Here is a 60948-nt window from a genome sequence, read left to right on the forward strand (position 1 = left end):
CCACTGTCCTGCTCAGTGTCAGACTTCCCAGGCTGAGATGGGTTGAACTGGCTCAGGAGATGGTCTTCTGAATTCCACTAAAAATGGGATGCTTTGGGGGAAGACCCCTTTGTTGCAGGAGTTGTGTCACTGGTGCTTCACATGAATTCGTATTTGTAGCCTGAGAATGTGCCATAAATCGGCTTATAAAGTTAACTCTGTTATCCAACTTAAGTCTCATGCAGACGAGGGCAACGCTGTTTTCTGGAAAATATCTGACCCCCTAGAAACACCAACTTCTGCTGCCTGCTACCCATATTAATCTGTCTTTGAGTTAGGGGGACATCCACACTTAGTGCTCAGAATGAGAGCAGCCAGTCTGCTCAGTTAGTATTTGGTTAAGAATAGGATAATTACATGTGTTTTGTTCTCAATAGGATAAAATCAAGAACTGGTATGGTTGCTGATCTTGTCTTAACCCTAACAGTATGCACAGGCTTAATACCAAGGACCCATTCTAAGCTTACCTGCAAAAGGCAATGGAGCTCTGGAAGCGTGTGCCATGAACACAGACCCCTTTAGGGTGGGGCAATACATCCTTCTCTTCTACCTCCAACTCTCCTGAACCCCAGTGGTAGGCACAGACATTACCCTACGACAAGGGCCCTTTCTAGGCCTAATTCAAAGATGAGAACTTGGCCTCACCCTCAGCTTTCCCACTGAACTTTGTAGGACGTAGCAGTAGAGTAAATCCTCTTCTAAACTCCAATTCTGGGGGTTGGACAGAAAAGAAGCATGGAGGAAGCGCGTGCCTGCTCCCAGGTTGAGTGAGAGCTGCATGGATGCCTTGGCTTAAGAAGAACAAGGACTGACGATTGTGGGTTATGTCCACATCCTGCATACCACAGAAGGATATGTTTAGGGCTCCCTTTTCCACGTGTGTCCTTTCTATCTTTAGATTTTGGGTTGGAAATGGCTTTTTCTTGAACTGCCCAGGGACGGTAGTGCAGGTGCTCTGATTAGGGATTTTTATTTCAAGGGCTGGTGATGCTAGGCTAGGACAACCTGGGCACAGTGTCTCTCTGGCACTGGAAGCATTTTCTTTAGTCCCTAATCAAGTCATGCGCAGACACTATGAGCTGCCCTGCAGATCGTATTTAAAGCAATAGATTTATATCATAAACTGTTTGGTGGAAGCACCGTATTATTCCTAGTCCTCTGCCAAGGCTTGCTTGACTGCCCCTGCACTGTGAATTGGAGTAGAGGCTTCTTTTCTGCAAGCTGGACCAGTTTTCTTTCTCTGGTTCGCAGGACTCCCAGGGCAGTTTTATTGAAACAAGTGGGGAAGGGGGTATAGGCATGTTTTGGCAGGGCACAAGGGTGGGAACGAGCAGCAAGGGCTGCAGGCATCTGAATCTTGCACTGCTGCTGAATGCGTTGTATCCTGTGCCCAGGAGCCCAGACGCAGGGGCGAGAGCAGAGCTGGAGAGGGAAGCAGAGGCTGGATGATGCCACATACCAGCGCTGCTGTTTGTGTCCAGTCCCTGCATACCAGCCACATTGTTGTCCTGAAAGGGGCAAACTGGAGCAAAGTTAACCCAGGCCTGGTATGCAGGAAAAAGCACGTGTGCAGACACACCAATGCACACACACCGTAATTGCCAGGCACGGAGCTGCAGATTTGTACAAGGCATGTTGTCCATACAGTACTCGGTCACACAAAGCAAGTATGGCTCAGGGAAAATGGGAAACCTGTCCCAGGCGAGATGTTTTAACTCTCTCCAACTTTTCCTTATCCTGGGAGGAGACAAGTGGAGCTAAGGGCCCCACCTCATAATTAAAGGCATCAGAGATGAGCATGTAAGACAATCACTCCTAATTAGTAGCTGTGTGAGTTAAATGCAATCTTAGTTTTCCTTCTCCCTGGCAAGGTGAGGAAACAGCAGAAAGCCCTTGGCTGGGAGAGAGGGAACAGGTTAGTCAGCAGCTTTCTCCTTCCCCATTAGGAGAGCCCTTTGATGTCTCTGAGCTGTGATTCTCAGCCCATTAATTCCAGGCAGTTTTCAGTCTGAAATGCGTGGCAGGCACAAAACAAATAACCAGATGTCAAACTTTCTGCCTTTCCCTGGAGTCATGAACAGAGGCTTGAGCACATCTTTCGGGGCCTTTAAATACATATAAATATTCTTTGTGCTGTTTTGTTTCTCCCCTTCCCCCTCCTGTTCTGTGACTTCATCTGACGGTCTTTGGAGAACAAGGGGACTATTCTTGGAGACCATCCCCATCCTAGAAATCATAAACCTGGCAGCTACCCTAGCCTTCTCTTCTTGGACACGACCCTATCTGAAATGCTCATGGCACATCAAAGGAGCCAACACGTGCTCCCAAAGGGTCTGCTCTCTGTTGAGGACACAAGTGTCCTGTCCTCACGCATCGAGCTACTCACAGCTTCTGCTCTCGCTGCTCAGTCACTTTTTACTGCATCCCCATGTCCTGGGAGCTGCCAAAAGTCTTGCATCTTTAAAAGGGAGTATTTGAAAAATAAAGTCAGGCTTGAATAAATCAGAGGGAGCAACATTAGCATGTGAATAATATGGATAGGAGAAATTAGGTTGTAGAATTAATAGTTCTATGGGTGGGATCTCAAAGACTGCTGCAGCCCAGAGTTCCATCTATATAAAATGACAGCTGTGCGCTCTCTCTTTCTTTTTTTTTTTGTTTATAATTTTAAGAAGAGACTTTTTGGTTCACCCCATTAGCATTTCCTTAATAGGGATCCTTTCTCCATGCCAGCCCTTTTAAAGATTGAGACAATGGCTGCTAGAGGAGTGACTCACCTCACGGTCTAGTCCCATCTCTGCACTCGGATGCAAATGGGCAGAGGCAAGAGAGTCCAGGACACCGACCAAAGCCTTGGGTGAGGGCTCAAACACAGGCAGGCTGGTCCCCAAAGGTTCCTGTTGGGCCTTGAAGGAAATTAAGTTAAATGGAGGGGGGTATATTACTCATTTTAGCTGTGCAGGGTGTGTTGAAGCCCTGGCAGGGAGGCAGGCTGGTCCTCAGCGCCCCAGGCACTGTCAGGAGCGTGGCCGTGTGAGCTCCCACCAGGAACCCACATTTGAGCCTCGGCCCCTCACGCCCTTTGCTAGCGATGGCTGCTGCAGGGCGGATGGCTGCTGTCCTGCAAAAGCAGGTTTTGAAGCACTGCGGGCAGGGTGGGCTGGGGTAGCCACAGGCTGTGTCCTGCCCCGACTTATGGCACTGGAAATCCGGAGAAAGTGTGTAGCCGTGGCCTTGAACCTGGCCACATGCTTCCCATGCAGGGGCCAGAGGCAAAGGAAAATGTGGTGCAGTCACTTCAGGGGCATCAATTTGGACCTACCTGAGCACATTCACTGGGAATTTGTCCTGTTTGGAGAAAAAAAAAAATTGGTTAATTTTAAAAATTACCATTTATTTTCACACCATCCAAAGCTGTGCAGGGTGTGATCCACACAGAGAAGAAGCAGTGTGATGGAAGCGGTTACTTTTCACTCTTGCGCTGCTTGCACTAGATGCCTTTGCTGGCACAGAAAACACCTAAGGGCAGGGTTTTACCTACACTTTGAGGGGCAAAAGCCACCACTTCCATGGGAAGATGCAATCTCACTGATCATCCTGCCCTCATGCTGGCTCCTCCCATGTGTGTAAGTGCATGAACTGATTAGATAAGTCACCTGGGTTACAGCTAACCTGGAGGGAAAGAAAGGTAAGATTAAAAGAACAATGAATTCATTTCACCAGTGTTGTTGGGTTAGACAGACTATGAACGTTCACGAGAGCTGCAGCCTGCGAGACCTTGGGTCAGCGGCGATGTTCGCAGCAGGGCTCACGGGAGTGTTAGCTGAGCGATGCACGTACCTGGAGGCTCCGTAATCAAAGTGGTTCATGTTGTTCTCTCTGTGTTTTTTTTGACGTCGTCCTAATTAATTAAACAGCTGATGGAATGGCAGGGCAAGCACGTAGTGCAAAAACTCAAAGCTGCACAGATTTTCAGCGTGGACCTGATGAAAAGGCTTCTTCGTGTACCCTGGTGTCTCATTAGCATAATTAACTGCTCTGAGTCATCTGAAACATCAGCAAGTTGACCATTTTCAAAGTGGAAGCGATTTTACAACAGCGAAGTTGATATTGGAGCATGTGCAATGCTGAAGAAAAGCCTTTCCTTTCTGCGATGGTTCTGAGTTTTTGAACAAAAGCTTTGTTATTGTTGTGGGATGGTTTTTTCTTGTAGTTGAACATTTTGACAGGCAATTAATCTCATTTTCATTAATTTTTTGGCAGGGGAAGAGTCAGCATTTTCTCAGTGAGAACTCGCTGAAGCAGAGAAACAGGGCTAGGTAAAAGAGCGTGGCTAACTCCAGCATAATTATTGAGAAAAACCAAAGTGTGCAGTGAGCAAGTGCCTCTTTGGTTTAGTGCTTTAACAAATTATCTATATAAGCCTGAGTTATTCCTGAGATTTTATTTCACTTCAGTTAGTTTAATCCACACTGACCCTGGGCACAAACTCTGCTGAGGACCTTGCTTGAATAAGGAGATGAGTGTAGAACAGATTTGGCAGCCCGCTGTTGCAGGCTTTGCTCAGTGAGTAGCATTGATTCATGTAAGTAATGTCATTCTAGTGAGACTTTGTTAAGGGTTCAGGGTTGTGGATCCAGAGCCTCTGAGCAGCAGATATTGGGTGTATGGTAGATTTTTGGGATGATGGAGTTTGAAGGATGGGCAGTTCGAATTTGGTACTGGGAAAATCTGCAAAGCAAAGGGATGGGAGCTTTGTTCCTTTGCACGACATTTTCTTCCTGCAGCTGGGTTTTAGGGGGTCAGGATCTGAGAGGCTGTTATCAGAGCAGACTCCAGAGATATGGGTGCTGTGTTTGGGTCAATCACCCAAAGAAAGTCCAAGTTCCTTTCCTGGTCTTTCCTACCCTCCCGCAGACAACCTGCAACCTGCTGCAGCGTCTGTAACACTGGGAGCAGCTTTTGTCTGGAGCTGTCGGACCTCCTGGAAACCTGGCATTAATGAAGGGGTCACTGTCCCCCATCTATGGGGAAGTCGGTGGGGTGGATCACTCTGATAATGGCCAATCTCCACAGCACAGAAATGACCCTCTAGCAGTTTGACCCTAGCAGTCGACTGTCAACATAGGTGGCAAATGGGTCAGGGAAGCTCAGTTGTCTTTGGAAACCATCCCTCAAAGCAAGATGCTGGGTACATGTAAGCTGTCCTTGAATCCTTTCCTCCTGGAGACGTGGTGGGAGAAGGAGGTGCTCCTACGTTACCGATGGAGCATGACCCCAACCAGCGCTTCGTCCTCAATCTCCCAATCCACCCTGTGGCTGCAATGAGCGTGGCACAGCTGTAAAACCATAATCTTTTCCTCTCTAAAGAAAAAATGTTCTAAAAACATCTCCACATACGCTGGAAGGGCCTGTGCCAGAGCAGCAGGGAAGGTTTTCTCCCATGGTGTTTGGCAGGCATGGTGGCTGCAGCGGCCACAATACAGTAAGCTGATAGTGTGCTCATGAGTCACTTCTCAAACACAGAACTGGCAAAACAGGCTGCATGAGGCCTCATCAGTGCTCAGGATATCATAATTATGATGGCCTAGCTCGCTGAAGGAGGGCAAATGCATGATTATTTATAAGGCAACGTTAGTGCAGTCGTATTCTCCTAGGGAAATTCACGGCCGCTGTCATGGACATGTCACGGACATGGCCATAGCCTCACTAGGGAGGCAAAGACGAGCCTTTGATGTCCTTGCCTCGTTCGCCCTGCTACCAATTCAGTTCAGCAGGAGCATTTGTGGTTGAGGTGTTCTCTTGATGATTTCCTCTTACCTTTTAATGACCTGCTTCCACTTCAGCAAACCAGTTCTCCCCTCTGCTAAATAAACCCTTGAATGAAGATTTCTGGTAACTGGGAAAAAACCCAGAAGTTCCACTTTACTGCAATCACCTTGATTTTACCTTTTTAAGAGTGAGAAATTGTCCCCTGTCTGAGGCACATGGGTTTTTGCACTGGCCCGGAGCAGTCGTTCATATGTGCTGCCGAGAGTCTCTGCCTGTGCAGTGCCCAAGCCGTCCGTGCTGCTCAGCAAAGGTCTAAGCAGAGTCTTCTGCACAGCCCGTTATTCAGGTTGGTGCACATTCCTGGGAGCAGCAACTTACCCTTTTATAGCTCTTCCTTCAGCTGCAGTCTACTACAGCATTTTCCCCAGTGAGTCTCAAGAACAAATCTTTCCTATCGTTAACTGTCCAGTTAGATTAAAAGATGGTAAAACAATGGGGTCTGAGTTGGGACAAGAGGAAGGTAGAGCTGCACACACAGTATGAGCCTGTTGAGAGCTCGCCCCAGCCATGGTGACCCACTGCACAGCCCGGGAATGGTGACTGTTGAGGACAGCAGACGAGCAGCAGCTGTGGGTAAAGGCAGTTGCTGCACCTGAAGCAGGTCTGGGTGAATGCACGCAGACACCAGCATCACGGGCCATTGTACACAGTCTATGTTAGCTCCCGTGGATGTCTGCCGTGTCCTCCAGGGCTAAGCTTGTTTCTGGCAGGTGCTTAGACGCAGCCGGTCGGCTTGAGCTGATTCACTATGCAGGGGTGGAGGACCATGGGGCAGGAAGGGGCTGTGCTGCAGCCCCTGTGTGCTTAGCCAGGGCTGAATGTGCCAGGAGGCATGGTCATCTACGGCAGCCGGTCCACGGCGCTGTCACACACCTGCGCTCTCCATAGATATGACTCTGTGGTGGTGTCTCATTCCCCAGAAAAGAAGGTTTTGAGATACCTGTTTTCTTCCTAGGTGAAGAAAGATGTTTGGGTAAAACAGGAAGGATTTCTTTGTTCCCTGTGGGATTTTGAAAAGTATCCTCCATGAAAAAGAGGCCCTTATTATACAGCTGTATCTAACATCTGCAGCTCTCAGGGAATCTCTTGGTTCCTTACCCTTGCATGTTGTCTTTTCTGACAGTTGTGCAGGTGTGTGGTTTATTTACTCCTCCTGATTTAGGTGATACTGTCTTTTAAACCAGCACGTCCTCAGGTTGGACTGAATTCCCATTGACTCCCACTGGATAAGCAGCATGTCCTGCTCAGCATCACATGTGATTTTTTGAAAGGAGAGGAGGGTCAGCGTGGTGTCTGGGCCAATCCCTCATTGCCAGAATATCCGCATTTAGCTGTTTTTGTCTCTGGAGACCTCTCTAAGTCTGTTTTACATCTGAGGACACAAATGCACATGAGCTGGGCAAAACTGCAGAGGGAATTGGTACCAGAGAGGAGCAGGGTTAGGTTGTATCCAGTTCCCAGAGCTATGCATGGACCACCCCATCCTCTCTGATCTTGTGCCTGGCTGCAGTATGTGCCTGAGGAAGGCTGTGCCCTCCTTCGAGCGCCTGGTACGTGATGCCTGGGCTGCATTTACCCTTCCTGGACTCTGCTGGCAGCTCACCAGCCTCGCAGTGGGCTGCTGCGGTGTGCAGTCATTCTCTGCAACAGCTCTGTGATAAGAGTAGCCACTTCCCAGTCCCCTAACATCTCTACTCTCATAGAAAGGCAGGGAGAGGGAGCCCAGAAGCATCTTTTTGCCCTGTGTGACAGTACAGCACCTGCACAACAGGGCTGCGGTGCTTGACCTGAGTCCTCAGTGCTGCCACACTGCAAAGAGTAACCAGTTGCTCCCAAGTGACAAGCCCCGTCTTTCCATTTTAAGCCTATTTGTGAAAGGAGGGCTGTTTTAATTTTTTTCCTTTCTTCTTCTGATGCCAATCCCTATTGTTTGAGGAAACTTTTGCTAGGAAACCGGGACTGGGGAAAAGGAAACTCAAAGACAGAGCAGCCAAACCCTTTGCAGGAATCTGCTCTCTTCTGAAGGTTAAAGCTTGTCATTTTTTGATTTACTGGAAATGATTGGTGTTTCCTTTGTTCTCCTTTGCGGTGGCTGCTCCGATAAGCCCTGAGGGATGCTTTCCTTGGACAGATTTGGAACAATTACAGCAAAAGAAATAAGGAAAGTAAACCCATGTCCTGTTTTTCCTTATTCTATTTCTTGTTAATCAGCGATTTGCCTTGTTTCAGAGAGAGACTCAGGACTTTGCTTCTCTAATTGGTGGGGACTTTAAATGGCTGCAGACCCAGAAATACCATCCGCTACAGACTGCTGTGATGAGAGTGTTGCTGAACGCACTATGTGGTCTGACCTTCTCGTTTTTGGAGAGCTGGCTTCTGGTACTGACACAGCTCAGAGATGAGAGTCGTTTTGGAGCCCGATGTGAAGCTTGCCGGCAGCCCAGAGCCCTTTCTGCACGCAGTGCAACCCTGAGTCCTTTCCAGGACTGGGGTAGGAGAGTGCTGCAGCTTTAGGCTAAGCAGGGCTGTGTGTGGCCCAGAAATATGCGGGAGATGCTGTAGGTCGAAGTCTGCTGATAAAGCCCCACCGATTCTAGGAATAAACATCTTCTACCAGGCTGGGTGCAGATCGTGAATGAAAAGGGACTTGGCCAGCCCTCTCCTGCCGTGATGCAGAACGCATGTTGTGTGAAGTGGTGCTGCTGTGGGGAGCCAGCTCCAGTCCTGTTCCTTCCTAATGTGGAATCCTCTCACACCCTGGGACACCTGCTCAACAGGTTGCCATTCCCCTGGTTGTGCAACAGCAAACTTTGCTTATCTGTGCCAGGGGCTGCCCTGCCTGGAGAAGGCTGGAGGCCCCAACCCACGTTCCCGCTGAAGCAGCAGACTTTCCCAGTGACTTCAGTGGGCTGTGACCAGCTCCGTGACATCTCTGTGCCTTGGTTTCTCAGTGTAGAAATGCAATACAACAGCCACTACCTCCTTGGAGTGCTCTGAGGCTTGTTTGTATTTTATGAAGCGCTGAGATGCATGGGAAAAATGTGTCATGAAAACCCCTCCCGAGAAGGCAGAGCCTGAGCACTTGTGACTGCTGTTTCTTTGAGCTGCAGGGACAAGCCTTGCGTATGATGTTACTTGCTGTGGGCAGCTTTGCTTGGAAGCAGGAAGAAGGGGAGACCACTGTCTCTTAGTAGAGCTTAGACCAATATGAACTTGGGGGGACAGTAGCCGAGTGACCCACTTGTCCAGTCCTCCACCACCCCTCCCTATGGCTTCGTGGCCCAGGCCTGGCCATGATGAGTTGCTCCGTGCTGTGCTGGCTGCTGCAGCACAAACACAACCCACCAAGTCTGAGGGAATATGAGGAGCCAGCAGCTGGTCTAGTTACCACCCTCGTGCCATCTTCCTCTACCAGCCTTTAAGGCCAAGCTGCAGGGTGATGGCAGTGCCCACCGAGCTGCTCCAGAAACCCTCCCTGGGTTTTTTTTCAGCTGACACACAGCTGACAGCTAGATAGTGGAAGCAGCTGGAAGGAGATACCCAGCAGCACTGTTCATAAAAGTCCAGATGAAGGATTGAAACACCTGCTAGCACCAGGAAAAATGTTTGCTATGGGACGTTAGGAATTACACCCTGTGGTACACATGGCTGCTCGCATGCATAATTTCCTCATCATTGCCAGTTAAAAAGGCAGGTGATGGATGGGCTAGTGTAAGCCAAGAGCATAGTGAAGGCAGCAGGCTCAGTCCTTGCCAGGCAGTGGAGATGATGTCTTGCAAACTGTTGTCTTTAATACCTGGAGGTATCACAAGTATTGTGAGACATCACCTCCTTTTCACTGCACAGAGATATATAATAGATGCTGCTTCCTCTTCTCTTTAAATAAAACCCTTCAGTAACAAAGTGCACTGCAAGAAATCCGTTCAGAATAGATGTGGTTTTAAAATACATGGAGTGAATTCATGGCCATGGGAAAATCAACGGCAGATTTTCTGTTGATTTAATCTCAAAAGTCAGTGCAGTTCTTACCCTGATCAAACCCAGTCCAGGCCAAAGGATCCTACCAGTGAGATGAGCTAGAATAGGTGCATGATGAAGAAAGCTATCCGTCACAACCAAGGGACTTGGAGCCACGTATGTGCTTGCCAGTGTGAAGCTGGTCCAAAGGGAAAAGAGCTGGGCTAGCTGGAAGATACAGGGACTGAATGCCTCTCCCATGCTATGCTCATCAACACAGCTTCCCTCCAAGCAGCTGCTGAAGGCGATAGCTGCAGAGCTTCTACCACAACCTCTGCGATCTCTGAACTGGCCAAGACGGTCCAGACAGCCCCGCACAGCCCTGTGCCAGCGCGTGGTTCAGTTCACTTGCATGCACATCCAGGGGCAGTAGCAGCTCTCCTGGATCCATCCCAGCTCATGTGCACACAGCTGAGGTGTCCCAGCATCACCTCACAGGTCAGCCCAGGAAGCCGTGCCTTGAGCCTGTGTCCCTTCCTGGCCAATGTCACCAGCCTCCTCGGGGAGCTGTAGCTCACCTCACTGCTCTGGATGTGCTGCCTGGACACTGAAACGGGAAAACCTATAAAAAAAACTTACAGCAATGTTCTGTAGATATTGCTGCTTGGGGAGGCCTTGTTTTTCTCATAAGTCTATGTGAGATGCTTTAGAAAGAGCTGTTTTCCAGACATTGCCGAGCCCTTCTCCTGGGAAAGCCAGCTGCCAGGAGCGCACGTCAGCTTGGGCACGTGTTGGTGCTGGCTACTTCAGAAAAGCCAGGCCACTACCTTGCCCCTCACCCCCCGTGCTGGCTTTGGTGTGTGCCTCACAAGGCGCAGATGCGCTAAGTGACTTGCCAGTGTGGTCCTCGTTTGCAACCGTGCAAAGCCGGGGATGGGGCTCAGGCTTTTCAAAGGGAAGGGTTGAATATCAAGCCAAAAGGCTGGTTCTCTGGCACCACAAAAGAAAGGCTTCAATGTCCTATTAAGTTTTGTAACATCCCCATCATCTGAAATTTCTTTGAGCCCAAACCTAATCTGGGGGTGTAATGAATTCAGTGTTCTCTCTCTATTAGACAGCTCTGATTTCTGCAGTTTTGTAAACATCCCCAAATCCACATGGCGCGGTAGTAGTTGTCTTTAAGCTGCCTATCTCAAAGTGCCTCTCAAAGGAAGAGAGAAATCCTGTATCCCGCTCCAAGTCATAGAGGAAAAGGCATCAGGATTCAGATCTCAGCCCTGTATATGGGAGAAAAACTGACCAGACACAGGTGTAGGGTCTTAACTGGTGCAAACTCACTGTCTCGAGTGCCCGCCGGGACGTAGCCCTCTGAGTGAAGTGCGGCCTGAGCAGACGGTCCTCCTGACGGTACCCATGGGGAACCTGAACTGGCAGGCAGGTCCCTTTCTGCACGCACCCACACAGACGTGGATGCATGCACTGCCATCAGAAACTGGCTCTAGGGAACTTCCCTGCTCTCACAGTTAGTCCCAGGCTTGGTATTCGTTACTAGAAATCATTAAAAATTAAAATGTAGGTAAATAGCCATCAATCAGGTCACTGAGATTAGGGTAAAAAACAATTGCCAGGCTTATCGTACAGCTACCCCAGCATTATTGCTGATCTTCAGGAGGGCTGGCACTGCTCTTGACTGATTTCTGTGCTATGAGCTGAGCTGGGACGATGCACTCGCTGCCCGTGTTGTCAGGTGCCCTGTGCCAGCAGCTGCAATGACCCATGTGGAAGCAGAGCAGAAAGTTGGGCGATGCAGAGGTGTGCGTTGGTTAAAAGGATGGATTTCTGCAGCCGGCTGGTGGAAAAGGGCTTCCCCGTGAAGTGAAAAGGAAGAGTTTGCCTAGCATATGCGACACAGAGGCAAGATTTAGTAACTGGAGCTATTTATTGGAGTCTCTTTAAAACCATGTTTCATGGCTGCAGGGCTGTTATCTTCAGTCCGAGTTGTTGAGTCTCATGGGGGTGTTTTTGGTTTTTTTTAAAATAAAATATCCTGTCTCTTTATTTAATAGCTGAGACAGCAGGTTTAGGCCAGTATTTCCTGGGAAGTCTCTGAAATTGGCAGCTAAAAAAAATCAGTAAATTTTAAGAATTACTGATGCTTTCTAGAACATGCATGCGCATTTAATTTGGAGACAATTCTGCAGATGTAGCACATCTTGGCAATTGTTTTCTCCGCTTTTAATTTTGCTAATAAGAATGCATGGAAACAGGAACATAATTCATTAGGAATCTTTCTGTTTTATTACTTCTGCCTGTTCCTTACTTACATGGTCTCCTACCCCTCTCCCAATGGTACAGGGAGATCTCCACCTGTCTGTGTTCCTGCAAACCGAGTGTGCAAGTGCCCGGTGTGGTGAGTCAGCCAGGTCTTCACACTGGTCATTCTGCAGTGGTTTAACATCACCGGTTACAGTGGAATCACCCTTGGATTTTATGGTCTTTCCACCCAAGCTCCAACACCTTTTTTCCCATAATGGGGATGCAGAGGAAAGGCTTGGCTGGACAGTTGCTGGGGCCATCACTGCCATGGGTGGCATCAGAGGACAGGGAAGGATTGAAACTTGCCCTGTTGCCCACTTGTCCTTTCTGCCAGCTCCGCTAGGATAGTAATGCTGAATGACGCCCTTAGACTCAAATGTGTGCAGGAACTTTGATCCTGCTGTCACCCATGTTATGTCCAAGGGAGCTACATCTCATTTTAAAGTCCTTATGAGAGATGAATCAGATGTTTCTCAGAAGGGTTATTATTGTTATTATAGTTATAGGCGAGCGCGCAATAGCCCCCGCCATGTACTGGGAATCCCTGTTGTGTTTGGTGCTGGACTGCAGAGAATATGACAGGCCATGCCCCAGAGAGCTACCTCCCTTTAGGTTGCTGTCAAGGTATAATATGCTTTTCGTTACACAGAAGCACTGGATAAATTTCTACAAATTTCCGCACTGAGCCTTTTTGACAAAAGGTCCAACCTGAAGCCTCTTGCAAAATTTTTTTGAATTAAAACAGCTACTGTGATTTTTTTCATGGCAGGGGAAGTGGCAACTCTCTAGGCTACCTGCTACAGAAGAAAAACCAGGCACCATATGCAATGTAACTATTGCGCTCTCTCTCTCTCAAAAATGCCGAACTATGGGAGAGAATTCGTCCCACCAAACGCCCACTAAGCACATTTTTTAAATCTGGTTTCTCAGCCTTTCAGGAAAGGAGAAGCAAAATCTAGCTATGTTCTTCTTGCCTGCTGGAACTGGGCCCCGTTTCATGAAATTAAATGGCTAAGGAGGAAAAAAAATATATCCAAGGCAAAGATGCTATTCTCAACAAAGGGAACAGTATATGCAACAGCTTCTGCAGCATTCCTGCAACATGATGTCTTTCCCTGCAGACTCTCAGTTAGGGATTGATTGTCTAAGCAGAGAATTGCCCGATTCAGAAAGGCTTAAGGCACGCTTCATGAACTGTTTGCTAAGAGGATGAATAGATGGGCATGTGTATATATAAATCTATAAATCACGTCTTGTTCTGCCCTGAAGAGGACAGCTGAGATTGGATTCTTTGTCATTTGATTTCATGTTCTCGGGGCTAGGGATAAAGGCAGCAGTGTTTCACACATGGGGTCAGGATTCGATGCCGCAGCTCCGGAAGGACAATCTGTGGAAAATAGGAGATAACATTTATTGCAAGTGCTAGAGCTAGAGCTCACAAAGGGAATAACAACATTCGTGCTGCTCTGATGTGTTCACAGTTAAGGGAAAGTCCGTTGAGTTTCTCTCGTTTGGGTTCTCCTCTATACCAATGGGCTTTTTAATATGAGCAATGCATGGGTTCTGGTTTGAAACCACGGGGTGTTTGGTGGCAACGCTGCCATAAGCTATTGCTGTCCATCCTGGTCCTTGCCCCACCGTGCCCATTGCTGCCTCTTCCTGCCCTTCTGCTCAGAGATGCTCTGCTGGGTTTGTGCTGATTTGGCTGGACTTTTTGACAGACTTTGCTCCACTTTGGCACTGGTGGGTCTTGGGGCAGGGGTGTTGATGGTGGGAGACCTTCCAAGGAATTGGCACCAACCTTGGGGCCAAAACAGAAGGGCCCTGCAAGCGCAAGGAGCACCTGTGTCATGACGAGGGGTGCTCTGGGAGATGCTCTGAGCAGGAAGGAGGCTGAAGCCTGAGAAGGGAGGATTCGGTAGCCGGCTGCCCTGGGGAGCTACCACGTTTGTCTGCCAGAAAGCTCTCCCGCTGCCCAAGCCAGTGGCCTTTGTGCAGCACTGGGTACCAGCAGAAATGATGCTCTGCATGGCCCCCTCCTCAGGGCGAGCTAGGAGGAGGAGCCCACAGGAGGGCTCAGCCAAAGACATGTTTTCTGCTAGGTGAGGCTGCTGCCTGGGGGTCTTCTCCTCTAGGAAAGCCCCCAGAGAAGAGCTGTTAGACCACAAGGCAATCCTTACGGTGCCTGTGCGAGCAAATGTGAACCCCAGGCCAAGAGCAGCGCTGTGGCTGTGGGACATCCTGAGCCTGCTCTCACGTTGGTGTGGGTTCTCTCCAGAAATCCCCATGGGTGGCTCTGCAATCCCAGACAAACATCGTGGTGACTCCATCCCCCTGGCAGCTCCGGGTGAAGTAGGCACGGGTGGTGGGATGCGGGCTCCTTTGCTGAGCATGGCGCGCAGGCAGTGGGGGTGAGCACGCAGGCGGCACGGCACAGAGCCGCGGCGGTGAGGCAGGCGCTGATCTCACCGTAACCAGGGGCACAGCGGCTGAGCCCTTGGAGAGGTGCATCCAGCATGAGAGCTTTGACTCACCTCTCGCTTCGCTTGTGCTAGATGTGCTGAATGAAACGCAGGAGGTGTGCAGAACAAAAGGCTTTTTTTGTTTCTATGTGGATACTCTACCCGCCTCGCTGGCCCCTGCATGTGTTTTGCCTCTGAGATGACGGGCTGGTGGACGGCCATGCGCAGTCCCCTGTGCAGCCCTGGCACGGCAGGTCCAGCCGAGTAGAGCTGCAGGGTTTTGGTGGGCTGTGCTCTGCCTCTGGCCCATGCAGAGCTCTCCCGCAGCCCATCAGGCAACAGCTTTCTGCCTGGATAGCTGGTGCGGCAGCATGAGCATCCCCTGGGCATAGAACTTCCTACTTATAAATTAACTACGAGCCATCAAGGGTCAACTCCCTTTTGCTACAATATGCGTGAAAAGATTGGGAAGGTCAAGCAAGAAGTGAAAGATGTTTTTTTCCTTGACAGTTTTCTGTGCTATCCAGTATCCCTCCATCCCTTTTCGCCCTCTTCTTGCTTCCTTGCAAGAGAATCATTCCCAAATAGAGACTTAAGAAGTTGGTCCCATGTTTAGAAGGTGTTAGAGGTAGTATACGTGGGTTTTGTTTTGTTTTGGTTTGGTTTGTTTTTTTCCCATGAACTCCTAAGATGTAAAATATTATCAGCTACTGCATTTAAAAGTGTCTGTTCAGTCATTGCCCTGTCTGGGGAAGTGAGTAACAGGTGAGAGAGCTCAAAGCACGGGTAGATGTCCTATGTTTGTGTTTCTTGCTTGCCATCCCTTCCCCAAAGAGCTCCCAGAGGCCACCCATTGCTGTCTGCCTGCTTCATCTGTCACAGCGACCACTCTTCCTTTATTAGGAAAAGCTTGGTCTTTAGTCAGCCCCAGGAAAGGCCAGTTATTTACCCCAGATGCGTCCCAATTCTGACAGATTTGCCTTGGCAGCAGCATGCTGCTTTTCAAAGAGCTCAGAAGAAACCCTCCTGCCAGCAAATGTAGATCGTGGTTTTTTCATGTCTTCTGGATGGGTTTCTTTTTCTCTCTGGGGAGGATTTCTCAGTCTCCCATAATTCTTCACATGGTATTTGTGTCTCATAAAATGCATCCTCCTTGCCTGTAGAAATACTGCTCCCTCCTAATACCACACCAGGGACTGCGCTGAACAGTGCAGACAAAGCCAGACTTCATGGACTGAGAAGGCAGCTAGCTGAAGGGAACGGGATAGCTTTGCAAATGGGTACCCCGTCCCCTCCCTGCCTAGTGACCCTTTGCTAAATATGGACCAGTTTATATTTACCAAAAGCAGAGGGAATGGAAAGCTTAGGGGGGGTCAGGAGTAACAGTTGCAGATGTTAGGCGCTGGGTTTGTTTGTTTGGATCTCCTGAGCACACTCTGATCCCAAACTTTTCCACTCTGACGAGTGGGACTGGGTAAACGGACTCCGGCACTTTTAGTCCAGCCTGAAGTGGATGAGTGTCCACAGCTCCTGATTCACACGCACTTCCATTTCTTCTAGGGTGGCTGCTCATCATCTAATCACTCATCACCCTACCTGCCAAACACAGCTCCTGCCGCTGGAGCTGGCAGGTCCTCCTTCAGCTGCCCCTGCCTGGGTTCCCCCATCAGCAAATGATAGCTGATCTCAGTTTCAGGGCTGTTGACCCAATGTTGCTTGTCAAGACTACCTTACCATGCAATATTTGGGGGATTGGAGGGGGGTTTCCTCAAGGGTTCTTACTTATCTTCTGCACATCAATGTTTATCAGAAATTGTGCTCATTTTCTGAAGAGTCCCAGTTTGCAAATCTCTAGGTTTCCTGTTAGCACTTCCTATTCCTTGTGTTTCTGAAAATCATTCGTTATCTCCAATTAGCTTGTGACTGGTATACAGCACGCAGAGACTGTGTCCTGGTAGTTCTGATAGTACTTCCCAAGATCAGCCTGTTGCATCCGAAACAAAGTCCTTCTGCTTTTCTTCCCTTATTAAAATAATAATTTGCACTTATGTAATGTTCTTCAGATCTCCAGCTAACCCTGCTGTAAGACACAGGCGTGTTTCTGCTGTGCAGACAAAGAAAGTAAGGCAGAAGGAGGGTAACTAATTTGCGAAGGTCACACAGCAAAGCAGGAGCAGAGCTAGGATGGTAATTCAGATAACCTGTTCCTTCCCTCCCGCTCCAGTCACTGCCGCACAGCACTAACAGTCCAAATTAAGAGATTATAATGCATAATCCATACTGGTGTGCCAAGAATTCTGTAAATCATATTACACTGTCACATAAAATGATGACTCATTTGATAACACAGCCCACAAGCAGTTCCTTTATGTTAAAATTACATGGACAAGACTGGATTTAAAAAGAAAAAGGAGAGCTTGTTATGAGTGTAGTGAATGCTGAGTTATAGATGCTTTCATGGATTTTATTTTGGCTGATGCTGAAGGAGCATTTGTGAGCCTGTTTGTTGACAGTGGTGCTTGGGACCAGAGATGCTGACATTCCACTAACAATAATAGGAACTGCCTCTGTTTTGGAAATTCTTCCTTACATGGGCCCAACCCACCCTCCGCCCCCGCCAAAGGAAAGGGCATTCGTCTGGGACTTGCAGATGGAGCATCTCCCAGCAGTGCTGGTGCCTCTAGGGCTGCAGGGTCAGACCTGTGTGCGGTCATTGCCAGAAGCCCCTCTTCTCCCCATGCCCTGTGGAAAGGGTGGGGAATAACCCAAAATGGTGCTTTTGGGTTCTCTGGAGAGAAAGCGCTGTTTATGTAAAGCAATTAATAACATGGCGGAACAATCAGCCCAACCACACTCTTCCCAGAAAAGATGCTTTCACCGAGCCTCCCTGTTGATGCCTCCTCTCTGATGGCTCCACTCTCCTTGCTCCTCCCCACAGCCTTGTCGTCCTCGCTGCAACCCCAGCTTCTGCCCTTCATGACTGCCTCTGCTGCTGTTTGGGGACTGTGTTATTATATTTACCAAAGCCATTTGGGATGTGGCTTGTGCAAGTAACACCGAACCGCGTTTTGCTGCACTGTGGTTTCACTGTTTCCTTTTCCCCTTTCTGTCTGGGCTGTAATTCCTGCAGCTGAGGAATCCATCACAGAGTTCTTTTTGCCAGGAATGCTCACACGTTCTCCAGCTGAGAGTTGCTCTGGCGTCTCATCAGAGATTACTTTTCCATAGACTACATGGCTGGTGCACGTCATAGCCACTTGCTGCACTTTGAATATAGAAGTGTGGTCAGGGCAGATGGTCACTGCTTCTTTTGAAGCCACAAAGGTCTTACTTGACCATGGGACTGGTCCATCTCTGTGGGTTGCATTTCCCTGTCTGCATCAAATCCCAGGGGTCACCTCTGGCCCAACACCATTCCGCCCTATCTCCCAGAAAATGTGGTTTAATCTCCCCAGCTTTGGGTAAATAAGCCTCACGGCAGCCAAATCTCCAGCAGGCAGTAAGGACTCGGATCAGGAAACAGCTTCAATTGCTGCGCAGTCAAGGCCAGTTCAAGAAGCTCTTAGGAAGATTTTCCTACTGTTGCGCTGGAAGCTTCTGCTTCCCTTAATTTCTTACAGGAAAAAAAAAAAGAAAGTAAAAACCAGTTTCTGTGCGTGACCTGTAGAGACCCGACGCATCCTGTGCTAGTGCTGAGAGCAGGGGAGGAAAGTAATTGCTTTCAGCAGTTGGAAGGCGTGGGTGGCAGGATGGCTTTGCGCGGTGCCGGAGGACGCTCCGTACATGCATCCCTCCTAAACAAATACCTCTTTAAATGTGTATTATGGGAATTCAGGGAACAGCTTTTTTTTTTTTCCCTCTTCTCCAAGTAAGAGGGAGGTTTATTAGTACTCTCCTTCCATTGGTGAGGTGCGGAGGCTGGGAAGTTGTGAGAAGAGTAACATTTGCTTTTATCTGTCAAATCTGCTCTCTCCTGGACAGTCACTTGAGCCAGTAGGATGAGGAAAGGAAACACAAGGTGCTGGCGGGAGCGTGACTTCTATAGGGGGAAGCACGTAACACCATTCAGCACACCTACAGAAATGAGCTTTTTGCTGTGCATGTGTCAGGAGGAAGGAATTATTTCCGTGATACTGCTGGGTGCATCCATGCTGGATATGTATTTGTTGAAGAAGATGTATTATATGTCACTGATGCACCTAGAGTAACTGTACTCTTTCAGACATGGTGGTATTTGCATGCTGGAAGAGCATTGTAGGCTTGTGCAGTCTACTCACATATTTTTCCAGGGTATCTTTCGTCTGCAGTCTCTGAGAATTCCCAGGGAGCTCCAGCTAAGTAGGGGAGGGAAAGGGAGGTTTCAAGGTGAGATGTGATGGAAGTGGAAGTGGTTTGGACAGTCTTAGAGCTCGAGACAGATGGGGCTGAAAGAGAAATGGATCCTCCAAGCATCTACTCAGATTTAGAGCCACAGGGAAAAGAAAAGAAGAACTGAAGGTGCAGGGATGTGAAACCAGAGAGAGAGCTGACAGTGCCCAGGCTGTGGAGCAGGGTTATACACAGCTCTGGAGGGAAACGTCTGCAAGCAGCAATCTGGCCTTCGGTAAAAGACAGAGATTTAGGGAGGTCCATGGGTTTTCAGTGGAGCTCAGCTGTGAACAAGACAGAACTGGCCAGTTTGTGAGTGGAAGTGTAAAACTGGTGCTTGCTGGGAAGCAGCCAGCAGCAGGGGTGACTGCAGCCTTGCTCTGCAGGCCAGGGAAGGTGCACACCGTGGTGCAGCTGTAATTGGGGATCGGGGGAGATTGCTCCGTTCAAGCACAGGAAGGCTCGCTGCCCTGACGGGGAAAGAGACAGATTTTCCAGTGTTTTAGCTCACTGTTGCTGAAAGAGATGAGGCTGTCATTATTTACTGCTATCTGTTAGATAGACAAGAATGGCAGCTGATAACAGTGATACCTTACATCTCCTAACGTCTTTCATCCCCCAAAGCTCGAGTCCCCAAGGGATTTACAAAGACAATGCAACCAATTTGATGCCATAAGAAGAGTTACACATCAGGCTGGTATAAATCAGTGGAAATTTAGTTGTTCTTTGTAAGCTATTTGCATTTCTGGAAACATTACATTTATATGAGTGTGTTTATGTGACTGCTAACAGTCAGCACAGCCCATACCTTCTTTGTGAGAGGTCTGGCCTGTGTACATGGGTGTAGGAGGGTTGCATCATGTCCTTGTCTGTGGCAAACCTCAGGTGGAATTCATCACATTGTCAATTCAGAAAGAAATTTGCCTCTCTTTTCTCTTTTGTCCCATATTTTAAAGGCCTGGGTACACATTCCACACACAGTAAGATTTAGAGGTGATTAAAGTGAGCTGGGAAGCAGATGTCTGACATCAGTGTAATACAGAACGCCTTTCAGAGACTTTTTCCCTTGCATGGTATTCCCCTGATCTTACTCCACTGATCCCACTGAGATGAATTTGTTGTCGGGGGGCCACAGAAAACGCAGAGGGAGAAGCAGCAGCACAGTGTGCATGGCTAAAAGTGTCTGGTCCTGTGAGCTGGATCCAACACAGTAAGTGTTTCGTGGCTCCTCTGCTCCAGAGCTCTGCTCCCGAGTCTGTTGATGGCCGACAGGGTGACCTTGTTCGTGTCTCCTGGGTTCCTTGTACCTCGGTTTCATCACCTATAAAATAAGGATAATGTTACTCACCTTGTCTGCAAAATGGTTTAAGATCTAGTAGTAAAAAATACTAGGAAGGAGCTTAGGTGATATTACTATTTTATAGCTATAAGTGAAAATGCAGATACCAAAGCAAATGACACGTGCATGCAGGTCATCCTGTCCCTTGATCAAAATCAGGGTGAGAGAGCGAAGGGGATTTCTTCAGAGGAGCAGCCATCTGTCAGGCTTACAGAAGAAATTACTGAAGTGTGTTATCAATAGTTATCAAAACTTGCTGGAGCGGAAAGGATTTTAACATGCTAATGAGCATTCATTTGTGGTTCTTTGCTTGGGAGAGTTGGTTTCCTTTCTGCATTTCTCCAGGCTGAGCAGTGACTTTGCATTGCCTTTCAGTCCCTGCTCAGTGTCGTTTTCTGGTTCTCTTGTACTTTCTCAGTGTCATTTCTGGGGAGGGTGAAGTCATCCTCGCTGAACTATTTCTCATGCTTATTGTTTTGCATTGTGTGAAGCGGGTTATTTTAACAAACTCTACATTTCTACAATGCCAAGAAGTAGAAGCGTTGATTGCATTCCTGGAGGCTGCCTCCGTGTCCTAAGGATGTGCATTTCCATTTTATTGTCTTCTATTTTTACCTCATTTTTGGGGAGGAGGAAGGGCTGGAACACCCTTGGGAAAGGCAGCGACCGTCTCTGGGCTGGTGTGGTCGGAGTGTGGAAGGAGGGACAGGGCGCGTCTCCTGGCAGCCCCCGGGGAGGTGGCACACAGTCCACACATGGCAACGCATATGAGCTGCCCTGGCAGCCCCCAGGCAGTCGCGGAGACCCAGCTGCGGAGAACCCCTCTGCCGCCTCTGGCTTTTTAAGGCTCATTTAAGCCCTAAAATAACAACTACCACTCCCTGCTGAGGGAAGCCAGCCGGGATTAACCAAAGCCTCCCATTCCCCGCTGTCTAGTGAAACAAGGACTTTCCCCTCTGTGTAAATAGGATGACTTTGCTCCCCTCCCCTTCTCCCTGAAGGGGAGCACTGTGCTTCAGTGCGCTGGCTCCTGCCCTCTGACAGCTCCTGTGTGTGGTTTACAGCTCGGGGCACCAAAGACAGTGGGAGACATATGCTAACTTAAGAAGACAGCAGATGGGTGCAAGCGCTTTTAAGAACAGCTGCTGGTGTCTCATTCGATAATTCCATTTTTAACAAATCCATATGATGGCAAAAAGTACTGGAAATTAGGTTTTTCTGTCCCCTCTCATCTCCTGAGCCATACTTGACCCATTCAACATGATCTAGGGATTAAAGGCTTGTTATTTTAGCTTCCCTACAATAGATCAGAGCCTGATCTCTGCCAGGCCATTGAGCTACTGGTGCTTGGCTCTCTCCCTTTTTCCACTTTTTTTGTGTCCCAGGACCCGTGATAGTCCACAGATGTGACTTCTGCTAAGGGACGCAGTGGATTTTCCCAAACACTATGCACTGTGGCATCAGCCCAACGTGTTGGTTGCAGCACGTTTTGTAGCTCTGATCCTCCCGTTTCTCCGTTCTTAAAACTAAGAAAACAGCCTGAGAGAAGAAAGGCTCGGCAGCATCACCCCTCAGCAGCACAAGCGCGACCAGGAAGAAAAGGAAGCCCTTGCTCTCCTCTAATGGGGCTATAAACATGCTTTTACATCTGAGATCGGAAGAGAGAGAAATTGTGAGGCAAATCTTGTCAGTACTGCACTTCAGGCTGTCGGCTGAGGTGTCCTTCGTCACCATGGTATCGGTGTGCTTCAAACTAATAACGAATTTACCAACACAACACTCCTGCTAATACCCTCAATTCCCAGATGGGGAAGCCGTGTCACCGAGATGCAAAGTGGCTTATCCAAGGTCACCTCGTAAGTAAATGGCACGGAGGGGAAAAGAGCTTGGGTTTATTGACTCCCAGTGTTTCCCAATGCAGCTTGTACCTTCTGGGAAGCTTTTGCTGATAGAAGGGGCTGTCCTGAGGATAAAGCTGGAATTGCCAGCCATGCCCTCCTGCTCGCCAAACCATTTTTTTCCTAAGGGAGAAAGAAGAATTCTTTTTTCTAAGGGAGAGAGGCAAAAAGTAGTTTCCTGGGGTCGGTGGACCCTCTCGGAAAGAGCCGGGCCCGTGTTTACCCAAAGCCCCGGCTGGCAGCTCCCGCAGCAGATACCAGCCGGCTTTCGCCGTAGTTACGACCCCCGCGCAGGGCGGAGCGCGGCCGGTGCCGGGGCGGGCTCGGCGGCCCCGCAGCCCCAGACGTCCCGGAGAAGCACGGGGGAGGGGGGGAGGGCGGGGGGGGGCCCGGCGAGGCGCGCGGCGGCGTGCCGGGCTCTCCGCCGGGGGCGGGCGAGGCCGGGCTGCGGGGCGGGCCGGGGCGGGGCGCGGCGCGGCGCGGGGGGCGGCGCGGCCGGGCGCGGAGCGCGGCGGCGGGAGGCGGGCGCTGTCCATGGCCCTGCGGAGCGCCGGGCCGCCCCGGGCTCCGCCGCGCCGCCGAGCGGAGCGATGGGCAACACGGTGCACAAGACCCTGGCAGGTACCGGCGGGGGAAGCGGGGCGGCGGCGGGGCGCCGGGGGCCGCGCTGCCCCGCGGGGGGCTGCGGGGCGGTGGGCGCGTCCTGTCCCGGGAGATGCTGGGGGCGAGCCGGGCGCGGCGGAGGGAGCGACCCGGGGCGGGCGGGCGGGCTGTGCCGCCCCCGGGTCCGAGCCCCGCGCCGCTGCGGAGCGGCCCGGGATAAGCCGAAGATTTAAAAAAAAAAAAAAAAAAAAAAATTTTAATGGTCCCCGCCGCGACGGGCACCGAGGCGGTGATGCTTAAGCGGCGGGGTACAGCTTCGCCCATGTGCGAGCGACAAAAGCGGGTGAAGTGGAGCTGTTCTCGCAGCTGAAGCAGTGATCCCCAGCCGTTCAGTCGAATCCTTTTAGGGGCTTTCTTTTTCATTTCCCCTTCTTTTTTAAAAAAATGCAACTTTTCAATGTGGAGAGAGGTTAGTTGTTCAGAGTCACCGGAGTTGAAAGCACGTCTGAAATGTTTGGTAGAGTGCCCTGGTTTTAAACTGCCTTTTTAGCAAATTCTGCTCTTACACCGGAGATGTACAGATTCTTCTCCTTTGCAAGTTCATAATTGTGGGGCTTTTTCCTCCTCAGAGAATGGGTGCATAATAAAAGCAGTTGGTCTCTATAGAATCAACAGGATTGAATTACTGAGCCCTTGCCAGTCCGTATCTTCAGCTAGTTTGCTTTTCTTTTCTTTTCTGCTCTTGCAGAGCTCCTGCGTTGCATCCTTTGTACTTTGGCCTCTCATAAATAAAAAGGGTATTATTAAACTTATTTAAAGAAGCAGGAGGACCTATTGAACACACACACATGCCTCCCTGTAATCAGCCAGGGAGCTGAATATAGAAATAAAGAGAGGAATAGATTTGCATTTGGATGTGCCATATATTGTCTTTGCAAAGAGAGGGTGCTTGGGACCTTCAGGGCACAAAAGAAAGTTGTTAGGCTTGTGGTTTAGCTATGAACCTGTGATTAGATTTCTAATTGCATCTCCTTTTGTTCTCTATTACATTTAAATGGGAAATTAGCTCCTTTCACAATAAGGAAGTTTTCATTTTTTTAAAATACCTCACCAACAAGGCATTGTAAGGAGTGCATGACCTTGGCGAAAATTCATTTTGTGGGTTGGCTTTTCAGCTAGAGGCAGCATCAAGGGGCACATGCAAAAAACCTGGGAGAGCCAGGCAAATATCCTTGGGTCAGGGGAGGTTACCTCAGTAAGGCTAGAACTTCCCAAAGAAAAAATATCTGTACCTGCTGGGACGTGGGATCTAGCTGTGAGCTCTGTTCCAGAAGGCTGAGAGTTTTATCAGTCGTTCTGCCTATTGCTAGAACAGTCTCTCCTGAGCAGCCTTCGTATGCACAGCCTTACACACGTGAATTTAAAAAAAGGGATGACATCAGTTGTACCGCAGTTCTGTGATTAAAGAGTTCCTAGCAGTGCTTTTAAATGAAGTCATTAAGAAAGAGGAAAAGTTTGATGGAAAAAACTGAAGACTTGATTTATGTGGACCTCCCAACTCTAACGTTGTTCTGGTGGCCTAGAAAATCTCCGTCCTGTCCTGCCAGGTGGAGACCGTCTGTAAGGATTGCTTTGCTGGGGATAGTCCATTTGCAAACATTTGTCAAATTGCACAAGGCAAAAACATGCAGGACACTTGAACACCGTTTGCTAATATGCTGGAAGATGCTGAAAACATGTCTTTCCCCAAATTCAGCTGTGTTCAGTTTTTACAGAGTAATGACAGTCAAAAGAAGCTGTTAACCTGTGGCTGCAGAAGAGATTTTGGATGTTTGTAATTTGGAAGTTTATAAACATATTTTGTCAAGTTGGACACCATTCAGCAATTTTTCATATTGGTGTGCTCGGATGCATTGTTTGTCTTTCATTATCCAAATGGCATTACGGAGGGAAGCAGGTTTAGAACTGTTCTTGGAACAGTGCTTTTGAAAATTACAATTTTTTTCCCGGAAGACTGCATCATTGGATGAAATCCTATTTATAAATGCTATGACTGTTTATAATTACTCAAAGATAATAAATCAGAATTAAGTCTTTCCTCTTCTTTGTCCAAAATGCACCTCTTTCTTCACCCTGGCAGACTAAGCAATGCACTTTCACTCTCATTTTAACTAACAGAGGAATTGCTCTCCCCTCTCCCATGGTCTGAAGCAGTTTATTTAGGAAAAAAACAAAAAAAAAACCCAGAACACCCCCAAACTAAAATTTGCCTACCTGTTGTGTTAAATCGATTAACTGTAGAAGCCTACAGATGTTGTTCCCCTTTTGTCGTTTTGTTCACCATCAATGGCTGAAGGTGAAAAATGTCTTTCCATTCTGATCAAATGTAGAGGAAATGTGGAGGGACCTTCATCATTTGGCTCCTGGAAAAGCCAAACAATCAACAATTCAGGTTTTATATAGAAATGGAAATACTCTTCTCAAATAGTGGAATTCAATTTTAAATCCTATTGAATGCAGTTCAACTCATTTTTATACCTAAATTTGTTCAAATATGTTTTCTGTGCTTGTCGCATCTTTAAATCCTTGCACAGCCTGACGCTTGCTCTCCACGTTTCCACGCAATGATACAAGAGCACATGCTATCGGTGCCGACAAAATTTTTATCGGGAGCTTGGGAAACTTGTGTTTGCCAAGTATCTGATGGTTAACACACAATGGATGAAGGCTTTGTCAAATTAACAGCGAGGTTTCTAACCAGAGTAGTATTGAAATGAGTAATAGGCTAGGGCTAATGAAAGGCAGCTTCTATATTTGAACTGGTTGAGGAGGCATTTGAATGGAAAAGAGCTGAGATGTGTCAGACAGGCTTAACAACGGTCCTGAGATGGTGGTGGTGGAAATCGCTCTTACCTAGATGACAGCTAAATGATACATGACACATTCCTCCAGCAGGACGGTTGCCTCCTGTGGCTGGCTTGACCTCGGAGGGGTGAGCCGGACCTCCTTGCCTTTGGGCTCCTCCGTGGTGCCGGCCGCCGCCGCTCGGCGCTAGCCCGTTGCCGAACCTTCCTGCATATCCAGTGGGAGAATCTCCCACTGCATCTCCAGTGCAGTGTGGGAATTTACGCTTGAATGACGGTATTTTCTTCATCCCTCCCCTTACCACTGCCCATTGTTTGAGCCAATTTGCGGGCAAGTGGTTAGGCAAGAATGAATTCTTTATTATTGAGGCACGCCATTTTTCTGTCTCCTACAGGTGATAAACTAGGTGTGCAGCATTGCAGCCGATGGGCGGAACTTGTCCTGACCTGCAGAGTGGGCTGGGAGGCCGCGCGGATGTTGGTGGTGGATGAGTCGCATACCGACATCGGGCTTTATGGCTTTGTGGCTGCTCTTACCTGTGGTGTTCCGCAGAGGAGTTGCTCGCTTGAGTTAACTCACCGGTGAGCAAGGCAGCAAGCAGTGCATGTCCGCACCCCAACATCGTGGATGGTGCTTATTTCTCCGTGCTAATTGCTTTCCTTGGCAGACACTTTGAATAGGGCTCAGAAAATGGTCAGTAGCCAGATGGGGGCATGAAGCCCCCCCTGAAGATGCAGGGAGCCCAGTGGTACTTGAGGACTGGCAGGCTGGGAGAGGTTAAAATTCCACTGACCCGGCGAAGGCCTTACATGGAGCTGCGAGGTGCAGGAAATAGCGAGGAAGAACATCTAGGAGAGTTGGGCAGGCAGCAAGTGTCCTTGCAGCGCACGGCGGCTCGTGGTGGTGGGGTGAGCGTGGACAGCTGCTGCCGCGGGCGGGCAGGGTGGGCAGGAGGCACTCACTGGCCAAAGCACGAGCAAAGGACTTTCCAGTTGGGATCCAGTTGTTGATCCTGGCCCAAATAGGGTCATTGGTATTTAACAAAGGAGCCAAATTCCCTTTTAAGAATCCGGCTGGGATCTGATTGCAGTGCTTCTCCCACAGCCTTCCTCACAACTGCGAGGAATACCAAGTATGAGTGGCATTTGTGTCTGGTAAACACAAGGGAGAATGGGGCTTGTTCTGGCAGAAGTGACTTCAATTTCTTATTTTCAAGAAATTATTTTGTATTCTTAAGAAAAATGCTTTTAATAATTAACCCTTTCTCAGCAAGCCAGAAATCCCAAGTTTAGACCTTCACCGGGCTGATGCTCCCATCTGCCAGTCTTTTGCAAAATGGTGATGGTTGGAGGGTGCCGGTTACAGTAGGGGAGCAGGAATTTGTAGCTTGTAGGTAAAAGATGATGTTTCTGTGTATCCTTTGTAAATACTGATGGCTGTTACCATAATATATACACTTCTTTTGTAAGAAATGAGTAGCAAAGACCATGTAGTGGGAAAAGATATCTCTGCCTTTTCCAGGGGCTAAAATCTCAGTTTCAAGAAGCATTTTTGTGTAGATTCATTCCCTGGACCCTCCTCCCCCTTTAGTTGCTAGTGATACACTGTAGAAGGAGTTCTCGGTACTGTGAGCGGGGAATTAGTTCAGCAAATTGTTTGGTTTGGTTCCAGTCTGACTTCAACAAAACTACAAAATAACACTTCAGGTTGTTCTGGTTTGAGTGAAAAAGGTACCTGTTCAGACTAGTTTTTGGTTTGGGTTTGGTTCAACTCTGTGATTACAGGTGTTAATCCTGCCTCAATAACAGCCCTATTTTGCCTGTTTTCCTGCCTCTTTTAGTCTGGGAGTTGAGGTTTCTAGAGTCCGTCACTGATTTTGCTCCTGACTCCCTGTGTGGCCTTTAAGCAAGTAGCTTTATCGTAGTCTTGCTTTGTATGTAAGGGAGGTAGGAAACACTGTTTGGCTCACACGGGTATACGAGAGTTAATTAATTAACATGCAGGCATGAAGCATCTCCAGGAGGAAGGTCATAGAAGTGCAAAAAAATAGATTAATTCGCTGCTTCTTTTGTAGCTTTCTGCTTTTCCACTCTTCAAAAGGAAACCTGTGAAACTGCTCATCCTTCCCTGTGATTTAGAGCTGGAACAGGTTGATCGTATACTGAGGACTATCTTTAACCAGCCTCGCACAGTACATACCCAAAAATGTGCTGCAGCCAACTGGCATGATTAATTCAGCGCTACCATTGGCATCTCGGCTGTTGAGACTGGAGAAACAACTGTACTTGAATTCAGGAAGGCATCGCCTATCAAGACAGCACTAAGTGGAGCTGTGTGTCATGCCCCATGGCCAGTGTGCTGTCAGACGCACACAGCACATTGCCAAGTGTGTCATTAAAGCAAGAGCTTTTCGTTGCTCTCCACTCTCACGCTGGATAGTGCTGGGCAGGTGCCCTCTCTTCTATTTTATTGTTTACGCTCTAAAGGGGAATTGCTTTACTAAGAGGTAGGATATCTGGCAAACAGCACTTTTTCCCTTTTATTTCTCTAGATAATTGCCACAGGTCAGAAGGACCTGTGTGTCACCATCTGACCCTACTGTAGATGCTTAAAATCACACCCCTAAGTCTGTGGGTGTAGGCAAAACTCTTAGAGAGCCCTCACCGCAGGCAAAGGAAATTGCTGCTTCCTGGCACATTATAATTTGACAACCTATGGAGGTGCTTAAGTATGTTTAAGGTGTTTAACTTTAGGCAGTCAAGTTTGAATGTGCGGGCATTAATGTTTACTTGACATGAAAAGGATGAGTCACCTTGAAGCTTATGCCGTGCTTCTCTTCCCATTCTAGTAAGGATCCTCCTTGTGTATCACGTGCAATGGCTTTTCAATTAGGAATGCAAATAAGCACCTTGGTCCTCATTAGCTCCAGTGGATTTAGCATTCAAGCTCATTGAGTGATGGAGTTGCACTTTTGGATAGTCAGTGTCCTGCTGCACAGTTTGCCTTGAAAGGAGACATTTTCTTTCTCATCATCATCCCGCTGTTTACAGAGCCTATCTGTGCGGGTTTGTAGCTAAAATAAGAGCAGGCTTTCCTAAGGTGGAGTGTGCATGTCACTGTGATGGATGTGGTGGGTTCAGAAGAGAAGCAGGGAAGCAAATCTGCTGATCCAGGCAGGGGGAGAGCTAGTGAGAACCCAGGAGCAGGGGCTTGTTTGAGGGGGTGGCTTCATGAGCTGCAAGATGGGATGAGGCCAGATGTGATTCCCTGAAACACGTGTCAGATCCCATCTGAGTTTCCTTATGGAGAAGGTGTGTGCAATCTCCTCCATCTCTTCTCTTTGTATTTCCATCTGTCTTGATCTCCTTTGTTTGTCTCCTTTCTTGTGCCCGGAGCAGTTTGGCATCCCGGACCTGCTGCTGCTTCTTGCCACGGCAGCCAAACCACACGGCTGACTCACAATGTGTACCTTCCCTGCTCCTAATGAGCTCCTTGGCCACACACTCATTTGGGGCTTCCTGGCATCAAAATAGAGCTTGGCTGGTGAACCATTCTCCAGACTTTACCCAGAGGGCAGATGCACTTACCAACAAGTGCAGAAAGAGCTGGGAGCCCAAAGGGCTGTTGGAAGGGATCTGGCTCCATGTCACATCTTGGGGAGGCTTTTTCTGTCTGCGGCAGCTGGAGGAAGTTTTGCTATAGAAGCATTTCCATACTTTGTTCTGTCTTCTCATTTAGCCAGCTTCTCCACCCTTGCCCTTGGCGTCACTAATGTGCTGTGTCCTGGAGGGGAATGACCCTGTGTCAGTGGTCCATATGTCTAGTTGATGGCCCCAGCGCTCTTAGGTTGTGAGGTGCTACCACCGCTTTGAAGACCTCCCCATCCCACCTTTTTGCCTGCTGCAAATACAGCAGGACTGCCCAGAGGCATTAGCTGGAGCAGTCCCTTCCCGACGGTCCCTTAGGTAAGATGTGTGCCCATGGGAGGACATGCTCGGTGGGAAGGAGATGCTGTTTACTCTGTGTCGTTCCATATGTTGTTGATGGTTGTATTTTTTTTCCCCTCTATATGTTAAAAAGCATGAATCACTGGCACCAAGACGTCTGGTTGAAAGCTAAATCTCAGCATACCTGTGTCAGCTTTTCCCTTCAGACTTGGATGCCCTGTTGTCTCAATTACTGAGTGCTGGAACATGAAATTCCTGGTGTCTGAACCGTTGAAGCAGGGCTTTGGGGAGGAGTGAGGGAGGGGAAAGTGATTTCTTGCTTGTTAATTTGTTTTTCCCTCTGTGTCCAGGGAGATATCTTCCTCTACTTTGTGTAAGCAGAGCTTGCTTTCCACCCAGGAGTTTTTTCTCTCTCAGTTCTTTCAGACCTCTGGCAGTGGAGCAGCTCAGAGATCTCCTACTGAGAGGATCAGGCCCCATCCCTTTCCTTGCTCCAGCAAAACCATGTCTGTTTTCCCTTTCTACACCAACAGGACTGGTGTAAAGAAACCAAATCAGAAGATAAGAAATGACTTCTTGCTTGCTGCTGGAATTACACACGAAGATTCTTTAAAGAAAAACCATTTAACTGCATTTTGCAGCTTTTCAGTGCAGCAGGGAAATCACATTTAGGATTTTTTTTAAGAGCTACTGATGCTTTGAAGGGAGAAAAATGGATGGAGTTGTGTTTGTAGAGTTGTCGGCTAGATAGTTGCATATAACAGGTTTCGTTTTTTCAGTTTTCTTGTTTCACTGTGGATATTTACATAATAATGAGACTTTTGTACTTTAGGAATTCTCCTATTTTAACCATCCATTTGTCTGTGACTCCAGGTTTCTTGTGATTGCACTCCTGATGGCATAATGTCTTATGGCTATGTGGGAGAAATAAATAGACCACATAAAAGCAAAGCTCTATTTTTCATTGCCCAAATAGCAACACAGGGAAGACAGTCAGTCAAGAGAGAATTTCCCTGAGCAAAAGTTTTCCATCAGGTTTCCAAATGTCAGGGAAAAAAGTTGTTTGATTTTTGCCCTCCTCCATAACTCAAATGTTAAATCTGCCAAGCCCTGCCTTGACGAGCCAAAGATAAAAGATAGAATATCCCATTTGGCAGCAGAAATGAAATAATTTCATTCAGGTTTATCTCTCTTTCCTCAGCGATAACTAGCACTGTGGCAACAGCTTTTCTCAGCCTGTTATCTGTTTTGGTCTCATCAGGGCACCAGCTTCTCAGCTTAACATGTTCTGTAATTTATGGAGTGGCGTTCAAAAGTTACCTCCTCGGTGTGATGCTAAGGTTGAAAAGCATAATTCCTAATGAGGGGAAATTGCTATTTCTTGGGGTCTTGAACATGACACGGTTGGATGGAGCTTTTTTTTTGGTAACGGAAAACACTTGGCACTTGAGATCTGTCTGGTCTAGTGTCCTGACAGTGGCCAAAATTGCTGCTAAGAGGAGCAGCTAAGAGGCTGCAGTGAATTACAGGATTTTTGGGAGGAGGCAGGACCAGGACCTCTGAGCACGTGCTCTCCAGAAGGCAGCCAGGCAGGTTAACACCGAAGCCTTGGTAGAGTACAGTAAATTGGAATACCTATATCACTGCAGGTCTTAAATAACAAGTTTGTTATTCATCACCTAGGAATGGCATTGGTACAGCTGGTCCCATCAGAGGGTGTGAGCTAGACAATCCCTGCAGGCTCTGCCAAAGAGGAGTTCCCAAGAAACGCCTCTTTAAGGGGCTGTCCTTTGGTGGTGCTTTCCTTGGGATGGCGTCAAAAACTCTTGATTACTTTGTCCTGCAAAGTGAAAGGGTTTCTAAGTATGAAAACTGAAATCACTTACTAACGGGCTGTTGCTTCACTTTTAGTGATAAAGAGCATTAGCTGTATATTGTGCGGTGGCCATTGTGCTGGCTTATAAACCAGAGCTAACTTTCATATGATGGTTCATGGGGACAAACTACACAGTGGAAAGAGTGTTTAAGTGGCCCAACTTTTATCTGATGATCAGCATTGGATTTGCTTTGGAGCACGGTGCCCCTTGGGGCTCCATGTCCAGCTGGTGAACGGAGCCCTGTGCAGGACAGACTGGGGACACGGAGCCTGCGGGGGCATGGGGACATGACACGAGGTCTTCATGAGAGCCTTGTTGGCAGAGAGGGCTGAAAAATGAAAGTTGAACATCGAGACCATGTGTGCAGGGAGGGGAAGCTCGATGCCAGCGGAGCTTCCCTGCACTTGCATGGAAGAAGGCTTGCATATATTTCAGTATGCCAGGCATTTTGGTTGATCCCTTCTGGAAAGGAGATGTCCTCTGAGGAGTACAAGGCAGATCTTCACACTGGCATCTGATTTGTGAGTCTTAAATAGCAATTACTGGGTGATTTGCCAGCAGCAGAACAGCACTGCTTGTGCTGCCGATGTGATCAAAGGGAGAGGGTGAGAAGGACAGATGCTTCACAAGTCAGAATTTCAAGGAAATCCATCTCAGTTAAAGTTTATAAAAATTGATCTTAGCCAACAGACCCTATAGCCTGTCTTTAAATACCACAGCCTTGAACAGCAGTCTGCACTGAGTCTGCCTGGGGATTGCTGTTATTGGGGGATATTATGAGGGCTAGGAAAAGACAGAGCAAGATACAACCACACACACACACACACACACACAAAGACCAAATGCTGTTAAGTATCCAAAATCAATCTTCTGAGTCTGGGTGTTGTTTCCAAAAATGTCCGAGTGGCTCAGGGCAGACTTAGTCTGATTGCAGTTTGTTTTGCCCATCAGCAGCAGCAGTTGAGCTGCGCTGTGGATGCTGGCCTCGTATGGACTGGCTTGGCAGCCGCCTCCCTGGGCAGGAAAACTTATCTCTCGCTTCACCTTGTAGGTTCAGAGATCTGGCAACAAGTGCTTTTATGTAAGACCTTTTGTATACGTGGAATTGTGCAGGAAGAGAGATGTTTTCTGAAATAAGAATGCCTTCTTCCAAATTAGCTTAGTCTACTGCTTACGTTATCCGCTTTGAAAAGGCGTGTGAGCATGCCAAATACCAGTGTCTGCACATAGATACTAGCAATAATGAATCTGCTGTCCATTTACACCCTGCCTTGTTCCAAAATAACTTTTATGTCTAGGCAAAGGATGCAGCTCACCTGCAAGGCTCGGCTATCCCCTCTGTTTGTTTTGCTATTGCATAGTAATTAAGATATTAATTTATTTTAAAGGGTTCCAATAAATGCCTCTGCAACCCAAATGTTTATGTAAGAGAGAAAGAGAAATTCATAATTTATTGAATTTGTGTGTGTTCTGCTGGGATTATTCATTGGAGGAACGTACTAAGTGATTTTTTTGTATCCTAGTAACCAACTGTGGTTGCTTTTCCATGAATAATCTTTATGGTTTAACTTGACCAGCCAGATCTAGAAGGGAAAACTCACGTAAATTAGATTTATCAAGGCAAATAATTACAAGACACAGACAGTTTTTTGCAGGTGAGAGAGAGCAATTTTTTTTCTCCCTCATTTAACTACGTAATAATCAGGTTGACAGATGCTGTCTGGAGAGTCTGATTTTACCGAGCAGAACAATAGCGGAAGTTTGAGTCGTTACAAACTAAACTTCAAAACTTGATTTAATATTCATAATTAATGAATTGGTTAAAACAGTCCTTTCCTCCCTCAAACAAGCAATGTGATGGTTTCCAGCACTTCCTAATAGCAGTGCAGATTATTTCCCTTCTATGGGTGCCAGGGTGGGGAGCCCGGGCTGGGGGTCCCCTGCAGCTCGGAGTTCCCGGCTCTGCTGCTGGCTTGTCTGCTTCACAAAGACACTGCGAGGCTTCGTAACATGCTTTGTGAAGCCCTTTCTCCCTGAAATGCCAGCCCCATGTGGAACAGCCTGAGTTTGTCACTTAATAGAAGTGTTTGCATTTTTCTCCTTTAAAATTTATTTTGATTAAAAATTAGCCCATTTTCAAAATTGAGTTTCAAGGGATTGTGTTTCTTTTGAAATGCCTCTTGCTCTTAGAAATATTAAAAGCTAGTTTTAGAAGCAAAACAAAAATAAAAATTTGCTTCCCAGCTCCCTGAACATGTTTACTATTTCTTCCACCCTCTTCAAGCATTCAGCTGACCATCTCTAAGCAGAGGGCAGAGGTACATTCCTCCCAGAGAAGTCAAAACAGCTTCTCATTTTAAAACAAACTATTTTCAAACCATCTTAGAGTCATAGAATCATAGACTAGTTTGGGTTGGAAGCGACCTCTAAAGGTCATCTAGTCCAACCCCCCTGCCATGGGCAGGGACATCTTTAACTAGATTAGGTTGCTCAGAGCTCAGAGCCCTGTCCAACCTTCTTTTTGTATGCATTCCTATTTAGTAAATGTTTATACACCCGTGCAAAAACCTGCACTCCTGTAAATACTGAAATCTATGGACACAGCAGTAGAATCAATCACCAAACCACGTCAAGCAGCCCTTAGCTAGTTGCTCAGATTTTCCTCTGAGATGAGATTAACGGCACAACCTCATGAGACAGTCCCAGAAGGAGGGAGAAGCTTTCCTTGTGTGCTTCTGGATCGTGACCATCTTTTCCCCCTCTCTGATTTGCTCCCTGCCTCTTGTGTCTTGAACACAGCCCTGCATCAAGCAGTCCTTGTTTCCTCCTTTCCAATGGACTAAAGGTGATGGGCAGAAATGTTAGGTAGGTCAGTGCTGAGGACCTTTCTGTGCTTATATTCCTGTATTTTCCCTTTCTGTGCCGATATTCCTGTACTGAGCCAGGATATCACTTTGGAGTTGTTGCTGTTGTGCATCTCCACCCGTCGTTCATCACCGCAGGCTCATCACCTCGGGTCTCTGCCCTACCAAGTCAATGCTCTTCCAAAGCTCTCCCTGTCTTTTTCGTAGTCTTTTCCCCTGGGGCTAACAGCGGTGCTGGGAGGACTAGTTGTGACTTGTCTCTGTGGTAATGAAAGAGCAGCTGAAGGGAGTGATGTTCCGGTATAGCTCACCTCTCTGCTGCCTTGGAGGGTGTGTTGGTTTTGGGGCCTGAAATGCTTTTTCTCCTGGGAAGTGACCCATTTCCCTGAAGAGGTGCTCAGGCAAGGCATGGTGGGTGGCAAAGGGGGTGTTAGGGATGTAGACACAGCACTGCCTGGGATCCACACCGAGAAGCAACCCTGGGACTATGGTGGTGGGGGATGATTGAGGTAGACATGCCAGCTGAGCTCCATCTTCCTGGTGGCCCCGTGCAACCCTGGGTGCATGTGCCGCACCGGGGCTTTGCCCGATGTGGGCATTTAAGTCCAACAAAAAAGAGGAAGAAACCTCCCTGTCCAAAACGCCGTGGGCCTGCCCTGCTGTCACAGGATGGGGAGCTGCAGAAAAAATTCAAATTCAGCAGTTAGTGCTATGAGGAGTGAGGTATCAACGTGAGGCAGATGGAAAAGATGGGAGCAATGGGCAGGGCATGTAGGCACAGACCTATGCCTTGTGCAATACTCGAGGACTACCGTTCCCATGCCGGGAGAGGCTCCCGGTGCTGCCTCTCTGGCTTGGAGAAGTTCATGGCTTGGCTGGGTCTGCTCTGGGGAGGGTCTGCTGGCACTGCCCCACCAGCAGCTCCTCCTTATTAGGCGCCACCTCAAACTAGTAAGATGCCCTTTTGCAGCATCTTGTGTTCTCCGAGCAAAGGAAGCATTGCAGTCAGAGAGCTTTTATATGCCATTAATACATGACCGTATGGCACTCTGCAGGTGAGGGCTCCTGGTGGTTTAGCAACGGCATGAAACGTTTCTGCTATTGATCCTACTTGACGAGGGTGGCCTAAAAAAACCTAAAGGGGCACAGGAGGACATGCTGCTGTCTCACCAAGCTCTGCGTGCATACGAAGCTGAGTTGGAAAGCATCCCTGAATTTGCTGTGGTCAGGCAGGCACCTGCTCTGCCCTGGGGCTGTCGATGGGCAGAAGGTTTGCTCGTCCCATGTCCCAGGCTCTGTCTGAAAAAAGCTGCTGTGGTGCTAGTGAGGGTGCTTTCTCATTGGGAACCAGTGGTTTTAAGCATATCAGCATGCACAAAAGCGTGGAAATGGAGGGGTAAGGAGGGCTAGATCGGGGCAGGAGTTTGGGCATGGTGTACATCCCAGGGTGATGCTGAGGACAGGCTGTGCCGCTTCCCGATCCCTTTCCCTCCTACTATCTGCCACGAGCAGCTCTTGCAAGCAGCAGGCTGGTTTCTCCAGCAAAGGGTGATGTGTTTGCCTGTCCATCAGGAAAAGCTCAGACACGTACCAAAGTGCATGCACACCTTGCTGTGGCACACGCAGCACATTCGGTGCTGGAAGTCCTCCATGGACCTGAGCCGACGGAGCTGTGCCAGGGTGGACGTTGGCCACCGCTGTTCAGATGATTTTCAATGTTATTTTTAGACATCTTGAGTGCAATTTGCTTCAGCTGAAGCCAATTCCTCGACTTGCTGGCAGACGAGGGGTTGGGTGGATGGGAGCGTGCCTGCTCGGGGGGAACGTGCCTTTCTGTAGGGTGCGAGGAGGTTTCGGGGATGCCAAGCCTCTCCCCTCCTTCTGCCAGCAGCAGATCGCTGTAATGAATGAGTTGCTTAGGAGGGGGCTTTCCTGCAGCTCTTCAAGTGACCGCTCAAATTTGGTATTTCAAGGCAGCACTCAGTGAGCGGTGGCACCTGTAAAGCTCAGTGTCCTGTGGATTTGGGACCAGGGGAAAGCACCTGTGTGGGTCCGTTTTGATGAATTCAGGCTTTCCGTACATTTGGCATCCCTTTTTCAGCATGTTTCCAGCTCAAAAGTCCCTGGGAGATGATGCGAGTGACACATGCAGCATGGGAGACACTTGGTGCCATCTATTTCGAAGAAGCGGAGGGACAGTGTGTAGTCGTGCCGCTGCCTGTGTTTTATTGTGGCCAGAACCACTAGAAGCTCTAAGCTGTCAACATGTAATTGTATATTTTTTTGTCTGGTAATAAAATCTTGTTCTACCAAAAAAAAAAGAAAAAGAAAGAACCAAAAGAACCACCCAAAGAGAAACATTCTTTCTCTCCACAGTTTTTCGTATGTGATTTATAGGTGTGTTTTTCCAAGTAAATCCAAACAAGGCCAGTGAGTGACTGAATTAAAGTTTGATTCAGTTAATTGAAACAAGAGCCATCTGGGTGGAAATGGGAGGGTTTAGACAGCTGTTTATGTTGTTTCATGTGGGATTTCTAAAATTTCCAATTCCGTAGTTACTAAGGAGTGTGCTGTTTGACCGTACAGTGAGGCTTTATAGGTGTAAATGATCTATGAAGAATAAAAAAAAACCCCACAGCTATAAAAATAACAACAGCTTGCAGCTCTGCAGTAAACTGTTTTGAAGGTATTTACCAAGTGTGCTGTGCTGAACGATGGTCCAAACTCCACCTTAAAAAGGTGGGAAGACATGATGAAACCCAGTACTTTATATTGCCTGGACCTCCCCTGGCAGCCAGGCGTCCACGGGCGATCACTGTTGAGGTTGCAGTGCTCCTTGTTTGTTGTATAATTCACACATTTGCCCCATCTCTTGGGAACGATTCCTTCCTCTGGGGGAGGGAGCAAAAAAAGGCTTTGACCTTCTTCTGGCAAAAAAAAAGCTGGCATTTATCTGCAACAATGCAAGGAATTGTCTCTCATCTCCAGATTTCTTCGGTTCACCTGCCTTTATCATCTCTTGGCTGTGGTACCACAAAGGGAGAGTAAAGGGAGAAAAATGTTGATGTTGACTTAGGTGTGCTGGGATCAAATCCCACTGGCGTTAAGAAGATTGACATGGAGGCTTAAAAATAAACCCCTCTTGTTCAAATCCTTTTTGTGTTGAAATAATTGAAGACATTTGAGATGAAGAAAGGGGCTGAGGTCATTGTGTGTCCAGTAACGGTATGACTGTATTTTCTTTTGTTTGGACAGTTTAATGTCTTGAAGTGGCTCTTGTTTCCTCATATTAATTCCTGTAAATATCATGGAAAAGGATCTCACAGCTCAGCCATGCAGCAGCCAAGTGTTGCACAACCACCTGCCTCTCAGACTGGCTTCACAGCTTAGCAGAAAACTATGCATTTAAAAAAATTTCAACTAAGGAAAAAAGGATGTGTCTTTTTTTAGTGGAACATTTTCCTCTGTTTCTGGACCAGCAAAGAACTCTTCTTTTTTTTTTTTCTTTCTTTTTTTTTCTCTTTTAAAGATTTTTGGCTTTATTTCTGAAGATGGACTGTATTTAGAAAAAACTATAGCTTATTTTTCTGAACATTAACTAAAACAGCCAACAAAATATGTGATATTGTTGTACAGGGTGGACTGTACATGAGTTGAGTGAAGTCACTAGCCCTTCAGCTCACTTGGAAAGAGAGTTTGCCCAGTATTAAATTTATTTAAAATCTCCTTGCTGGGAGAGTGTTGGCCTCGGGCACCAGCCCACCCAGCACAGGCTGGACTCAGCCCCTGTGGAGTTACCTATAACCCATTAGAGTTCCCACCACCACAAATCCCTTTGTGCTTTGCGATGCCTGCAAGGAAACTAGCCTGGCAGAGTGGAAGAGCTGTGCTTCCCCCCCCGCTGGCGATTTAATTATTCCCATCACTCTGCCCTGTTTTGGATTCTTTACATATTGTTTCGGAAAAGCTTAGTGGAATCGCAGCCTTTGTATATATAAAATATAGGATGATTGAAGACCTGACCACTTCTTTATTTAGCTTCCTCAGCCATGCGTTCCTCCCAAAGCATTTTCCCTTCTCGTTGCCAGATCACTGTTTAAACTGTGTGTAAATATAAAAGGAACTGTGGACAGCGTTTAAAAATGCTGCACCATGTTGGGAGCAGGGCTTGCTGGAAAGAACATCTTCCTAGAGGCCTTTTTTCCCCTTTTTCTGTGGTTTTGTGGCTCCCTTAGGACAGATCAAAAGCCCTGTATGGGTGCCACCGTTAAGTCTAATGGCTCTCTGGTTATCCATCCCTGTTTGGACTGAAATAGCTCCACCGTTTTTTCTTTTAAACTGAGTTCTTTCCTGTCCTTTGAGTATAGAGAAGTTGTAATTAAGAGGAAAAGAGACCCTTAGCACCACTATGAATAGAGGAGATAAAGATGAAAGAGGCTTCTGTAACAAAGTAGAGGCAAAGAAAAATAACAGGTTTGTTCCTTTTATCATAAGGTTTTCTTGGAAAAAGTTGAAGGCAGAAATGAATGGCCAGGCTCTCCTTTCTGTGCTTGTAGCATCGCTCTGAGTGCTGATCTCACCCTTCATCTGCCGTTTTTCTTCCTCTGTAGCCCTGTCACTGGACAACTCCCGTGCTTATGGGAGTTTTCTTTGTTTTTACTGGGTGTGGAAAACACACTCAGCTCATAACGCTTCTTGGCTCGAGCATCACGCACCCCACCTGAGTCACCCGTGGCACAGCTCAGCTACACTCAGTGTGGTACAGTATGGTACACGCGCAGACGCGGGGAGGGCTCTGACAGCACATCTTACGTACTGGCCTTTCTCCAAATATGCTTTTTGGAGGTGGGAAGGGCATGAGTATAAATTGTATACAGTCCGAATTCAGAGGGATGAAGACAACGTAAACACTGGCTTTTAGGGTGTTTTCAGAGAACAATGCATCAAAAGCCAGGCTAAATTACCACTATTACTTCTCAAATCTTTTTTTCTCCCTATTTCACAAGCTGCCCTCCTGGTGCAGTGCCGTGACGCTGCCTGTCTGTAGGGGATGGGTGGGTTTCCTGCATCAGGGAGACAACAAAATTCTTTCCCTCTTTTTGTTCCTGTCTGCGCTGGAAGCGACACATTGACGGGCTGATGGGAAGGATGTGCCAAGCTCCAGCACTCTTTCCATAAGCCCTGTGTTGAAACCATGGGATGGAATAAAATTGCTGTTCTGAGGATATTAAAAGGGAATGCATTTAATTCTCCAATTTCATTAAAAGCCATTAACATTGGAATGACATGGTCACTATCTATAAATCCCCAGTGCAGATGACTTGGTACAGCTGGTCAGAAGAAGAGGTTCAATGGAAACAGGGAGTTTATTTGCATTAATGGTCATTATGTGCTCCTCTGGCGGCGAGGGGAGAGGGTGAGGGCATGGACCGTTTCAATGTCAGTGATTATGCTACTCACATGTTCTTGTAGTTCTTCAACAAATCACAGTCATGATTGGAAAATGAAAACACTAGTTCAGAACGATGCTTTTTAAACATAAAGCTTTGCTCTGAAAAACAGTTCTGAGCTGTTTGTACTGTCTGTAGGGGAAAAGTTGTCTTGGAAGTGAAGAATTAATGAATGGAGAGGAATTGGGGGCAAGAAGACAAACCCAGATTCGTTTTTAATCTGTGAAAAATACTCTAACTAGGATCATTTCTGTGCAGTGTGATTAATCAGGAACATACGATGGGTCTCCCACAGACACAACAGTGGGGTCCTTCCCCACCTCAACGCGAGAGCCACGTGGTAGCCTCAAGCCTCGAGGAACCAGCAGCACTCACTAACACAGCACGTTTTTTGGGTCTCGGGTTGCTCTTAGGCTGTGTCTGTGGGCTCTGCTGCAGCAGTGAATGCTGCTGGCCTGGAGCAAGGAGGAAGGGGAAGGGATCTCTGAGACAGACCCCAGTGGCACAATACCCTATAAAATTAAGAATATCTCTGTGACTGTCTTGATGCCATGGAAATCCGTATTTGAGCCATGCTGTAGAGCACTGAAACCACTGAAGACAAAGTCCTTCTCCTCTAATGACTGTAGGAGCAGTCATTAGAGAAAAAGATGCCCTGACACACATGCCATGGGACTGTCCTCGCGTCAGGCTGTGGAAAAAGGGAATGCACAAGGAAAATGGTGCTTGACATAACAGTAAAACCACTGTTGAAATGGGGTCCTTGGATGTTGGCCTTCTAAGCTGGGTTTAACTTGCAGTGAGCACAATGCACTTGATTTAACAAAATCGATGTATCAGAAGGTGGGAGTGAGCTTCAGACCTGCCCAAAGTAACAGCCATTGAAAAAAAGAATTGTTTAGCATTGTAAATCCATGGAAATGGGACCCCATTTCTGTATGAATTTAGTAAATCAAAGCAGAACCCAACTGCCCCAGAGAACATGAGGTTTTTTGTCCACATCTCTGCTCCTCTCCTCCCGTCTTTGGGTGTCCAGCTGAATTCATTCCTCCAGACCAGTCTTACCAGCCTGAAGTGTTACATCTTCTAGTGCTCTCTGCTTTATGGTGCACTTTATTGTCTGTTTCTAGAAAACAATGAAAACAATAAATCACAAAAATACATGTATTAATCACTGACTGACAAGCTGAGCATTTAGATTTGGAAAATACTTTGTCTCCCAACCTAGCAGTCCTCAGAAACTGTTTGTTGAGTTGCTTAAACAGACGTCAGCTGCTTACTTCTCATTGCTTTTGATCACCTCCCAAAACTATGCTATGGACTCTGAGTTTGGGACTAGAAGATAAAGTGAGCTGAGCAGCCCTCTGCTCTCCCCAAGTTAAACTTAACTTTCTAAAGAAGGTAACAATTTTGCAAAAACATAATACATCAAGTAAGAGGCACAGGTTTGGTCTCCTGGTGTATGAAATCATACGTGTTGCATATGCAGCATATTAGTGAGAACATAGTCCAAAAATTCCCGATAAGAGCTGTAATAAGGGTGGCTGACTGATTATTTTTGACAAGATGTTTTTATCTTTAGCCAGTAGCCGAAAGTTTCGTCTAGTTTTGCATCCCATATTTTATGACTTTCAAATCCCTGACATCTTTCAAAGCTCTTTGGCTCATGAGCATGGCCTTGTGACTGACACGAGCCAGTGGACTTGGGTGTCAAGGCCGTATAACGGATTACAATAATCTGTGCCATTTCCAAGGCTCCTCATCTATCATGCAGCTGCTTTCATCACTTGCACCAAAAGACTTAAGCAGGGATTATGGCATGAACCCTGTCTTTTCTCCATCCCTCTCCCGCTTGCTCTCACTCTGTCTCTCATTAACCAAGTCTAAGAATTTGTTACTAGAGTTGCAGACTCATTGACCCAGATTTGCTAATAATACGGCGGAGAGGAGATTTTTTTCCGTCCTTAATTGCTGGCTTCTGTGTATTCTTAGTGCTATTTATATGCAGGAGAACTAAAAACTTGTACTAAAGATGGGGCCAACTTTGCAGCAAAATTCACGCATGCACACAGAGAGAGGCACAACAGGAGAGAGACGGGGGAATAGGGAGATGGAGGTGAGCGTAGGTGGACTTACCTATACTTGCAGACCCAGGAGCAGATTTTTTGATAGCAGACCCTGCTTCTACAGCCTGATCCACAAAACCATATTGGTTTAGCTCAGGGCTCCCCACTTTCTCTGAAAATGCCGCACCATCAAAGTCATGCACCGGCTTTTTTTGTGTCAAGTTTGATTTCCTTTACCACCAAAAAGCAAAGTCAAGCAGAAGGTCTGGAAGTGGGTTGGAAGAGTATTCCTGCCTGATCAGGGGGAGCGCTGGCTCTCCCCAGTCATTGGGGCTCTGTGATCACTTCTAGGTTGTGGAAGATTTGCTATCGGCACTTTTCATCCTTGGAGCAGGCCTTCTGTCATGGTTTATTTTCTGCTTCGAGGCAGCTGGTGGATCTTAGAGATTCAACTGTGCTTGCCATCTTTTGGCTCCAATGCTGGTGTCACGATGTGACGTTTGGTTAACCAGGAGAGCTAAGCCCTGGCATTGGCTTTCCTGTCAAGGCAACCGTTCTTTTAAATGATGTGGTTGAACTTTGCGTTCGTATGAGCTCCCCACTGCAAGGAAAGAGCTTAATTTGAAAGGAGCAAGGATGCAGGAGCTCGTTTCCTGAGGACGTGGTAGGAGACAAGGGATGGAGCAGCCTGGAAAATACTGCAAGGTCCTGCTGGAATTGCCCATGTTTGCTGGTTTGAAAAAAAGAATCAGAACAAAAGGATCTTGCCTAATGCTGTTGGCAAATACCTCTCTGCTTTCATGGAGGAATGCCTAGAAGACCAGAATAAATGTGTCATTAGCCTCTGCCAAGAAAACAATGGATTTTAGCTTTTTTTTTAAAAAATCCTCCATTAAAAGTTTGGTTTCGAGCATTAGCCGCAGAAGCAAGAGGGTTTTCTCACTTGAAAATCCTCGTGGAGACAGGCACAACTTGATTTTGCGAGCTAAAGTCAATCCCTGTTCTCTGCCAGGGTTTTTTCTGGACTGTTTTGCAATGAAAAATGTTGTATGTCCGTTAGATACTTGCATTGAGAGTTACCTCAGTGCCACAACACACCTTTTAATGAAAAAACAACTTCTGTCTTTCCTCCTCCCCTCCTTCCCAAATTAGTCTCTTCAAAAATGTCACATTTCCTGCAATTCGCTACAGGCTCTTCAATCTCCCCTTAATGCCTCAATTTCTGCATCACTGTATTGCAAGTGAACCATGTGGGGTTTTTTAACTCCCTGGAAATTTGTCTCAGGTTAGAGGATCGGGCAGGGAGACCTTTACATCAAAGCGGGGCTGTGGACTGGTTATGCAAACCACAGGAATTTAAATGGGGGATATTTATTAATTGTCAAGTTGAGTTTTCCAATGTTTGAGCCAGCAGGACGTTCGGAAATGAGGCCAATTTTTTGTAGCAGCCTTATAGTGGATTTGGTAGCCTGACTTTACAAATTCACACTGGTGAGCATGGAATAGGCAACACCAGTGCTTCCCGCAGAGCTCCCCGACACGTTTTCTGTATTTAAAAAAAAATAAATGTCTAGGCAGCGCACTAAATTTATATGTGAACAGATTTTTATCTCTTGTTCTCAGAAGATAAGATCAGGTCGGAGCAGAATCCTGTTTCATGTTACTGTTAATGTTTGTTATCTGCAGTAGCAGCCTAGCCTGCTTCTTCCAGCCTCCGGCAAGGCTCCAGCTCTCGTGCCCGCGGGCGGCTGCATCATCTCCAGCAGTAGAGATGCAGTGGTACAAGCACGGCAAGGACCGTGCTTTTACTGGACCGCATTGTGATTGACTTTCGGTCTGTGAGGGCTGTTTCTACAAGCTTGCAGTCATGCAGTAAACTTGACCACGTTGTCCCCACCTGTTGGGATTTTCCTGTTTTAAAGGAAAAGTCACCTGCCCCCTCTCTCCAGACGCTTTGTTTAATGTTCAACAGGGTTGTTGCAGCAGCAGCGACCTAACTATCTACTGTAACAGGAAAAAGTTCTAATGTTACTGGTAAAGCACCGGCCATAAAGATAAGACGCGGGCATGTTAGGTGGATTCCCTTTTGCCGGTGCAGTGAGCATTAATGGATAGATTTCAGGCTGCAGGCTGCTACCTTTCAGCTTTTTCTCTGAACAACACGGAGAGACCACGCTCCAGCTGCATGCTGATGAGCTGTTGTCTCCTGTGAGCTGTTCACCCACGGGGTAGCGGTCCCAGTAATTTCTGTTCCCTTGACATCCTTGCCTTATCCAGTATGCATCCCTGTTTGGCACCTGGCTGCCCCATAATTTGCTTGCCTTGTGATCCTGCGTGTCTTTTGTCATGGATTTACTTGGAGGGGGTCCTCAGGAAAGGGATGTGGAAGCCAGGGAATGTCTTTTGATGCAGTGGTTGTGGAGTTAATATAGACCATGAATTTACCCGTGGCACATCGGGAAGGCAGTGCCCTCCTCCTCCAACTGTCAGGCTGCCCTTGTCGTAGCTCTCTGCTGTAGCTCTGGTCTCCTTGAATGTTGTTCTCTTCTCCCTCATTTTAGGGTTTTCTGTGGTATTATTCCTTCCTGGCTTGTCAGGGCAAGTGAAGACAGGATCAATCCGGCTCAAGGTCAACTCCCCAGCTAAGCAGCCTCCTCCGTTCTGCGCCCCGGAGAGTAGCAGCCTTGGAGAGAGCTCTTGTTCTGAATTTTGTCTGCTGCTGTCAGTGGGATTACAGTGCCACAGCAAACCCGATGCTGTGAACAAATGGGTGAAAAAAATGTTTATTTTTAGAACTGGAACCATGATAAATATGTGGAATTTGTCCAGGGTCTGTCTGCTGTACCTTTTTGAAATGCAAAGTGCATGTTTGTTAAAATACCTCTCCAAAGGTCAGCATAACCTAAGAAATAAATGTGCTGGCCTTTCGGAAAGGAGGTGAAGTTTCAGATGTGTGATAGCTACTTGCAGTTGAGAGCATGGGTCCCCATAACCCAAATCTATTTCAGTGCAGGCTATGTGGATGGAAATGCTGCCTTCCAGCCAGGGTTTCTTTTGCAGGTTTCAGTGAGGAGCCCTACACCATTCTTAATCCTTCAGTTCAGCTTTTTCTTCCATTTTCCTGGCTTACTTTATATTTGCTGAAGCCCCGCTCATGCATTTGAGGGACTGATGCTGCAAGCATCATGTTTGCAGTTGGTGAGAGTAGGGATGAAAAATGGAAAACTCCAGAATGAAAAGAAGCAAAATGCTGGATAGGACCTAAAAACATCACCCAGGGGGACCCAGTGGGTTTGTGTCCCATTTGAAGATCTAGCCAGCCCGCTGACATACTTACAGGGCTCAGGGATTGAAGTATTTGAGAACTTTACATTTTTTAATCCTTTTAGTTTCCTGTGTGGTGGAGGAATACTATTACTCTCTGTTAGACAGGGAAGTGAGGCATAAAGAGAAGAAATTACTTGCTCAAAGCATTGTAGGAATCTCATAGCTGAAAAAAAGAGTTGGCGTAGCTCTTTTAGCTGCCTGTCACGGCATCAGGCACCCTTGGGTAGGGTGGCATTTCTGCCATGAGCTTGGCTGTCATTATCCCACGGATGGGCTTTTGGGTGGGAAAGCACAGACAGGAGAGTTTGGAGAAATAGCAGAGGGACTGAAATGTGATCCAAACTATGGAAACCAAGCCGCAAATTGGGGCAATTCAAAGGCACAAACATCCTGTTGAGCTTGCCTAGTCCCCTTCAGTACATAATGAGTAAAGCACATGCCCAAGCACAGCTTCAGGCGTGTTTCAGTGGGAAAGCTCTGCCTCCGCTGCCTTGGGTTATGTCAGGCTTTATTCCTGGTGGCAACCGGCAGGTGTTCATGCGAGGGGGGAACGGCTTTATAAATAAATTATCCATTCATTTCCTTCTGGAGACTTTCCTATTGTTTAGCCACAATATGCTTTCCTGTTTTTAAAAAAACAAAACAAAAAAGCCAAACCCTGGCCCCAAGTTCCTCTCTGGCAGGGTGGACCCAAAGCTGCGTTTGAAGTGGGTGCCTGTGTCATCGCTTTTCCGTCCGTCGCGCTGCTGTCACTGTCACTCCCGCCTCGGTCCTCCACGCTTTCCAAAAGTGGCACGAGAAGTACCTGCCCAGGAGCCGTGCCGGAGGGCATCACCTCCTGCCGCGCTCGGTCTTTATGCGTGTCTTTTCTCTGGTAGGTCGATGTGGGAGGAGGGCTGGTGCTGCACAGGGGGTGGAAAGCAGGGGATTCTCGTGCTAGCAGAGAGGGCAGGGGAACAAAAAGCTTTCTTCCCTCCTTCCTCCTCCTGGCCAACACGGGGACACTGAGGCCAGGGCATTTGCTTTCACAGGAGAGTTATTTTTAACCATTTTAGAAGAAAATGCAGCTCAATGGATTATAAAACAAGGATTTCTCTACATGGGGAGGCTGTTGCCCAGCAAGGCACGGTGTGATGTGAAAGGGTAGCTCTGAGCCCCCCGGCCCGCAGGAGGGCTGTCCCGGCAGCACCCGTCGGTGGCTTTGCTTAACCCCCGTCCCAGCTGAATGGTGCAAAGGCTCTGTGAATCCAGATGAAAAATGGGGAGCCGGTGTGGGAAAGCGTGGCTGGGAGAGGATTCACCCCTCATTGCTCGGGGCCACTTGCCCAGCATTACGTGCTGGCTGGGTTCGTGCCACCATGCCTCTTTCTGCTAAGGAAACCCCAAACCGTATTTCCTCTGCAGCAGCATCATTTGTCGGGAACATTTGCAGGCAGACACATGGAGCAGCGCCCACATGAGCAGCGGGTGGGTCTGTGCTGAGAGCAGCCATCTTCTGCATTTTAGCTCTTCGGGAGGCAAGAAATGAGATTCCTCCTGGGAATACCCGAGAGAAATACCCATACCTCTTGCGAGCATGGCCGGGGCTGACCCCGCAGACCCAGGGAACCCCCTCCTGTACTGGGAGAGCTTGGGGGAAGCCTGGCCCGCAGCACTGCTGCGAGGGGAGGTGCTGTGCCGGGCAGGGGGACTGCCCCAAGGGGATTTAACACCTGGGGGGGCTTCTTTCCTCCCCGTCTCCCCCAGGACTCTGGCTTCGTGGCCCTGGCATGGAAATGGCAAATCCCCCCACTGGTGTAAGGGCAAGGATCTATTTATTTATATTCGTGCACGACAGGATTAACCATTACCTTGTGCTACGCAGTGATTGTCACGTGCAGTACGAATGAAGAGATACAAAAGACCTTTTATTTAGCCACAGCGTTTGCCTGTCATAATTTAGGACTGTCCTTTTTTCTTGATGTAAACAGGAGCTTTTTGCCTTTGTGGCTCTGACTCCTGTTGCAGATGCCTGATTTCAAGCGCTAATCCTGTGTTCAGATCTTGCCTGCGACCCCCCCTTGCCTTGCATTTGTAAAGGCAGTGGTTGCTTTGAGCCTCTCTTAGTTCAGATACGAATGCAATTCCCAGCCTCTCGGTGCCCTACCTGGTGTGGTTTTGCTTGCAGCTTTCCTGCCAGCTTTCCCAGCTGAGCTCCCGGCATCTTCTGCTGTTTCTCTCCAAGAGAGGAAAGAGTCAGAAAATCCTTCCCTTGTCACGAAGCAAAGCCAGGGGTTACACACAGGGAGGAAGCAGTTTGAAGGAAGGGCCAGGCAGGCGGCTTCTAAAGCTCCAAACGTGGCAAAAGATTTCAAAATAAATGTGTGCATGTGATGCAGTTTTATATTTAACAGGATGACTTTGAGCACCCAGGACGCCTTCCATTTTTGCTTTAAAAATCTACAAAGCCAGGTGCAAAGAGGAGGAGAGGTGGGGTGGGTGGGAAATGGGGAGATCAAAGTGCCTGTAACACTGTGGTGGTGGTGGTGGTGGTCGTGGGACCCCTGATCCCAGAGCAGGACCCCATGTGTTCAGGGATATGCAAAAGAGATTGTCTCCACCTCAGGGAACTTACAGCTAAGGCTTAAGATCAAAAGTTGGACTTTTTTCATTTCTGCTTCACGCTTGTGTGAACTTCACTTTAGGCCTCAAATCTGCTTTTCTTGAAATTGGTCTCGAAATTGCTATTGACTTTAAATGCTGCAAGATCTCACCCATAAATTCTCCTTCTCCCATCTGTAAAACGAGGATGGCAGGATTTCTGTGCCATCTGTGGTGCTGTGAAGCTGAAAACAATCATCATTTATAAAGTGCTTTGAGCTCAAATGGGAGGTTCTGTGTAAAGGCGAGGCTTTGCAGGATGAAATGTTCCTTAATGTGCCAGTTGCATCTGATATCTGAACCAGGGGCTGGGTTGAAAGTTTTGGAAGAACGGTCTGGTGATGCAGAGGTAGTGCTCCAGCTGCTAAATGTCTTGGTTTATTTGTGTTGTTCAAAAGCTCTTGTTCATCGTTACAAAATTAAGGGACAGAGAAACCAATGGCTGCATGTCCCCAGAAAATCAGTATCCTGCATCCGCGTTCCTTTTGAGCACCTCTGATCTTAACAGCCACGATTCTCAGAGATGGTGTGACTCTGGCCACGAGCTGGTGATTTAACAGTACATGCATTGTAAGTAGGAAACTCGGAGCCACAGTCACAAGCGTTAAGCCTTTCCGAGTGCAATAGGATGCATCTGATGGGAACAAAAGGATGTTCGTTTTCATCCAGCTTTGCAGGGCGTAGAAGGGAAGCTGCCTAACCTTTGCCCCAGGAGCCACATTTGCCTTATATTTGTATAAAGCTGAGGGCCAAATTGGTGCAACAAAGAGCAGATTGTGGCCAAGCACAGCATTTTAAGGTTAAATAGTGCGGTTCCCAGCGAGTAATACAAAGCACGTGTGGCAAGCCAGTTGCAGTTGCCTGGGCTGAGCTAAACGCGTGGCTCAGGTTGAGCACTGCTGATGGAGCCGCTGGTTTCTCCTTTTGCAGACACAAGCCACCAGACCCGCTCCGTCTCCAGCCGCCCCTATTACAGTTTGCCCAACAGCAGCCATGAGAGACGCTCGGTCCTCGCTATCACGGAGCCGCCACGTTTCCACTCCCAAGCCAAAGGCAAGAACGTGCGCCTGGACGCTCACTCCCGCAAGGCCACGCGGAGGAACAGTTTCTGCAACGGGGTCACCTTCACCAACCGGCCCATCCACCTCTACGAGAAAGTTAGGCTGAAGCTGGTGGCTGTGCACCACGGCTGGAGCGGGGCCCTACGCTTCGGCTTCACCATTCATGACCCATCGCAGATGAGCTCTGACGAGATACCAAAGTACGCCTGTCCGGACCTAGTGACCCGACCCGGATACTGGGCCAAAGCTTTGCCAGAGAGGTTTGCTGTGAGAGACAATATCTTGGCCTTCTGGGTTGACCGCCATGGGAGAGTCTTCTACAGTATTAATGATGAGGAGCCAATATTGTTTCACTGTGGTATTAAAGTTTCCGGTCCTCTCTGGGCACTCATAGACGTCTATGGAATTACCCATGAAGTGCAAATACTAGGTAAGTGTGTATTTTGGCCCATGGCTTTCTCTTCTGGTTGCTCTTTCCACAAAGGCATGATCATGGAGAAAAGATGCATGATCTATCTGGTTGATCATTTCTGTGGGACACTTAAGAAAACTAATTTACTGTTGGTTTTGTACTTCAAATTAACCATTTTTCTTTTGCCAGCAGTGGGGATCCAGAAAGCAATATATTTCAGAGATGTCAGTGATGGAAAGTCCTAAGGCTGTGCATTGTAGCAGCCATGTGAAGGGCTAGATGGAAATCTTTACATGTAACTTTACCCAGCTTTTTCTGAGCTAGATGTGCTGCTATGGTGTGGAAAAATGTGGTGCAAGGTCCCAGAGACTGAGGAAACAAAGGCGACCAGCTCTGGCTTCCCCTCTTCTTTCCCAGCTACCAGTTACTTCCAGTCCACTGGAAAACGATGACCCATTCCCCAAGAGTTTCCTGGCACCCTTCCCCAGCCCCTCTCTCAACTTTTGGCCTTGGTCCCCACCTTGACTGGCAGTTTAACAAGCTGCGTTTGCAGATGTAACCACACTTATCCTTCCCTCATACATGGGCATCCCTGTATGTCTGCAAAGCACTGGCTGCAGCACAGGATGCAGCCTGCCAGCTGAAGAGTGATGAGAAAATGTAGCGCGAGCTCCTGTGTACTTTGGGATCCTTGCCACTGCATGCCACATCTCTCCTCACCCCTAAGCAGATCACTGCATTCAGGTGGTGCCTGGCTGATTTACAAGCATCATCCTTGGGGAGGGCTGCAAGAGGGGATGAATTTGTTCCCATTAGGAAACTGAGCCAATTGCCTTGGAATAACTTTGCTTTCGTGACTTTTATGGCATTGAAATTTCAAATGAATTCAGTGTTAGATGGAGTATTTTGAACTGATCTACACCACAGGGAATCGTTTTAAAATACAAGAGTGTTGCCCTTTCTTGGAGGCTCCTAGGAGCTGATTTGGTTTTAACAAGCTGAGCAGCACCTGCTCGAGGGGATGGTGCCTCCATCCTCACACTGAACAGACAACCAGCGATAACCTGTGAAATGGTTAGTCCAGTGGGCAGGCAGCTCCATCACATATTCTTCTGAATGGTATAAATTATTTTACAGCCAGGAAGGCTACACATAAACAACACTTTGCCCTGCCTGCTCTGCCTCAAATGTGTAATTAAACCTTACCAGTAGCTTATCCTGTAATTGCAGTTGCGACACACTCCAGCCTCTGGTGCTCATCACAGAGGTGAAGGAGTGTTTGCTGTATCGGACAGCGCAGCTGCTTCACCAGAGCAGTCCTTCTTCCTCATTAGATTATAGTTAGAAAAATAAAACGCAGCTTATTTCTGTCCCCACCCCCAAGTCCTGCCCTCGGCACCCAAGTGTGCAGAGTGAAAGACTTGGCCTGAGGGCACCTGTACTCTGATTTTTTTTTTGATCAAAGTACCAAGCCCCACAAACTGCCCCAGGAATCAGGACGATGCTCAGCCACCTGGGGCACCAGGGGACCCAGCCTCCTTGCTACAGATGTGGTGGTGTCAAAGCAGACATGTTTGTCTCTCTGTCTCTTCCTCCTAAAATTTTGCAAGTCAAGAAAGCTGTGAAATATAGCCCAAATACAGATGTACAAAATGCATCTTTCAGCATCATGAAGCTTGGATGTGTCTTACTCCTCTGTGGGAGCATTTCTTGCCAGATACCCTGTGCTTGCTAGAAGCAGCTGGTCCAGCCATCAGCCTACACCAGTGGCCTCTCCTGCATGGGCTTTTGAGCAAAGGCAGCCTCTGCTTTGCAGCTGCTGGATGGATTTGGGTGTTTTTCCTTCTTTGGTAAAAGCCTGGTGATTTTCTCCTCCAAGGAGCAGGCAATGTTGGTGCTGGGATGCTTTTCCCCACTCCATCTTTGGGAAGACCGGGAGTCTGCTTCATTCACACACACTCTTAACTTCCATGTGCTTCGACTTTGCTCAGCTGGTTAATGCCTTACCTTTGGAGGGAAGTGTCCAAGCCGCCCCGGACAGTGCTGGAGGTAGAAGGAAGGGCACTCCTGAACCTCCCCACACGTTTAAATCCCCCCCCAGCCTGGCGTGGCTGAGGTGAAAATCTGGGAAATGAATTAAGAGTCAGCATCCTGACTTTCCCTTTGCTGTGAAAGGGGAAAATAACTCTCTAACTGTAAAAATTTTCTTTGTAACACCTGCAGCAAGTAGCTTTTGTGACAAGCTCTCAATTCAAAATCTCTGCAGTGGTGTGAACACCCCTGAGATAGGAGGCTTGAAATCTTCTTGTAAAATGACCTCTCTTGGACACACCTATGCCTAGACACCTCACAGCTGTAAGGCAATGACAAGGAGTGTGAAAGGAATATCTATTCATGCTTGTGCTCCTTCGCCCATCACTGTGTTGCAGATTTGGCTTGCATGAGACCTTTGGACAACAAGATATTGAGGCGTTTCCTTCTTTTACGGAGCACCCTCAAAGCTGTTAGTCCCCTCTACTGAGAAAGCTGTAGGACAACACCGGTTTACAGCTTTTCCCAGTTCACCAGTGCAAGGAACTCCCAGATGACATGGGTACTTCATAACACGTGTTTTTCCTCAGCTAGTGCCAAGATGCAGCCATTTCTCTGCCTGCTCCACATGAGACTCTCCACCGCTAGCCTTTCATTAGTGGTTGACCTCTGGCTAATTTTTCCATTGTTTTTCCATTCAGAGGAACAGAAGTCAGATAATCTGTAGGCTGAAATAATAACAATTGTAACGTAAAAGTAGGCAATTGTATCTTGACTCTAATGTCCCTTATCACTGGGTTTATCTCACAGATAGCATGTTTGCAGAGACCATGACCACTGCCCGTCTCAGCACTGCCCGTCTCAGCACTTGCCTTCCCCAGAGCAACCATGATTCAGCCAACTTCAATAACAACGAACTGGAGAATAACCAAGTGGTGGCCAAAATTGCAAACCTAAACCTAAGTCGGGTTCCAGGACTTGCGACAGACAACCACATCATCCCCTGTTGCCCAAACCGACGGCAGCGTGCCCAGGGGGTCCCAGCCTTCCTGGACACAGACCTGCGATTCCACCCCACCCGTGGACCTGACATCACCTTTTCTCAGGACCGGATGGTTGCATGCACCAACTGGCAAGAAAGCAATAGGACTTTGGTGTTTTCTGACCGGCCTTTGCATATCGGTGAAAGCCTCTTTGTGGAAGTAGGACATCTTGGGTTGCCATACTATGGGGCCCTTTCATTTGGCATCACTTCTTGTGATCCGAGTACTTTACGGACAAATGAGCTCCCAGCAGATCCAGACTTCCTTTTGGACCGCAAGGAGTACTGGGTGGTTTACCGAGCGTTCCCAGTCCTCAACAACGGCGACATTCTCAGTTTCATGGTCTTGCCGAATGGAGAGGTGCACCACGGGGTGAATGGAGCCAGCCGAGGAATGCTAATGTGCGTGGACACCTCACAGTCTCTCTGGGTCTTTTTTACAATCCATGGTGTAATCAACCAGCTCAAAATACTGGGTAAGTGCAGCCAAAAGAAATGATAATGGGGAGCACCTGGCTGTGAAGCTTTCTGGGCCAGAATGGGAGCTACGGGTTTGCATTTGCAGTGTTGCCTTTAGCAGGTGGTCACCGATGTGGGGAAGCAGCTCCTGATCTCACCTTGTGTTTGCAAACAAGAGTGAGCGAGATGTGGTAGTTGTCACATAGAATGTATGCAGCCTGTATAAGTCCTCCAGAAAAGGATGAGACTTGAGAGATAAAATAAGCAGCAGGCAGGGAGGCAGGGGTGGCTGTGGGGATGGCTCTGAAAACTCTGGTTTTCAGAGTGTTTGTTTTAAAAGGGGTTCTTTATAAACCCACTATTCCAGCCAACAGGTATTAAACTCCTGCTTTGGTAAGGGTGGTGATTTTTGTGAGCGCAGCTCTGGTTTAAGCACGTGTGTTGCTGATGGACAGTAATCGTTCCCCAAGCACTGCCACACCTCGGGTATCAGATGTCGCTTTTGATCTATTGCAGGTGACCAGTTACAGTGCTTCTCCTTTCCTCTTGTTAAGGTTTCTGTCAGAGAAGCAGATGTTGGTGACTTTGTAAAGCAGGTTTTTCTCATTTAAAGCAATGCCCTTTCCCACCTGCCCCTGATCTGACAGTGAGACAATAATAGCTTGAGGCCGCTGCTGCTGGAGAGATCGGGACTGCGGGGAAGTGAGTTTACACTCCAAATGATGGCTGTCAGATAACCTGGTGCTCGTCTTGCTGAAGCACTGAACAGAAATTGTACAATGGCATAGTGAGGTCCGGGCCCTGGAGGTCACATCCAAAATCATGCACCTGTATCGTTACTAAGGGGCAGCGCTTAACTCAGTAGCTGGACTTTCTCCTAAAGCACCGTGCGCACGTGGGGTGGGAGCGACTCACTGGACTGAGGGGCGTTTAGCTGGGGTTTGGGTGTCCATTGGCCCTGCGGTGGGCTCAGCTCTCTCCTGTGTTTGCAGGCACTGTGCAGTCCAGCCCAGTGACCGTCTCTCCCTCAGGATCCCCTGGCGGCTCGCAGTACGACAGCGACTCGGACATGGCCTTCAGTGTGAACAGGTCGTCGTCTGCTTCAGAGTCATCGCTCGGTAAGGAGAGCCCAGCCCTCGGCACCTGGCTGTGCCGGCTACGCTAAGACGGGAATCCGGGCTGATAGATGATGCTGGGGCTATGCAAGACAGCAGGGCAAGGTTAGAGGGGAGATGTTACATCTCCTGCGAGGCCAACAGAAATAATTGGAAGAAAACACAAAGTGGTGGGAAGATTTTCACGGCCTGAAGAAGGGCTGCATGTTGCTTCCCACTTTGTCAGTCTGTCTAATGAAAGTGGTCCCTGCGGGGCTGTCCTTGCTGCAGCAGCAGTACTGCAATAGCGGCGGGTGCGGTATCATGTCTTGGGGTCTTACACCACCCAGACCACTGCTTTCTGCACTGCCAGGGCTCCACTGCCAGAGGGCTGCCCACATAACCGCTCACGTGCTGTTTGGGTCTCAGGCAGATGGCCCTGAGTGCCCTGCCCAGTACTGTCCCCGGCACGTGCTGCCATTGTGCAGTGCCGCAGCCGCCTGGCGTGGCCGGCGAGATGCAGGAGCACCCTGCGTGGAGCACAGCTCCTCTGGGGAGAGTGGGGCTCTGCACACTCACACCATGAAACGGGTGTGCAAAATCACAGCCCTGCTTGGGGAAGCCCAGGTGAGCAGTGCTTGCCCCATTTGTAGAAAAGGGATGGCAGGCTCTGCCCGGAGCTGTACCTGTGGTACCAATTAGAATACGCTGGGGTTTGTTTGGCCAAACGAACCAGGCAATGACTAAGAAAGGAAGAGCCTTAAAAATTGATTTGAGTGTGTGTGTTGTACAGTGTCAGGTTTGCACCATCTTGGTGACTAAATGATTTCATTCCTTCCTCCTCTTTTGCAGTGACTGCTCCCAGCTCCCCCCTGAGCCCCCCCATCTCTCCCGTCTTCCCCCCTCCGGAGCCATCAAGCAGCAAGAACGGGGAATGCACCGTCTGCTTTGACAGCGAGGTGGACACGGTGATCTACACCTGCGGACACATGTGCCTCTGCAACACCTGCGGTCTTAAGCTGAAGAAGCAGCTCAATGCCTGCTGCCCAATCTGCCGACGGGTCATCAAAGATGTTATTAAAATATATCGCCCTTAGCGCCCGGCTCGGGCTGTAGGAAGGGGGAACGCCGCTAGCAGTAACCATGCCTTTCCGTCCCTGCTTATGGGTTATCGTGCTGGTCAGTCGTTATCAAGTGGCTCGTTATCTGTGTTTCCTTATTTGACTAGTAGGGCACAATTCAGGGATAAAATTGAGCTGAGGATCATGTGGGGCCCAAAGGCACAGCTGCCGTGCCGGCCAGGCTGTGTGCCCACGGGCAAATCCGGGGAATCGCGGTCTGGACCAGACCCAGCTGCAAATGAGAAATTTCCCATGCAAAGGCTCTTTTTTTCCTCCTCCTCCTCCTCCAGAGGAGGGGAGGAGGCTCGCTGTGGTGCGGATCGGGAAGGGGAGGTTGCCACTTGTCAGTGCCGGGTGCCATTGGGCTTCCCAACCCTGAAACCCCAGCAGCTCTGGGCTGCTGCCAGGTGCTTGTGCTGTGGCGGAACAAAATTCAGACAAGGCCCAGTGGGAGGGTTCAAAGTGGACAAACCTGATCTGCAAATGTCATGTTCATCTGTGTGAGGGGAACTAGCTAAGGCCAAAATAGTAGCACAGCCAGATTCTCACTTGTTTGCGTTTCAGCTCCCTGAACAGGCTTCTGGGGCACGTGGAGAAACTGGTCTGGACTTAGATAAAGCAGCTTTTGCCTTCTGTGGCAGAGCAGGGATTTTTGGCCAGGGAGGCTGAGACCCGGGGTGCAGCCCCAGGGTAGCAGTGAGGACCATGAGCCCACTGAGAGCCCCAGCCAACCCCAACTGCTGCAGCAGCGATGGGCTGTTCAGGCGCTGCCTGTATGTCTGGCTGCTGAAGCCATAAATTGCAGCCTGTGGATGAGAGGGGTGTTTGGATGGGCACACTGCAATCCTGGCTTAGAAAAAGCGCAGGGCTACCGCTGTCTGCAGTGATGGTGTTTGTCACCTCCAGGCACACGTGCCTGCTCCTCTTTGCGGGCGGCATAGCTGTCGTCTCACACCGTCCTGCCTGGCTCGCCTCCCCTAGCCCATCCTCTGCAGCCAGCGCAGCGGCAGGGCTCAGCCTTCCTCCTGCCCCACCACAGGGACTTTTTGGAGCCTGTGGTGAGAAATTAATTTCTGACCCAGTCCCAGCAGGCTCACCTTTTTTCTGGGCACTGTGTATGTGCTGATTTTACCTGCTCTTTCTTCTGCCTTTCCAGGTTTCCTAGCACAGCTCCCAGCTGCCCGGACACTGGGTCCCAACAGTAGATGAGAACTTGTTGAGATGAACAGGGATCTATCTCCCTTGGCTTTACTTGGGAGGAGAAAAGAAAAAGGCTCTGAGGCTATTATTAGATGTTGGGACTTAAAAGGTAAATGGGTTTCAGCTGTGATATTAGACAGCTACAAGCAGCAGTAACCTGGATGAGCTGGGCAGCATCTGAGCATGCAGCATCGGGGCTGATGCGAGGAGCTTGGTGTCCTCTTCCCTGCTGCTCCCACAGGAGCTGCCCTCCGTCCTCCGCCCTCTGCCCACTTGCACAACTCCTATCCAGCCTTTCAGCCTGAGCCTGGCTGGTTTCCAGCTGGTCCAGGTTCATAAAGAGGGGAAGAGAAAGGATGCAAATGGGAGGATGAGAGAGGGGCTGGTGTCATTCTCTCTTGGTGACCATGTGCCACCAAGCGTGTAAGAACGGCTTTCTTCAGAAAGGTGCAATTACTACATTTTAGTCCAAAAAAGAAAAAAAGGAATAGCAACCCCTCTACGTTTCAGGGCTTGTGGGCACAGAGGGGCAGCCTGATGTTGTTGGTGTCTGTCACCTCGCCTCGCTATTCACTCTCTCCTCCAAGGTGCCGGTAGCCACGGGTGCACTGCCTCCTGTCGCAGCGCTGCTGCCTGGGTGGTGGTTTGGCGGTGCCTGTGGTGCCGCGCTTGGTTACCACCCGGCACTCAGCCCCATCCCAGCTGCGCTCTGCCGTCAGGGAGAGCACACCCAGGGGAGCAGCTCATCCTCCTCCCGCAGCGGGCTGTGGCTGCCAGCTCACAGGGCACGGAGAAAACCCTTTTTTTTCCCTTGAAGAACTAATTAACATTTTAATTAAGTGTATAAAGGAGAGGCTACTGTAGAGTGAGATCTCTCACTCGTTGGCCTGCTGCATCGGCATGAGAGCCTGCTGGCTTTGCAGAGCCCTTTTTGGAAACTCAGCTCATGCCACTGGCTGTGCTGCCGCCGAGCGTGCTCAGCCCTCAGCAGAGCCACGGGCACTGCGGCACAAGTTCACTTACGCCTTTGCAAAAGGAGGCAGCGAGGGCAGCTTTCCAGCAGCTGGAGCCTTGCCCAGACCTCCAGGCTGCCCTCCACCCGGGGACCACAGACATTGCCTTCGCAGAGACCTCCCCAGTCCCGCGTTTGCAGATCAGGGTCCGTCTGCGGTCAGTGAGCACAGCACTGAGAGCACGATGATGGCAAAGTATGTGAGCATGGGATGAACCCCCCCCCCGGGGTGTTAGCGCCTGCCTGGTGAACAGGCTGCAGTGGGAAGCCTTTGCATGATGAGGAATTCAAGAAAAGTTGTCCGAATCCACAGTGAATGACATGAGCTTGGATCAGGTCTGGGCTAGCAAACACCAGCAGTCATCCCTGGGGCTGCTCTCCTGGTTTCAGGGGTGCTCAGTCCCTTTTGGTGGCTGCACGCAGCTACACGCATGGGCAGAGCAGAGCCCATTTGCTTGGCTGGCACCTCAGGTCCTCAATGAGCGGGGCTAACTGCATACCTGGGGTGGGGATTTTTTTGGTGTAGCTCTTTTTTTTTTTTTTTTTTTTTTTTTTTTTTTTAAGCCAGCAAAGAGAAATACCAAATCCACCCCAGGCTGTGTCTGAGCTGTTCAGGACACACTGCACAGGTTGAATTTTTGCTGTAGCAGCCAAAACCAGTTTCCAGAAGGGCAGCATCCAGCAGAGCCAGCAAGGGAACCAGCTCAGTCAGGGTCCGGAGTGCGGCTGTGCAGCGAGCGGGACGTGAGCGCAGTGGACATGTCGCCCTGCCTATCCGAGAGCAACAGGAATTTTCCAAAATAGGCCTCTTATAAAAGATTTCCAGGAAAAGGTAGCCTCTTACAGATTTAATTGTTAGTACTCGTATTGCTATTTTTTTTAAACAGTCCGATGATATATGATTTGTACAGAAGATCTGTTTGTGCCTTATAAGGGTGTCTGTGCACTTTTTATCCTTTTTAAAGCAACTTTTAAAAAGAAAAAAAACAGGGGGAGAAAACAACACAGATCAATGGTAGTTTTATAGAATTTTGTGTTCACTGAGAACCCTGCTTTTTTTATATATATATATATTGGAGTGAAAAAGTGTTTATTTCCACGGATTTTTCCCCCCTCTCCTCCTAACCTATTTGTTTAAAAATTAAAAAAAGGTGGAAAGAAAGAAAAAGGAGATGGGGGAACTCTTTTACCTTCCCCCTTTCCAAGACAGTTACTCTCTTATCGTTACCTTTATGATTCAATACTGTGACCTGTACATCATGTTTAAGCTGAATCACATTTTGGACCTCTGTATTAGGCTTTTCAAGCAAATCATTGGGGGACTGGGGGGGAGGGCATCGCACGAGGGAGGGAACTGCACTTCTACATGTCAGTGCTCTATAGCGTTCTGTTCAGTGCCGTGTGTTTTACTTTTGTCCATTTACCTGTTTTACATTAATATAATTTTACTTGTTTATGAAACAAATAAAACTTTGGCTTGTAAAGAGTGCTCCCAGACGTTTAAAAGCGTTTGACCTGGAGTGTGAGCAAATCCTTTATTTCCAAAGCGTGGCAATATGCATAGAGGCAGGGCACCTCTGCCCAGCTCAGGCACCACTGCTTCAAAAAAAAAAAAAGTTAGGCACTTTAAATACCTTGCATGAGCTTCGCTTTGCTCCTGGGAGGTCACTGCACAGTGGCTGCTCAGTCCCTTGATGGGCAGGACAGGGCAGGGGGGATTCCTGGCTCATTTAACTTTGCAAACCCTTGAAAGTTTGGCTGGCCACTGCAGTAAAAGCAGGGTGTATTTTAGGGCTACAGAGGTGGGGGGGCGGTCCTGTGGCAGATGCCCTCTCCAAGTGCCCCAAATTCCTCATCCAACCTGCACCACCTCAAGCAAGGCAGCTGCCAGCCTGGCCCCGCTCCTGTGCCCGCGCTGGGGCTGTGGCAGCCTGGGGACCGTGCCGGCTGGCCCAGGGAGGGGGTGATGCAGACACAGGCAGGAGGGCTGCTTTTTCTTTCTTTTCTTTTGGTTTTCTTTTTTTTTTTCTTTTTTCCTTTTTTTGTTTTTTGTTTTGTAGCAATGCCTGGCTCTTTATTTCACAAGCAGAGGCCAACAGAAGGCTGCTCTGTAAACTGTTTATATCCCAAAATGTGGCCTGCTGAAGCCAGACACCAGTCAAGCAGCCTCAGATGTGGTTTAAAGCGGAGTGGAAGAATTCATTCATAACTGCCCTGGCAAGAACACGGCCATAGTTAAGCATTTGCACGAAAACCCTCGTGAGCCGCAGGTGGCGAAGGAGCCCAACAATGGCTATTTATGCCAAAATGCCTTTTTATAAATTCTGCTGCCCCACTTTATCCAGAGAGCTGATCCTTGTGAGCTGCCAACAGACTAATGCTGCCTGTCTCAGGCCACGGAGTGACTTTGCACCACACGGCATTAGTGTGATGCACCTGCTCCAGCCACTGCCGGCCCGAGCCCTGGGGAGAGCGTGGAGGGCCACTGCCCGCTTTCATCACCTGTGTCCGCAGCCCCACTGCCGCTCTCCTCCCCTCCACCAGCCTGGGTGCCATGACGCACGTACCAGCCCAAACTGAGCCTCCCATGGCCAAAGCCCAACTCTTATCATTAGCGCTCTGCCAGCTCCGCTCGCAGCATGGCCACACAAGCGCTGGAGATTTGGGCAGCAGCCAACATCGCCCAGTGCCAGGAGCAGCATGCCCATGGGGACGCAGCGTGGCACTGTGCCAGCTGCAAGGAGCTGCCTGAGGTGGGACAGGCCACGCTGGTGCAATACTCCAAGTTATGTCACAGGCCCTGAATTTCTCCGTGGCGCACTCCTCTGCTGCTGGGTGGCAAGTGGCAGCCTCGGGGAGGGTGCTGCGTGCTGGGCTGCTGATGTGCAAGCCCTGCACGGAGCGCAGGTGGGCAGGCGCTCACTTCTGGCACGGGGCACATGCTGCAGGCAGGTGAGCGAACACTGGCTGTCAGGGGGGAAAGCAAGACAGGCCCCGACGCTACGTGCAATGTGGCTGACACTGGGCTGTTAGCTGCTGCCTGCACAGCCCTGCATATGGCCCTTGCAGCCCTGTGTGGGCTAGGTGGGTTATGGCCACCTGAAAGCCGGGGGGTGAGTGTGGACAAGGCTTGCATGTCCAGGCTGGCAGGCAGTGAGCCAGGCCAGTGGAAGATGCTCTTGCATGTCTTTTTTTTCCTCCTTCTTGCCTACCCCTTAACAAGCACTGCATGTGCACAATACCACAGCCTTCTGCCAGAAGGCACTTGGGCTCTGGGGTCCAATCCCTACTTTTGCCTGAGCCTTTTCAATTAATGTAGCCCCATACTCTGGCCAGCCTGAACCCCCAAGAGCCCCTCAAGATGGGCAGGCTCTCTCTCTCTCTCTCTCTCTCTCTCTCCCCCCCCCCCCCCCCCGCACTTCCCAAAAATCACCAGGCTCAACCTGCTGGCTTGAGCTCAAAGTAACAAAATAGCTACACTTGCACTGCCCCATTTGCTGGGACACCCATCCAGGCTTGGGCACACAGGCAAGACCCAAGGAGCTGTCAGGGTCCCCGTGACCCTCGCCGCTCCCAGGCACTGCTGTGCATGGCAGGGAGCACAGCCAAGGCTGCCCGGACGGACAGATGGTACGTCCCACCGATGCAGGGCTGGGAGGGTCAGCT

The 60948-nt window shown here is 48.6% G+C and overlaps 1 protein-coding gene across 1 annotated transcript; it reads left to right on the forward strand.

Annotated features, from left to right (window-relative positions):
- Positions 1-22748: 22748 nt before the first annotated feature.
- Positions 22749-58771, forward strand: NEURL1B (neuralized E3 ubiquitin protein ligase 1B). Its single transcript, XM_076350007.1, has 5 exons — positions 22749-22832; positions 48781-49341; positions 52165-52872; positions 53848-53973; positions 54802-58771. The coding sequence occupies exons 1-5, from the start codon at positions 22802-22804 to the stop codon at positions 55044-55046; spliced, it is 1671 nt and encodes a 556-aa protein (XP_076206122.1). The 5' UTR covers positions 22749-22801; the 3' UTR covers positions 55047-58771.
- Positions 58772-60948: the final 2177 nt, after the last annotated feature.

The sequence above is a fragment of the Aptenodytes patagonicus genome, chromosome 12, assembly GCF_965638725.1.
Source record: "Aptenodytes patagonicus chromosome 12, bAptPat1.pri.cur, whole genome shotgun sequence".
NCBI classification, from domain to species: domain Eukaryota; kingdom Metazoa; phylum Chordata; class Aves; order Sphenisciformes; family Spheniscidae; genus Aptenodytes; species Aptenodytes patagonicus.

Excerpts from the sequence above, each read along its gene's own strand:
- NEURL1B (XM_076350007.1), top strand. The coding sequence starts at position 22,802 with ATGGGCAACACGGTGCACAAGACCCTGGCAG. Across the intron at positions 22,833-48,780 it reads GGTGCACAAGACCCTGGCAG|ACACAAGCCACCAGACCCGC; the intron begins GTACCGGCGGGG and ends CTCCTTTTGCAG. Across the intron at positions 49,342-52,164 it reads CCATGAAGTGCAAATACTAG|ATAGCATGTTTGCAGAGACC; the intron begins GTAAGTGTGTAT and ends TTTATCTCACAG.